Here is a 72,089-nt window from a genome sequence, read left to right on the forward strand (position 1 = left end):
CAAGTGACCCCATTGGAAAGGGAACTGCAGGAACCCAGTTAGAAAAGCTAGACGAAGGTGTGTGTGTGGGAGGGTGTAGAGTAGATATTGTAGTTTTGTGTCTGGGGAAAGTGTTTCCTCCCCCACCCCAACCAGCACCCAGTTGACCTTTCACACACATTTGCCAGGCAGGCTGAATGAGACGGTTCGAAACCGGTTCTTTGTTCATCTTCTAGTCACAGCTATGACAGCAGGGAAGGCAAAAGGAATACTTGTGTCGGGCTGGGCCCCCGGGCCTAAGTGCACACTTCTCTGGGCTCAGCTTTTTCCTCTCCTCGCCACCTGCAGGTATGCTTTCCTTGGTCGCCTCAGCAAGTATGATTCCTGGCCGAGGTGTATTTCACCTGAATAGAAATCCTGCGGCTTCTTTTAAAGCTTTGTTCTAATTAGAGTTAGCAGTAAAAAGAGCCCAAGTGATTTTATCTGTCGTGGGGAAGAAAACCAAAAACAAAATCCTCAACACTCACCCCATCAAAACCACTAATCACCCATCTCCCTTTCAAAAAAGGAGGGGGTGTGTTCAATGCCAAATGTAAAGGGAAAATGAATAAGGGGTGGGGCATGGGGGAATTAAGAAGGATCTGGGCAGCAAGGGACATGCATACTAAATGGCTATGACACCTTTGTGATTTATCAGTGTTGTATCTCTGCAAGAAGACTGGGTCCAGAAAGACTCAAATGAAACATCATGGCTATATCTAATAACTCTTACTATGTAGCACTTTAAAATTTGCAAGGCAGTCAGTAATTCTCTCCTCCCAACCACTCTGGGAAGGTAATGGAGGTTACTTGTATTCTCGTTTTCTGAGGTTCTGAAAGGTCTTTTGTCCTTGGTCGCACAGTTAATGACCGATGTTAAAATCGAACACCGTCTCTTGTCCACTATTCCCTTCTCCAAGTTGAGTACCTATTAAGACATTTTTTCTGGGCCTCACTTTCCTCCTACGAAAAATGAGCGAATGGATTAGATCGCCAACCAGCGTCTTTTCCATCTCTTAAAAATTTTGTTTTAACCATCTGTGATCTCTAATCTGAGGCTGAAGCCGAGGGATCAGCCTGAGGCAAACACCCTAGAGTTCTCACACAGTCACCTGGGAGGGGTGAGAGTTTAATAAACCTCACAACCAATCTTCTGGTATCCTGGGCTTATGCAGGCAGGCTGATAACCAACTTTGTAGATTCTCTTTTCCTAGGGCTGAGGTCCAGGTAAGAGTCTTAAGTTTATAGGTTTATCCTGGTCCCTTTGCAATAGCACCCATTTTACCAGTTTCTCATTCCTACGAAGTGCAGAAAGTCTCTTCAGTCCCAAAGCTGAGAGGAAGAGGGTGCGGGAATGAATGAGAAGCAACATACACTCAACGCACGCACTTAGGAGCACACATACACAGACACACACGCACGCACTCCTGCCTCGGCTCCCCAACTATGTCTGACCGGGAAATCGAGTTGAGGCTGCTGGGAAAAGCTGGAACTGATGGTAAGATTGCCGCGGCTATAAATCCATCACTTTCCAGGACAGGTTTGCAAGGCTCTGGAACTGGAGCTGGTGGAGCGAATTCCTGGGCAAGCGCGCATGCGTCGGCAGGTAGCAACTCAGCTCTTTATGACCAGGTGAGATGTTCGTGTGCAGGTAAAAAAGGAGGATTTGCCTAAGCGATCCCAGGGAGCGGCCCGGCGGATCCCTCCAGTCCATGACCGGCAGGGACCCTGTCGCCAGGAGCGAGGAGCCAAGATGTCCTTACTTGCCAAAATGGGGGACTGGCAGGTAGGGGGGGGTTTCCCCTTTTATTGGGCTGAGGTGGGCGGATGTGGAGAGAGGGAGGGAGAAGGGGGGGGTGAGAGTCAGTGGAGGAAACGATCTGGCCCTGGACAGGGGAGTCGGAGGCGAGCCGCGCCCCGCAGCACTAAGGAGCGCTCCTTGCGGGAGAGGAAAACAGACCGCTGGCTGTAGGGTTAATGGGAATGGGAGCTGGCGGAGGTCAGTCCCAGAGTCTTACTAGGTTCACCGGGCAAACTCAACAGGTGAGCAAAGTGGGAAATCTCGGTAAGGCATTGGTTTTCTCTCCCCCTGCCCCTCCCCGCCTCCAGTCTCATTCCCCACCCCACCCCCCAAATAAATAGAAACCCAGGTGAATGACTAATTCGACTCAGGGCGGGGGAGAGGCAGGTCAGGCAAGGGGGCGAATGTGCAATAAGTAGCAGGGCCGAGATGGCTTCGGGGTTGTATGTGGGGGTTTTTTTTGGGGGGGCTAGTTCCACTTTCTTTACGTCCCACTTCTAGTAAGGATTTGGTGCACCTGCACCGCTTCCCTACCTGCATTAGCCCAGTTTCCAAGGCCAGAAAGAGATTGGGAAGGGAGGAAAGAAGAGGTTTTGGCGGTGGGGACGCTCTGGGAGGCGTTTTAATTTGGATGCACTTTGAGGAGTTTGCGGAGACGTTGATTACTGATTGCCAACTTGGAGAAGCCAGCTTTCTCCAGAGGCCCGCCGACTTGGACTGACTTGAGGAAGCTGTGTGGCCTTGCTGAGGGAATTTAAGTCATAGGAAACTACATTTTCCCTTTCAGAAGGTACCCAAAAGTGTCAGTCGAGACCTCAGTTACTTCGGTGTTAGTTAGCTAAGCTAGGTAAGCTAGTTAAACCAGCGAATTTTCGCTGAAAACTCTGACTGGCAGCCCCGGGTACCTTTCTTTCATGGTGTTGCCCGTGCTTTCCCACCTTCTGGCCTGTTCACCTCGGTAGGGACTGGATAGGTTGGGGGGAGAGGGACTAGCGGCTCATCGGTCCCTGAACCATAATCTTGAGCGGCTGGGGCCCTCATTTAGCCCTGGCTGAGTAAGGCCTGTTTGTAAGGAAGACTCTGCATGCCCATACGACTGTGCGGTTCCAATAGAATGTTCTGATCTTCGGAAATAAAAGTGAAGCCGATCTCCAGGAAATATTTCTTCACCGTAGTTAGAAGTTAGAGCGTTTAGTTCTTTTCCAGGAGAAAAGTTTATGGAGGTTTTCTCTTCCTTCTTTGCCTTCAGTCTTAGAGTCAGGGTTTCATTTTCCCCTTCCCTTCTCAGCTTTGTTTTAAAATGTTAATTTCAAGATAACTTCCTTTTCTCTTTCTTTTGTTGCTATTGCACTTTCCCAGCTTTTGTGCTTTAAGGCTTTACTCCATTTAATTTCAGTCCATTCATGCATCTCCTGAGAGGTGAGGTAAGAGTAACTTAGGGGTTCTGGAATGAAACACAGACACCTAACACCAAAGTAATCAAAGTCCACATAAAAGTATCCACTCCCTAAAGATGAGCGCAGGTCAGAGTCAATTACTTCAAGACCACATGGTTGTATCCTCGGAAACTTTTGGAGACCTTGCAAGCCAAACCAGGTATTCCCTCGACAGGTAGATTATTATTTTTCCCATTTCTCTGTATGTGGCAAAGGGAGTTTTAGAATTAGTGTGTGGTGAGCAGGAGTTGGAAAGGTCGTAATTGTCTGAGGGAGCACTAGCCCCCCACTCCCCTTCACTAACTACTTAAGGATGGTTTGTTTTGAAGTTGCGGGCCAGATTGTACTTTTAAACGGAAGATGAAGTCGTAGAGGAAGAGAGACTATAATTCACCCGAGACTAAGTAGCGAGCTGTATGTGAATCTAGCTTTCGATAAAAAGCATGTGGCCTACATATTAAGATAGCAGTATGGACTTCACTCCCAGAGGCTCAGTCGATTCAACAGGATCAGGTTGGCCCTCCCCCTTCCTATCTCTCCCCCCACCCCGCCCCGTAAAGATGAGTCTATCTCTGGGCCTCTCTAGAGAGATATAACCCGACTGGCCGGTGGCAGTCCCGTCAGATATGGTAATGGAGATCGCTTTCCCTCCCTGGATCTGCTCTTTTGCTCCCCACAGAAGGCTCCGTCCACGCCCGTTAGAACCCCTCAGAGCCTGGCGGCGCAATCCTGGTAGCTAGCTTTAGCCGTGCATTCACATGCAATGAAGCAAGCTGTCATGGTAATGATGTTCATACTAATCTGGTCCCGACTGGCTCCACTGGATGGGTCTGGCTCGAGATAGTGCTTTAATAAAAGGGGGTGCACCCCCACGTCCCTTTTTGCATAAACTACAGGCCCTGATCTGCACCTCAATTGCAACCTCAATAGGAATAGAACAACAGTTTACACGCTTTGGGATTATTCACAGCCGAGTGGTGCCAGGGGACCTGGAAGGGTGGAGAAGGCAGAGAAGTTGAAAGGACAAGTAGGGGTGAAGGAAGAATTAATGGAAATTTCTCTCTTTCCTCCATTTGAGGAAAAGGAGCCTCCTAACATATACAGGGGCTCTAGGCAATACATAGATCTATCATGACTATAATGCTGCATGTATTTATCTGTTATATGCATACAAAATATATGTTAATTGGCTGAGCACAGCATTACATCTGACTTTTTGATTGACCACAGTACAGGATTCCCAAATGTCTTTCCTGGAAAATGGAATTTAATATAATCAAAAGAGAGCCTGGGGTCTATTCTTGTTGTTGAACCAAAGGAGGTGGACTTGAAAGTTGCTGTTTTATGCCAAATTCAGATGGAGAGAAATAGGGACACAGAAAGAAGGGTAGTTAAGGAATACTGAGTCACATTCAAAGTAGTCCTCTCCTCCCTCAGCTTCTTTAAGCATTTAAGACCAGCATTTCTAGTATGGTCTTGCTCCAATTTTAGGTACTACCTGGTCCAGGGAATATATTCTCCTGATCAACCTGATTACTTCTCCCTTTGCCCTCTTCCACCTGTTTGGTAACAATCATGTAATGGCCCCCAACTGTCTCATACACACACACATCCACAGGAATATGAACAAGAGAACTCATACACAATGAGAACTGCCAACAGCCAGTGTGACTTGTGGAAGGAACGTGACCCCAAGTAAAGTCAAACACTGCTGACTTGTAGTGGCAAAAGACAGATGACCTTGCAGATGAGTTTCCTGCAGTGAGGTTAAGGGAAAAATGAGAGCAAAGAGAACTGCAAGGAAATAGGGAGAGAAGAAGAGGGAGAGGATTGGAAGGAAAGCAGAGGAGAAAGGAGAAACAAAATTAATAGACAAAAAAAGGAGAAATTTTGTTTAAAGACAAACGTGAAAGCACAGTCCAGGAAATTCATATGTCTAAAGATCATGTCAGTATTTTTGATATAGCCAAAGCATATTAAAGTACTGAACAGAGCATGTAGTTAACTTCCTAGACCTGGAGAGCCTTGGATAACCAACTACCAAGCCTTTTTCAGGTTCCCACCGTCAGCCAGGACACTGTTGTGAGTCAGCCTTGGTAACATCACCAAATCATAGAGGAGCCTTCCTTGCTTTAATTAAAAATGGGAATCTTGGGAAAACTGGAGCATATTAGCTCAGTGAAGGGTTGGTTTCCAGTCATTTATTTTGATGTATACATAATAATGTATACATACATCTGTACATAGATGCCTTTATGTATTGCAATGGTGCTATAGCACTACTAAGATGATTATGTGCATATCATCATGAGTTATGTTTTAAAGAAATCTCTCACACCACAACCCCATGGCCTGAAGGAGTTCAATTGTCAGTCGATCATAACTTCGTACTAACTCTGGGAGGAATAAATGGGAATTGGGGAGGGAAAAGAATTTCTGCAGGAAAATCAATTTGCCTTTGAAACTTGCGTAAGGTTTTAAACATTTATTTTACACACAGTGGAATTAGGCAGTAGTAAAACAAATCTGAACTGTTTTCAGAAAAAAAAAAACCTCTGCATCAACCTAGAAGAAAATCACACACATACACACAAGCAAACAAGCGCTCTTACACACACACACACACACACACACACACCCCACCACCACCACCACCACCACCACCATCACCAAAAAAGCAACAATAAAATGGGAGTGAGAAAGCCCCGGTAGTAAGTAGTTCCTTCCTGGAATGAATGAGATTGTGTATAAGACAAAAAACATAGCTGGGTTATTTTCCTTGAATTGCTACGGGAGCAGTTTTTAGTAATTAAAAAAAATATATGGAAAAAGACGAGGAGGGCAACCTCTCTTGGTTATGAAGGGTAGAAACGTTGGCCACTAGCTCCGTACCAGGGAACAATAGTAGTGACTTTCGGTTCACTCATCTCTTTTAAGCTTTTCCCTGGAAATCACCGTGTAAGTGTGTGCATGCGTACGTGTGTGTGCGTGCGTGCGTGTGCGTCTGTGTGTGTGTGTGTGTCTGTGTGTGTGTGTGTGTGTGTGTGTGTGTGTAATCTTGGGTCTGGGGGATTCGGGGAGTTAGGGGGAGGGTGGAGGCAATTCAAAGTCAATTGGCAAAAGCAACAGCAGCGAAGATTTTCCGTTCCCTCCCAAGCAACCCAGAGCTTTGGAAGGAAGCTTCCCGCTTTGTGAGTCCTATATACCTGTGTCCATTGCTGCAGGTTCTTGTGCTGGAGAGCAATTGGACTATTGTTGATATGCTAATGAGGCGATTAGGCTGTTGGTAAAGAGCTGGAAAAGGGAAAAGTTTCTACCATTAGAGGGAGATCTCCGAGCGCACACAGGAGCTCTCTCCCCACACGCCACCTCCTCCTCCTCCTCCCTTCCACCACCAGCCTGCACTCTGCGCTTTCCCAGAGAGTGGCTCCACTTTGGTGCAAGGCAGAGAGAAACAAATTTGCTCACGCCAATCCATGAAAATGCTTTGGAAACTGACGGATAATATCAAATACGAAGACTGTGAGGTAAGCTCTTTGCTGGTCTGGGCAAGTCCAGGGGCAACATGGGCTGTCACTGGGACCTTGTCTCATGCATCGATCTGCGAATTTCGTGTAGGACAAACTTCTACCTCTCCGCCAACCCAAGCAACCCGAGGGAGTGACATTAGGTTAGGGAGAGCCCACCCGGAACTTGGGAAAATGGGATAGTTTTTTCCCTTATTTCTTTTCCCTTCTTTATCTTTTTACTCTCTTTTTAATTTAAAAATTTGGAGATACAGTAAGAGAGTGAGCAAAGAGATCTGGGGGGGATTTTTGAAGCATGTGCTGTCAGTGGTGTGCCTTATCCAAACTCATGGAGGTCCTGAAAGTCAGTAGAAAAAGAAAGGGAAGATAGGGTTCTCTCTGTGCCAGTGCTTTCTTTAGCCTTAGCCCAAATATTTACTGATCTGCAGGGTAGTTTAAATGAGTCTTTTGGTGAAGAAGCTGATTAGGGGAGTATGGAGGTGTGGGGGGCGGAATGGAACACAAAACATTAGTCGAGTAATTAGCTGGCATCTAATGAGCAGCTGAAATCAGGTATAATATGCGATGTTTTCATCCCGGCGCCTTATTCCTGCAGTAGCTGGGTTTCGCTTCAGGGTCAGTCGATCAAGAATTTAGGAAATCCACTCCGCCTCAGAGAGAAAAGAACTTAAGTTTCGGCAAGTGTGAGAGAGGAGAAGCTTGCTGGTGCGTCCGCCTGGTGCTTCTAGCTCGCCTAGATCTCCACCTTCAGCCCCTCGTCCTGGGATGGAGCGGGGCGATGGGACACTATGATAGATCGTGGGACCAGACTTGCGACAGGGATAACATGGAGACAATGGAAACACCGGGCGTCTGTGGAGCCGGGTGCCCGACTGCCACCGCCAGGGAGTGAGCGGTGCATTAGGGTCTCCCCCTCCCCCCAACCCCTTTCTCTTGGGCACAATCTCAGCTTTTATTGTGGTATACGTTGTGGGTCCGGGCGTCTTTAAGTCATTCATTTGAGATTCTTATTTGAGGTTTCTATCACCATTCGCTTTCGTGCCTTCCTTTACCCCAAAGAAAGAGAACCGATGAATCACCCAGAACGGCGGATTACCTAAATAAATAAGTTGGAGTCCTAGCTTTTTATGTTTTTGTCATTTGATTCTGGAAGTGTCAGAAAAAGAGCTGTTTGCGTGCGGAGCAACAATATCTTGTCTTCACTTGAAATCAGAAACCAGGTTTATCCGAACGACAGTCGCCCCCCCCCCGCCCCAACACACACCACCCCTCCCCCTCGCCTTTTTCTTTTCTGAAGACTATTTTAGTTTTTGTTTCTAGAAATCTTTCTCCCTTCTCAAGCATAACCACCCCCCTCAGCTGATGGAAAAGTGCGTTTGGGATCCAGATGAGGACATATGTGTACGTGTGAGCACCAAAAAGGGGAGAAGAGGGTCAAGCTGGCTTTGTTATGGTGGCCGGAATGAACGGACTGTTTGCTCTAGTTAGTGTGAAACAGACCAGGAAAATGGAAAATAATAATTGACTACAATTCCAAATCCCTAGGCCGGGGGCATTGGGACTCCTGACAGGGGATGAACTCCAATGGAAGTCTCAGTACCTCTAAGCTTTATGGGGGAATCGGACACCGAGTCGCTTCCATGAGGCGTTTGGGAATTGAGTGGGGATATGAAAGAACATTGGGGCATTGTGAATGAGAATGTTGGGACGTTCATTGGGAATGTGAGTATGCTCTGTTGTGTTGTGTGTGTGTGTGTGTGTGTGTGTGTGTGTGTGTGTGAGAGAGAGAGAGAGAGACAGAGACAGAGACAGAGAGAGAGAGAGAGATCCAGGAGGCGGGCAGCAAAGTCTCTGGCTGCTGAGAGATTAAGAAGAGGAGGGCGGGGGAGAATAAAATGAAGCAAACTGCAACTTTCCCAGTGGCTGTGTGTGCAGTGGAGACTGTAACTCGGGCTTCAGTGCAGGATTAGAGCTGTTTGATTAGGTGCGCTGGAGTTCTGTAGGACAAGCAGGAGGCAAAGTGCCCGTTGTTATGATAACCCGGCAGACTGGCAGCAGCAGTGGTGGCGGCGAAGCTTGCACAGCTCAAGCATGTGCTTGTCATCTTTGAGGGGAGTTGGTGTTCAAGAGTGGCCCAGCCAGTCCGACGGGTTTGCACCCGGAGCTGGGGAGCTAGGTTGTGGTAGTGTGTGGAGGGACTGGGACTGGCTCCTTTTCCTTCTCTCTCTCCTGGGTCCCAGGGACTCCCTATCTTTCAGTCCCCAGAGCTCCCAGCCGACTACTCGGCGGATGCTCTGGGAGCGGAGGGGGGCAATTCTGACGATCTCTGCTTTCCTTCTTCCCGGCCCCAGTCACCAGCTGAGCTGCCGGCAAAGAGTGGCTGCTCATGGGTGGAGTAGTGTGGGGAGCTGGGTGAAGTGGAGACGGCACCTAGACCTGGCTGATCAGGAGAAAGGAAGAGAGCCTGAGGGCAGTAACTCCTCAGTCCCTGGCCTCAAAACCCGGGTAGGGCAGAGAAGGGCGTCCCCTTAAGGAGGGGGAAAAAAGAAGGAAGGGATCAAGGCCGAGGGAAGAGAGGGATAGGAGCACGCAGAACTCTGGATGCCTCGTTGTTCCCAGTCTCGGGCGGGTCTCTGTTTGGTCAGGGTCCTGGGCAGAGCCATGGAAGGATCTGCCGGGGAGGCATTGGTAGCGGCGGCCAGAGACAGCGGCGGGGGACCGAGGGGCCCCGAGGCTCCTGCCCCGCAGAAAAGCGGAACAGACAGCTGTATCAAAGGGCAGGGGAGAGACTCTGGCACAGAAAGCAAACCGGCCGCCCAGATGCAGCCCTTGGCGTATAATACAGGATATTCGCAGCAACAGCAGCAGCAGCAGCAGCAGCAGCATCCTGAGGTCTGCCCTCACTCTTTTTGGTTTGATTGCCCTCCCTTTCTCTTTCCCCTCCCCCATCCGTTCTCTCTCCCCCCTTTTCCTCCCTCCCTCCCTCTCTCTGTGGTTCCCACTCCCTCCCTTCCCTCTCCCCACTCTGTGTTCCTCTCCCTTGCCCACACTCTCTCTCTCTCTCTCATGCAGGCACACACATTCTCTCTCTCTCTCTTTCTCTCTCTCTGTCTCTCTCTCTGTCTCTCTCTCTCTCTCTCCTCTCTCTCTCTCTCTCTCTCTCTCTCTCTCTCTCTCTCTCCTCTCTTTTTCCTCTCCCTCTGTCTTCCTCTCTAGAGCTCTTTCTCTTTCACTTTTGCATGTCCTGCAACCTTTTAAAATGTTGCCCCTTCCCTGTGATTCGTCAGACGCCACGGCATGTCCCCCTCTCGCTCGCTCTCTCTTTTTGTCTCTAGCTCTCCCTCTCCCCATCTCTGATTAGATACACTGATTCTTCATTCAATGGACGTCATTTAGAACAGACTCTGCCTTGAGTTGCCTCTTCGCTTCACGCTCGATTTCCAGCCATTCTTCCCTTATTAAGTATTCGTGTAATATTAATAGTCATGAATATCTGCTATTAGGAGTCTCAAGGAAAGCAGTCGATCTCTGTTATTAGAAGCTCAAGTGAAGCAAGCAGCCGCTAAGTCAAAGAAGGAGAAAAGAGGGAAAGAAAAGGATTAAGAAACAAGCACATACACACTTTTTTTTAAAAGAACTTTGAATTATGCTATCACTACAGGATAGAGATCGAGTTTTCAACGTCCAATGAAGGGCACCAGCACGAATTGGTTCAAGTTCTGATGGATTATAGTCGTGCTTTTCTTGTTCTCCAGAGTCTCCGGCGTTGTGACTTTGTAGTCATAGTATAGAACTGGGGCTCCTTCGCTTCTCTTTTGTGTTGGGTGTGTGTGTGTATGTGCAGTCGGTCACTTTTCTCTTGATTTTTTTTTCTGCCCTGACTCGTAAACCCAGACTTCGCAGATGTTAGTACACAGTTTTTCAGCGATGGTGAGTTTTGTTTTGCTTTGGTTGTTGTTTTTTAACCCCTCTCTCCTCGGGAATTCTCTCTAGAATATTAGTGTCGTTGATGTTGTTGGACTTTGGGTTTCACGATCAGGGTTCCTCAAAGGCCACTTTTCACACACACACACACACACACACACACACACACACACACACACCCCTACTTCTTTCATTTTTCATTTTTCACTCTTTTCCATCCTTAAATCTTATGTATTGTCCCTCCCTACTTTCCTTCCCCCTCCCCCATTTACCTACCTACTGCTTCAAGCCAATGATCAAAAGGCTTGTTCTTGCTATATTCGTCTTCATTTCCCTACGTTTTCACTTGTTACCTTGGTGTTTCCAAGAGTCTAGCCTTTATTCTTAGCCACTTAAAAACCTATCCTGATATACTACCGACCATCTGTATACCTTGCTCCTGTGTTTCCAAGCACCTGAACTTCATAGGATACTGAATTCCATAGAATCTACCATGTACTGCTATTTTGAAAGATACTCAATTTCGATGGTAAAGCGGAAAATCAGTCATTTAATTTGTCCTTAAGGGGAGAGGGAGTGAGAAGAGGAAGCTGTACACTAAAGTGCACATCTCTCTTTAAAGTTAGAAATGAATTAATCCTTTCCTTTTACATCTTTATTTATTTTTAAGGGCTGTTATGTACTTACCAACTCAGCCAAAGAACCAGAGAAGACACAGGTCTCTATCCATAGTCAAAAGCTCTTTAAACTGATAATTTAAACTTGTGGTTTTCATTACAGCTTGTTTGAGAAATGTTTCTATTTAAATAATCATGAAATGATAATAATATTTGAACGTCTATTATTATTCCTCTAAATAAATCGAATAGGTAAACAACAATAATATGACTAGTTAGATTCCAGGGCAGGAGGAGGAAGTGGTTCTGCTGTTTAATATCGAGGTCTTTTTATTTTGCTTAAGGGAGGTTTGGTGCGGCATTTGAACACTCTCAAATTTAGAAGACCTCTTTCTAGCCTTTTCTATTTGAAGAAATACCTAGGCATGTATTTATCCCCCAGTCTATACTAAAATTCAATTGAAATTTTGAAAATGTCTCTTTCACTTTTGTGGGCTTTCCCGAAATCAGAAAGTTATAGAGAATCTCAAAACGCTGCTTCAGCGGCTTAAAAGAAGCAAGAATCGAGAGCCTGGAAGTTTCATGAGTAAGCTATTCAAAACCGATTTAATATAAGCAACTCATATTTTACATCTGCCCTGTTTTCCCTCTCTTCTTCTTTCTCCCTCTCCCTAGGATCGTCACGATGGCACCAGCAATGGGACTGCCCGGTTACCCCAGTTGGGGACAGTCGGTCAGTCACCTTACACGAGTGCCCCTCCACTCTCCCACACGCCCAACGCAGACTTCCAGCCTCCTTACTTTCCCCCTCCCTACCAGCCCATCTACCCCCAGTCTCAAGATCCTTATTCCCACGTTAATGATCCTTATAGCCTGAACCCCCTTCACGCCCAACCTCAGCCACAGCACCCAGGCTGGCCAGGACAGAGACAAAGCCAGGAAGCTGGGCTGTTACACACACACCGGGGGTTACCCCATCAGTTATCGGGCTTGGACCCTCGGAGGGATTATCGGCGACATGAGGATCTACTGCATGGACCCCATGGGCTGAGCTCAGGACTAGGAGACATTCCGATCCATTCAATACCTCACGCTATAGAAGATGTACCGGTAAGAAAAAATAAAGATACCCCCCCTTTTTTTTCCTGTCTAAATTAAACAGTTAGTTTCAGTGCAAAGTAGGGCCGTACTAGGAGCTTGGGGAAAGGGAAAGATATGTCCTCCTTCCCTGACTCTCATTTTCTCCAAAGTAGAAAAGTTATCTAAGGCTAAATAGAATCGTTGAAGCCGCGACAAAATCTTGGTGTAGGTGTTTTCTCTTCTTTTCGGTCGAAACGAAGATCCAAAACAAAACAAATAAAAAAGTGGCTGAGGGTTCTCCACCTAGAACAATAGGTTCCTGCTGCTCCCCACAAACAAAGCATGCATTAACATTCCCACTAATATATAAATAAATCAAATTAAAGCCATCATTAACAATATCTTCCCTTCTCAATGACAATAAGCTGTTCGAATTGGAGGAGTGTATAATACCACCAAAAGGCCTTGCATTGGGATTTCTCACTGTCTTGGGAAAAAAACGTTAGACTACTAAGAGCTCATTTAAATGCCCTTAAAGCTAAACAAAAAAGTGGGTGAAAGTGGACTTCCAAGAAAAACTGTTCTTCCAGGTTACATACAGAGTGGTGAAATGCAAAGTTGTAAAATAAAGTACCAAATCTACAACATATCGTGGTCAAAACAAAATGTAGCAAATCAGACCAGAGGTATATTAAAATGCTGCCTTATCTTTTACTGGAAGTGCTAGTGACCTCATAAATCATTAGCTGGGTTATCAAAGTCTATCAAGACCTGCTATATTCTATATTAAATTAAATGTTTTGAGATTATTAAGTAATACATTATTTGAGTTCTAATTCAGTTATCAATACAGTTTTAAATGATTTCTAATTAAGAATGGTATTAGTACATTTGTTATTTATAATGCAAACTAAGGTACTGTTAATTTGAAAATACCTTCTGAATTTTAATTTAAACCACCATTGTTGCTCTAAATGGTTCCCTCCCAACTTCTAGGAAAATAAAATTAGAACATGCCAATAACTTCATTAAAACTGCAAGCAGCTCCTGAAAAAGTCATCCTTTTCAGAGGAGATGTATCTGGATGTGATTTTTACTAAAATGCTACCCCAAATTACTATATCAAATATTGTACCAATATGTCCACTGACAGTTTAATGATTATAACCCCATATTACAAGGCTGATGGTCAGATGAACTTACCTGTTTTCTTGGTCATTTTGAAATCCTGTGTAAGTTACATACTGGACAAAGCAGAAAATTTATTATAGTTCTTCTTAGGCCAAGCTAACCACTAAAATAATTGTATTTAGTAGCCTTGAATGGTAAACAGGTACTTTTTCAAAGGGGGGGAGGTTTCATATCAGATATAGATGTACCTATACACATATTGCATATACAGGTCTCAAAAGGTTTTGGGATACATTATCTACACACACACACACACACACACACACACACACACACACACACACACACACACACACACACACGGAAACAGGTTGATACTTAGCACAATTTCTTCCTGAAACAAAGTAGTCCTCAGAGGAAATTGTTTAATTAAATGAGTTTTAATTTTTTTAAATTGGGGGGTCATAACTACCATGCCCCAAAATATTTTCTTGAATCCTTTATCTAGACCTCTCCTTAGGAATATTCAAATTGTAAAACCATGGTCCATGCTTATTGGAAATCCTATGAATTATAATTGCTATACTTTTTGCAAACCCAGTGGTAGTTGGAACACATCTATAACATTAAAGAACTCTGGTGAAAATGGTGGGTAAGGAGAAATTAACAGTGATCAAATAAAAATAAAGAAACCTATCATCCCTCTCTACCCCTTTTAAAAAAAGTTTCTTTCAAAGGAATCTGGGTCAGGAAAGGGGTCTGTTTCAATTTTCCAGTTCTGCAACTACTTAATATTTTAAAAAATCAAGTAGATGGTTAAAATTAATCATAAATATCTCAGTGGGATTTTAAACTTAACAGTTCTCCCTGTATGGAATATGTCTAGAAATAACACAAATAAAAGTATTATGCCACACTACATTTACTTTATGGGTTTAGGGTGCATGCATAAAGGGATCATATTTCCCCATATAGTTAAAACACAAGAACTGCAGCAGTAGTCATTTCTGAACATTTCTCAATTTAATTATACTTAAATCCAGAAGCACTTTAGGCAAGTTACAAATGAGAGCATTGAGTATAATAAAACCTGTAATAAAGCAACTTAGTACCATCCACCCGGAATCATTGAGATCAGGCACAATTAAGAGGAGCATAAATCCAAGACAGAATGGAAAATGTTTGAATCAGTATTATTGTTGGACAAAGACTAGAGAAGGAAGTAATAGTTTTTTAAATGGTAATGCCTGTGTTTGGTAACGATTGCGAAATCTTCTATCTCAGCAGCACTGGTGCTAATTTGTAAACACAGCCAGACATTATATTGCCTGTCAGTTTCTGAATTAGAAAACATGATTTCATTCTACTTTCTAATCACGTTTTGACTCCAGCACACAAAAGTCCATTTGTAAAAAACCAACACCCAAACCTGAGCATGGACAACAGCTACATAAGGGTCTTTATTATATCCATATTTTTGTTATTCAGTTCAGGCAGAGGGGACTATTTTTTTTTTTTTGCAAAGGAAAGGTGTGAATATGTGTTAGCTATTTATCGCACTATCTAAAATGTTTCAAAATGATTTTCACTGCTCCCCACAGTTACTTCCTCGGCTACTTTCCATTGTTTTTCTAGCTTTAGAAGCCTGAAGCCGAGCAGTAGTTAGCCTGCATACTTGAATCTTGAAATGGGGGAAGAGGGACGTAGAGAGGGGGAAAGAAGAGGGGGAAGGGGGAAGGTGATGAGGCACCAAACTTAAGTGAGATTCATTTAAAGGTTAAATTGCACTTTGTCATAGATAATGTATCCAGCCTCTAGGTTTTATTCCCAAAGAAAGACATTGAGACGAGGGTTGTTTGCTAGGGACGGCAGGGTTTGGCCATCAGTCTGCACTGAAGCCTCTTGATTTGCAAAGCTGAAAATTCCAATAAGCCAACACGAGATGTTTATATATAAATGTCATTATACAGGAGGGGAAATTTCATTTCTACAACCTCCCCTCCCCCCACCATCCCTATACATTCGTTTCCTTTTGTTATGATTATACATTTAAATCCCTTCGTATCCTTTTGTTGCAGCATGTAGAAGACCCCGGTATTAACATCCCAGATCAAACTGTAATTAAGAAAGGTAAGCCATTTCCTTCTGCATTCCAAGCATGTCCTTACAGGCTGTGTACTATTTAAAAGAACTTGCAGAGCTTTATTCTCTTTCTCTCTCTCTCTCTCTCTCTCTCTCTCTCTCTCTCTCTCTCTCTCTCTCTCTCTCTCTCTCTCTCTCTCTCTCTCTCTCAAGGATTTCCTAAAGGCTTGGAGGTAGTAAATAGGCATGGACCAGCAATATTGAAAGGATCAGCTTTCTGTTAGTAGTTAGCAGGATTTGTTTTGTTTTCTGTTGGTTAGTGTTTTCAACTTTCTTTTTATGTGGCAAATTATTTGTTGATTGTGTAGTGGCATCTCACTTTTTCAGAGGTTTCATGATTAAATTAATTTCATTACATGAATGGAACTAAAAGCTTACAGAGATTAACAAACATGATGAAATGACAATTTTCATACTGAAATAAGAATAGGTAAAAATGTCATGTCTTTCCTCAGAAACAAAACAGCTTTCTTGTTTTTGTTTTTTTTATTTTTGTATCCTGTTGGCTAAGGATTTTTAAACCTTTTGTTATTCTGTAGGTTAGGTGCCAAGAAGTTTGGATTTTGGTTTAAATTTATACCTTCTTCCTAAGATTTAAGTATAGTTTTCAAACTCTGTGCTAGATAGAAAGGGGTATAGTGATTTCCTTGGATTTGTAATTTGTATTGTGTTCAGTTAGTAGAAATAAAGTTGATTGGATTGAGTGTATTTATGTTATTGCTCTAGGTAGCAACATTTCTGGGTTCTGCTGGCAATGTTATTTCAGAATTCTTTCAATCACCAGAGGATGATGCTATATAAAACTGTTCTCATTCCTAAACCTAATCAGTACACAGATAAGCTAGTTTAAAGTTTCATTTTTGTGTCTGTGAAGCCTTTGTCACGTCAAATTAGATGTGCAAGGGATAAATCTTAAGAGATGCTCTTTCCAAGTCGACATGATAATTGGCTCTTTTATTAGTAATCTCCAGAGTTCGTTTAACTCCCATTGTCTCTATTAGCCTCCCCAGAGCTATTAATGTCACAAGTGATCTATCCAAAACCTAAAGCCCCCCCCCACATTTAGATATCCGTACTAAAGAACACACAACAGAAAAAACAGTATTATACAGTATGACACTGCTTACATATGTATATAACATTTGATCTTCTTGTGGAATTTTTAATACAAAACATTGTATTTAAATGGTTCTGAGTATATTTGTGTAGAGAAATGAAACTGATCAATACACTTTCCAGTGGCTTTGAATTTACTCTCACCATTGCTTTCAAATTAAGGGTTTGTGTGTGTCAGAGGGATTTTTTAAGTCGAGGAACACAATTCTCTCCCCCACCCCCCCATCCCCAGTAAATCTGCTTAGTCGGCCAAGTTGTTAAAAATTTCCAAAAGAAAAGCACATTTTGAATGTATTCTAATGAAGGCTGATTCACTAATGTTTCTCTACAAGTCCTCAGATGTTCAGGGCCTTAAAACTTGCCCATTTTTAATGTTGAATATTTAAAAACTCTGAAACCTAGGAAAAGACTAATTTTATCAGTCAAGTATGTTGGGCATAGAACTAAATCCACCTTTTATAAGTGGTAGTGTTACTTTAACCCAAAAGTTCAGCTATAGTCCTTGTTTCTGCTCACTCAGTATCAGTTCTCCCAAATCCTCTTTGAACCTTCCCTCTTCACCTCTGAAAGATACTACAGGACTCCCTCCACACCACCAGCCCCAGGGTGCATCAAAACCAAACCAAGCATAACTACCGATCAGCTGATACATACTCTCCACACACACCTCTTTTTCCTCCAATCCTAAATTAGCGCTTCTGCTTAAATGTTTTTCCATGCAAAGCCCTCAACTTTCTCTCCCCACCCAAATGCAAACCCACCAAATGGAACTGATTGGAGGGAGACTGGACCAAGCTCAGTACAAGAGTTTATATACCACCTATCCCTGCTTGTATGAAGAACTTGTATGCCACCTAGCCTCGTCTGTATGAAATTTATATTGCCCCTAGCCCTGCTTATATGATTGCATATTTTTGGGAAGAGCCCCTGATGGGTCCATTGATAGCGACAGTTTCAAAACCTTTTTAAAAAAAAGAGAAGGGAAACAGTGAATGAACACGTGGGGGGCCCCACAAAACCCCTAAATACTAGAAGAGAAGCAATAATAATCATTACTTTAAAATCGGAGAGAAAATAGAGAAAGAGTAGAGAAGAGTGGATTAAGGAAGAGGAAAATGGGGATTAAAGAGGAGAGTGGAAAGGAGAAAGAGAAGAGAAATGAGGTGGAAAAAAGAGCGAGGAAAGAAAAGGGAACGGGAAAAGGAAGAAGGGGAGGAAGAGAAAGGAAAAAGGGAAAAGAAGTGGAAAAGAGGGAGAAAAGAAATGGGAAGAGGAAAGGAGGTGAGGAAGAAAATGAGACAAGAGAGGTGGAAAAAAGAGGGACGAGAGAAGGGTGAAAAGGGGAAGAGGAGATGAAAAAAGGGAGGAGAGAAAAGAAAGGGAAGGGAAACGGGAGAGATGGGAGGAAGAGAAAAGAGAGGGCAGAAAAGGGAAGGGTAGCATTTGAAAGGAGTCAGAAGGGGGAAGTGGAGGTGGGGCTCCAGGGCGAGGGAGGTTGCGGGCCCAGAGGGAGCTTGTGGGGACTGGGGGATGTGTTCACTAGCTTGGTTTGGGGGTCCTCGGTGGCCCCGGCGCCCACCCACAGCCTTCCCGCATGTCTCCGCAGGCCCCGTGTCCCTGTCCAAGTCCAACAGCAACGCCGTCTCCGCCATCCCCATTAACAAGGACAACCTCTTCGGTGGCGTCGTGAACCCCAACGAGGTCTTCTGTTCAGTTCCGGGTCGCCTCTCGCTCCTCAGCTCCACCTCGAAGTACAAGGTCACGGTGGCGGAAGTGCAACGGCGCCTCTCGCCTCCTGAGTGTCTCAACGCTTCGTTGTTGGGCGGAGTGCTTCGGAGGTGAGGCCCGGTGTGGCCCGTCCCGGCGCAGCTCGGCTCAGGCTACGAGAGCCACGCTGCGCCTGCGCCAGAGCTGAGGCGTTTAGCTCCCGCTCCCCCACCCCCACGTCCCTACCAACTCCTCCCCTTCTGTCTCCCCGCCCTGGGAAGAAAGAGGCGGGGAGAGGAGGACGGAATGAGGAGGAGGGGGCGGGGAGAGCAGACCGCGCCTGCGCTTCCGAGTTCCTTCGCGGTTGGCTCCTCTACGTCCCCCAGCTCCCCGCCTGCCCCCCACCCCTCATGCCAGCCCCGGCCTCGCGCCCGGGAGCTGGTGCTGACGCGGGCACGCTCTCCCACTAGGGGTGAGAGCTTTGGTCTTCCTCGGCCTTGGTTCCAGCCACTGGTGCAAATCCAGCCCTTAAAAATATCTTTCCTTTGGGTCACCGTTTTCCTTTGGCCCCACGCACACATGCCTTTCTAACTCCTCTTATGGTCCGACCCCTCTGGGGTCCACCCGCTTGGTCGCCCTTCTTCTTGTCACTCCTAGTTCTACCCGAGCTTTCACCCCGACTCTGAAGTGACTTCTTACAGACCGTTCTCTGGATTCTGTTCCAGCCGCCCACCCCAGCTCAACTTGAACCTTGAGAAAATTGCTCTCCTGCTGAAGAGCACGAGGGAGATGCTTTCATATTTTCACTACCTTTCTTTCCCCTTCCACTCTTTATAAGAAATAAGCCCAATGACTGTCCAAATCCATTTTAAAACCAGATATGCATGGGCCTACAAAGCTGTGCCTAAAGAGCTTTATCCCCCGCATAAAATATAGCCTGCGTTGTATTTTCAAACCTTTTAAAATAAGCAGCTATATAATTATTCCACTTCGTTTTTCTCTATACTCTATACCTCTATACTCACTTGGTTTTCTCAGTTTCATCTGCCGTTAGTAATATAACATCCTTTTCCTTTGGTTTTTTTCTTCTCCTACTCTTCTCTTTGCCCACCCCTAAATTGGGGACTGTTTACCTAGGGGAGCATAATCTAATCCACACAATTAAAGAGCACTTGGGTAGGGAATAAAATCTGAAATTAATTAATATGGTGATTCATTTAAACAATTTATCTCAACTCAGTTCTGTGCATAATAGTTTATTTAGACATCTATTTAGAATTGCCTTCTTTTCCTCCTGAATGTAGTGGAATTCTTTAAAGTTGATTTTCTTTTTTCTTTTCTTGACATTTGTAGCTAGGCTGGTGACATGCCATGTAAACAGCTGGTGAAATGAACTTCCCACTGGGGCTAGTGCTATGGCAAGAAAAAAGAGTGATGATAACTTTGGCCACTGTGTGAATAACCCTACAGTGGAACTTGCAAAGACAGTTTAAAGACTCCACTGGGATTTGGTTAGATCAAATGAGATAATGTATGTAAAGTGTTTCACAAACCTCAAAGCGCTATATAAATGTCAGCTATTATGTGTTACTGTTATTAGTAACATAGCAATAAGTCAAATGTTCAGAAATAATTCCAACCATAAAATTACTTAAAATGCTGGCAGTTGGTTGTGTGGTAGGCATTTGTTTTGCTACTTTCCTCCTATTCTTTATGGATTTGGAGAATGAACCTTTCAATTTATCATCAAATCTGTTCTTTTGATATAATTTCTCATATGATTCACTCCTTTAGGTGTCCCAGACACCCTTCTCATTAGGCAAGTTTCAAAATAATTTAGGGAGAAGTGATATTTAGCAATACAGTCACATCATCCTGAATTCTTTTTCTTGTGTCTCTTAAACAGGGCAAAGTCTAAAAATGGGGGAAGATCTTTAAGAGAAAAATTGGACAAAATAGGATTAAACCTTCCTGCAGGAAGACGTAAGGCAGCGAATGTCACCTTGCTCACATCACTAGTAGAAGGTAAGTACCTGTACTCCTGGATTAGGAGGAGGCTGCTTTATTTGGAAATATGTCATTTATAGGGGAAGATATTATTTTAATGATACTTTGCATTAGTTGTATAATTTCACTTTCTGAGCCAATTTGGTCGGTCCAAAATATTAGGAAGTCTATGCAACAATAAAATGTTTGGCTAATCCCCTTTACTCTGACCCTCTTCATCTTCACCACACAATTTCACCTCCTAATCCCCATCTGACTTTAAACAATTTGAAATTTCAAGAACTGCAGATTCTCGGAGTGAAAGTTTCTGTCTGCTTTAAAGAACTCAAAAGTAAATCATTTAAGTTATTCTGACATCTGTGTTTAAGAAATGCGTGACCATTGCTTCCTGACTTAATTTGGGTATCCTTGACCTGAGTCATGATTTAAGAGTGTCCTGAAAGCTCAGAGGTGCACTCCCTTTTGGGTTCTGGTTCTCGAAACGTACGCCCCTTTATCATTCCATTGTGCTCTCCTGGAGGGAAAAAAATTATTGAGCTATTTTAGATTTTTATTGGCTTAAATGTGAAAAGCCGAAAGAAAGAGAAGCATTGTTGGACTGGTTATCTTATTGCTGGTTCTTAAAAAAATTAAAACAAAAACTGGCTGACAACTTTATCATGAGTTAGGAGGCGAGTGCTCTAATAGTTGACTGTCTCTTTCTAGGTTATCAATTTTGCTTAAATTTGCTTATGATGGAATGAATTTATAGCTTGCTTTTATTTTCTTTGTGTCCTGTTGGAAATGTTTCAAGTTCAAAGTGGGGAAATTAAAAGCACTTAAAATGCCATGCAGATTAAAAATTAACATGTACAGTGAGTGAATCTTATTTGCATTTTTGTAAATTGGAGTGGTAGTAGTCAAACCTGGAAATCCTTGTATTTATTTGCTAAGAGATTATAATTCCAGTTGTAGGATGTATTTCAATGTATTTATTTGGGGGGTGGATAGCTTTTTAAAAAGTTTAATAGTACAGACTTAGGAAGGTGGCATTACTAAACCCACAGATTTTGTTAAAGGTGGAATACACAGTATTGTTAAGCTATTGTTCTATGCCATAGACCTATATACTGTAATGTTGAAGTTTAGCACACAGTGCCCACCACACTTACCAATAAGGAGCTGATCTGCAGATAGGTTGATAGTGATGCCTAATTTTAGCATGAAAGTAAATGTTGGGGGTTGAGTCTTGTGGCAGTGAGACAGTTTCTAGAATACTGTTATTGTTTATGATCTGCTCCATTTTATGGAAACAAGCTCCGCTGAGCGGGGCTTTGAAGCTCTAATTGGCGCATGCGTTCTTCCGGAGCTGGAGCTAATGGCAGGAAGCCCTGCAGTAAAAACCAACTGGTTCAGGAAATTAAAACCAAAGATTTGAAAATCAACAAAACAGACGGACTCAGTAGAGTGACCCTAAAATTCTCATGGTTAATCGTTTGGGGGTGAACAGATAATTAAATACTATCAAGTTAAATTTTAAGCACTTAATTCTTTTCAGAAAAGCTCCAAGAGTAATTACAAATATTATTCATTAATGTGTTTATGGATGTGAGTTTGTTATAAAAGAAACATTTTAACATTGTCTAGGAAACCATGATTATTGGAAAGGGGGAAGGGAAGTCAGGGAAATTTATAATATTTATGTATCTTGGCCTTTGGTGGGCAATGGGCATTTACTTTGGTCCTAGGGAAGGAAAATAAAATACTTAAAACAACAATTTTTCCCCCAAGTTTTGGGTTTGCCTGGCTGTTATTTTTTTTTTAAGGGGAAATGGGAAAAAGGAGAATTCAGTTATTCCCGTAGTTGTATATCTGTGTATTGATCCTATATTTCTCTACCTCCTCCCACTTCTGTCTTTCCTACCTTCTGCCAGGAGAAGCAGTACACCTAGCCAGGGATTTTGGGTACGTGTGTGAAACTGAATTCCCTGCCAAAGCAGTAGCTGAATTTCTCAACCGACAACATTCCGATCCCAATGAGCAAGTGACAAGAAAAAACATGCTTCTAGCTACAAAGTAAGACATTTCCCTCTGTAGTGTTGGTATGACTACATTTTGAGAGAAAAACCTTTTTTTTCCTTCCCTAATTTGTCCTCCATTTCTTTTCTTGTTAGGTAGCTAAACTATTTTGTAGGTTGTCAAAAGTACCGTCTGTTATAAAGAAAAAAGTAAAGTTCAGTTTGTATCCTTTTCCTCTCTTTCCTCCCTTCAGCCCTTTAGCAGTTTTCCTGAATGTGTGATTTGATAGTAGATGACTTTATATTTCAGTGGCTATTTGTTTTAAAAGATCAGGACCAAATCCTTAAAGGGGAAATAAGTTTGCCTTTGGACTGATATGTATCAGTTTCTGTCTTTCAAGGAGGCATTTTCCAAGGACATGGAGCTCATACTACTGGCCCATGAAATATACAAACCAGATGCTGGCCCATTTCAGACCTGCTCCTTTTCCTAGCCCCGGCCTTCAACCTTCTCTCTAGGCTTGCCTGATTCCTTCCTGCCTGTTGCCCTCTTTCCTCTAACATTTTCTCCACCCTTTTCCCATGATCTCAGATGTTTTAGGCTACAGGGGATTTATGGAAGAGGTTTCAAAATGGCCCAAATTACACCTACAACCCAATTCAGTCAGGATTTGTTTCTGCCAGGGCTAAATAGGCTTCTCCAGGTGGTATGTTAAAAAGAAAGTGGTTGATATGATGTTTTTCTGGAAATTAAAAGGCTTATTTAATTGACCTTAATTACCAATGGATATGTCACCAAAGGGCAGAGAGCCAGAGGGTAGAAGCTGGAGGAGGTTTGCAAAGGAGGCTGCAGTTGATGGTTTATGGAGATAGAATCAGTTTGTGGTGGGGAAAATATTTGAAATAGCCTAAGTCTGTAGATAGCCAGTCCTTTCTATTTATTCTTTGCTTATCCTGAGCCATCTTCTCCCAGTGTTAGCTCCCTCTACCCCCTTGCTTTCCCTACCCCCATCTCCCCATCTGCACATTGAGAAACCTTTGAGGCAGAATGGGCAAGGTCCCTGGTTTAGTTTTCCTGTCAATTAGGCAGGGAGGGTTTCTTCACTGCAAATAGTACCAATCTGACTTTTCTGCTTTGAATGGCTCAGTTTGAAACTTTAGTCTTTTTCCTCTCCTTTCACCTTTCAGCACATGCACACACATGTACGCTTGTGTACACGCCCTCAACCTCACCCACTCTGCCTTTGAAAATTTCTCAGCTTTCTTTTTGTAGTTTTTAGGGGGAAAGCAGCATAAGGATGAAATGGACATTGTATCTGTCCTAGATAGATCACTCTCATTTGTCCCTTTCGCATCCTGTTCTTTTGGTCAGAAAAAAAACCAAAACCAAACCTAAAGTGTAATCTTTCTTTCAAAGTTCAACTCATTATAGGGGACTATAGAAAGAGTAAAAGGTTTATCCCAGATCCAAGTGGTGGGCAAAGTGTCTATTGGGGGAACTGTACACAGTGGGGATGTATCGTATTGTTTTTTTACTCTGAAGACTAATAGGTGGATCATATTGAAGGTGTTTTTCTGTTGCTGAGCATTGCTCCTCTCCTTTGGCCTCCTTCTATGAGCATATATGTACATATGTGCCTGTGAGTGTCTGAGATGTATGTTTGAGGCATGAATGTCTGAGGGGGAAAATATTTAATGCTGGTTTTTGTGAGAAGAAGGTGAAGAGTGGGGTGAATAACTAGATGGAGTGGGATATATTTGCCTGTATAGGGCCCTTGAGAAATGTATGGAAGTACTGCTTGAGTCTTTAAATGGCCAATAGAAAAAGTAAAATATAAAAAACTACGTTATCTACATGTATTCGTGTTTGGCCTTGTGGCAAGGAAACCCAGTTCTGTGTTCCAGGTGGTTATATAATCTAGCAGGGAGAAGTGCCCCCCTCTTGCTGCTGCTGACAGCAATGGTTCATTTCTCTTTCTTTCCCTCTCTCTTTCTCTCTCTCTCCCCCCTCTCTCTGCTCCACTTGTGCTTCAGACAGATCTGTAAAGAGTTCACTGACCTGCTGGCTCAGGACCGATCTCCCCTGGGGAACTCAAGGCCCAATCCTATCTTAGAGCCAGGCATTCAGAGCTGCCTGACCCACTTCAACCTCATCTCTCATGGCTTCGGCAGCCCGGCAGTGTGTGCAGCAGTCACTGCCCTGCAGAACTATCTCACCGAGGCACTCAAGGCCATGGACAAAATGTACCTCAGCAACAATCCCAACAGCCACACAGACAACAGCGCCAAAAGTGGTGACAAAGAGGAGAAACACCGAAAGTGAGGATTTCCTTCCTTCCTTCTCCTCAGCTCCACCCTGCTTCATCTTTTCACCTCTTCCCATCTCCTTTCTCTTCTGCACCCATCTTCTCCTTCATCACTCACCACCACCACCACCACCACCACCTGGCAGGCTACAGCTCTGGAATCAGCGATCAACTGCTGCCCATTCTGTTCTCTGAGTCTGCAGGAATGCTCTCTTCTCCTGTCTACCAACCCTGACTCATAATCCCTCTCTGCTTCCTCCCCCTTCATCATCAACACTCCCTCGCCCCGTTTGGAGCCTAAGAGAACAGAACAGGTGGTGGAGCCAGCAAAGAAAAGTTCTGTCTGAGTTTGTGAACTTTTTTTTTAAGTAAACCAACAGAAAAATAAATAAAAAGAAAGAACTTTTTTCTAAAAAAAAACAGTTAAAAAATTAAAAAAAAATTCTATGAGCTTCATGGGACTGAATCACCACCTCCCCTTACATTACTTCAGTTAAGATTGTAGCCATATTAAAAAAAAGGCAAAAAGGATAATGACATTTTTATCAGTATTGTGAATAAACTTGAACACAAAATCCATGCAGTTCCATGTCATGTCTTCAGTTATAGAACTTCTTCCTCTACAAGGTAAAGCAACCAACTTGAACGTTTTATGACAACACAATTTGCAGTTACTCTATAAGGGAATCAGTGTTCATGTCTGTATATATTTATTTATGTGTAATTTAATGGGAATTGTAAATATGGTGAGTCTGTTTTAAGCCTTTTTTTTATTTATCTGGTGATTTCGTTTACCTTTTGTTTAGTCGGGTTTAAATCTTCCCTCTTAGTTTTTCATGTGGCTCATGGTACTTATTTAGAAATCCAAGGTTTGGGGGATTATTTTTTTCTCTGGGATTCATGATTTTTGACCTGTTGTAGCATGTTAAGGTGACAATGAAGCAGCTGAACAATTTTTTTAAAAAAGAGAAATAAAATGGATTTTAAAAATATAATTAGTATTACATTTACATTCATTGAACTCTAAGAAAAAGTGATATTGGATCCTAGAATGATTTTTAAACATAAGCAGTCTTACAAACCTTATGTCATGAAGATGGGGTTGGGGGTATGGGATTTAGGAAAAAAGTTTTATTTTTCTCCACTGTCTTCCCTTAAAAGCATCATCAGAGCAATGAATGGATATTGTCTTTAGTCCAAGGTTAGGGATTCCTCTCACCCCCTCTCTTTTTTGTTCAAAGAACTTCAAACATTTGGGACCACCTGGTATCCTGTATTTCCACTGGCCATATTGGAAGCAGTTCTAGTTGTATTGTATTGAGTTGTGCTGGCAGTAGTTTCCATGCCTGTCAATGTATCATAGTCCTTTGTTGCCCAGATAAATAAATATTTGATACGCTTTATGTCGATTTTTTTTATTCAGTGGCTGTCTTTACCCAGGCGTATTTTTGTTCTTGGCAGTATTTTTTATTCAGTATGGTTACAGTAATTGAGTTTAACTCTCCCTTGACAATTGCTCCTTGCAATAAGCAGCTGAACCCATTGTTTCCCTCAAGTATAATAAAAACTTACTTTCAACTTGGAGTTCAGAGCAGGGTATCATTTAGATATTCCACTGAGTCTGTATTCAGACAAATGACACAATAAAACACAATGTATTCTTTTGGATAAAAAATTGTCTCTACTGCTAAAGGAATGACATACCATCTTTTCCTTAAAACAGAATTTTATTTTAAAAAAGAAAATAAAGTTTTATTTATGTTGATTCTCTAGGTTTTGATTTGTGTTTTAAAACAAAAATATGAACCTTTCATAGGGAAATAATTATCTGGTTCATTAGTGCCAGAATTATATGCTTCTGTTGATAAGATGTTCAAATGATCTAAAATGAATCTTGGAAAAGAAAAAGAATTGTGATACAAATGTATGAGTAGCAGTGGAATGGAAGAAATTTAATTCAGATTCATTTTCACATTTATAGATGAACTGATATTATATGTTTAGATAGCTTTCACAGGAATACAGGAAACTGATAGATATTGGTATCTTTTCTATAACTACTCCTTTACATTCCCCATCCTACCTGAAGGAACCTAATTTAAAACAAAAAACAAATGTGCTGAAATGAAAATGAAAACAAAACCCAAGCACATATATCTGCATATTGCTTAAGACAGTCTATTGAAAACTAGGGGTATTTTGTTTGGGCCCTATATGTCAGTATTTGTTTGTAAATAAGGCTTGCTAATTCAGAGTTCATGCTAGTTAATTTTAAAAGAAAAAGCCTCTTTGCTTTGTGAGGTGGATGTTTGTGTGTTTTCCAAGCAGAAAATGGAAGAGGTTAACTGTAAGGTATATAGGAAAACTACAGGGAGAATTAACATTTGTTCAAATATTTTGATGTTTGGTAGGGCTGGTGATGCAAAGTATTAGATAAAGTCCAATATGTTTCATTTTGCTTTGGTAATCTACTTAGGGAAGGCAGTGTAAAATCAATCTCCTCAAGCAGAAGAGAGTTGGTGGAGTCTAAATTCTATTTTCAAAAGCAAGCTAGTTCATAACAATGGTGGATTTTTCCTAATACAAATTGAAAGTGGATCCTCTGAATGCAAAGCTGCAATTGTTTTTAAAACGGTTATTTATTATTTCCTAGAGAGACTGGTTAACTGTAAAGTAGATGTAACAAAATAATGAGGTGAATGAACCCTAACTGTACATATTCTTGACATAAATGAAATGCACAGTGCTGTAGCAGGTGAAATGAAGCATTGTCTATCAGGGCTGTTTTTCTTGGCTGCATCTCAGATTGTGTGGGGGATCCTAACCTCAGGCACAATAGCATTCATAAACAGCAATACATTGCTGCTCTTTCTACAACAACACATAAATACTCATTTTTAAATGGAAACAATCTTATTAAATACCATTCATTCATATCTGGATTTACAGATGCTTGTTACTTTTGAAATCCTGTACCCAATATAATCCTTGCATCCTGAGCAAGAGAAAAAGGAAGTGTTGTGTTAGTACATTACAAGGTCATAATAAACAATGCTTTCAAAATGTATAGAATTAATTCATTTTATTCTACAGTTGTGCATTTTAAGGATCATGGTTCTTTGCATAGTTTTTTTTCCAAGTAAAACCCAAAAGGAAACTCCATAGCATTTTGTAGGGGAGATGGCTGGGTGAGGGAGGTCATTATTGAAGGAAAAAAAGGATTTTATAGGTCTAATGGAAACTATTTGAATATGGAATTCTCTGCTGTGACCAACCTACACCTACTAAAACCTGTGATAACTGCTTTTTCAGGTTCCAGATTTATCTTTAAATGCATCAGTCATCACCATTGTTATTCTACGTTAGGTTTTTATTTAGTAAGAACATTTGCTCTTTTAGATTAGCTCAAATTAGGAAAAATGGTTGACTGTTAAAGTGCAGACCCTTCTTGCTGGTGGGGGAAGAGTGTGCTAATTTCAACACCTGATTTAAATCAAACCACAATGCTCTTTCAAGGTTTATTGTCATCCCCCCTCCAAAAAAACTTTTCAAATCACAATCTAACCCCTCTCCCCAAAATCGAATATTAATATAATTTGAGATTTAACTGGTGAAACAGCCATCAGGACAGCAATGCCCCGCAGCTGAAATAATATTTAAAATAGAAAGGATCTGACATTTGAGAAGTCAGTGGCTTGAAATACCCAGTTGTACTTAGCTAATTCAGTCCTTAACCTCTGGTTTCAAATAAATCAATTACAGTCGATTCCATTTCAGTTCAGAAGTGCATGGGGTTTTAGTTAATTGAATACATTTTATTCACTTGCTAGGAATATTCATTTATCAAAATTCTAAATTTATTATACATTTCTTTATAATTCAAGATGTATTAGGCTCTATAATCACATCAAATTCTTCCTGGTTTACACAAATCCTGCTTAAAATTTGAATTTCATAATGATGTATAAAAAAATTTTCCCCTATTCCCCCACTTCAACCAAAACTAAATTCATCACAGTAGTATGTCAGATTTCATGCCCAGAAAGTATAACAAAGATAAGATACTCTCCTTCTCCTGCAAAGAAAAAATTACATGTAGTCCATCCTCATTGTGTCAAGTTTAAATAGGTTAAGAACAAAGCTGGAATAACCAAGTTTAAAAAAGTGTAGACCTGAAATAAAAATTGTGCATGGTTTCCATTATGGCCTAACTTTCCTCCATCTGACAGGTATGATAGCATTTTGTGTTCTTAAAGTAACAGGACCCTTTTCTTAGGTGGTAGTGGTGGTGGGTTTTTCTTTCTTTCCTTTTTCTTTTTTTTTAAAGGGCAAATGTTTGAATACATATCTAATCGTTAACTGAAACCATTGTAGTTGAACATGCCAAAATGAAGTTGTGCTTTAAACAGATATTGATGTATGCAGTGTTTTATATTTATTGTTTGCAGCATCCCGCTGGCAGCAGCTTACTGTTTGGAAAGGAAAGGGGTTAATTAGCGTCATTATCAATCACTAATGCTTGCCTAACGTGTCCAAAGAATAATCAAGTTAGAGGACGGCATGAAGCCAACATCTGCTTCATCCCAGTTAAAGATCTCATCCTATGCCACTCTGTTATTGGGGTGGGGGAACAGAATGGGGTGGGGTCCTATTCACATTTTGTGCAAAGTGAAGAAAATACAAATAGGGTCATATTTAAGAAGGAGGGAGTGTGTAATATAAATAATAAATGTTTTTATTTTCTGAGTTACAGGTATAGACATGGAATAGGCACTGAGTAAGGATTACTGAAATTTGTTCTTTATGTACTTGGGTATCAAAATCAGATGTTAGAAGTAAACACACAGTCCTTTATTTTTTGGTTCTGTAGGTTAGTTAAATTAATTCTGAAATTGGGGTGGGAGAGAGATGATATTGCTCCCAACATCTATTACCATAGGAAAAGCCAATTCAATCCAACCCTAAACATCACCCAACAGCCCTCACCAAACAAAAACGGAGAGAATAGATGTGGTTGTAATATCTTATTTCAGTCCTCTCTGAATGACTTTCATTAGACTTTTTTGTTTGTTTTTCATCTTTGCTTTTGTATTACCTGAACCTAGCATGGTGCCATTCCCATAGTAGGTAATAAATACTTCTTGGGTTTAATTGAATTAGGCTTTGGAATATTTTCTTTTTCTCATTAAGTAAATCATGTTAAGAAGTCATACTTTCCTATGACTTCAATTACTGGCTATTGTCAGCATTAAACCTGGGGGCCCTTGTTTGATAGTTGTGCTCTCTTCATTTGTTTCTGTTAGTCCCATTACTGATAATTTTGTCATCATGATGGCTAAAAACGTGGCAGTGACTGTGGGAAAGTTTGACATTATTGATAGAAGTAGTTTATTTTTTTAAAATAGAAAAATTAACTGACAGCTGGAACTGAAGTCCATATTTAGGTTCAGGTTTTCTAGCCATTTTTTAAAAACTTGGTATGAAATAGATCTCTCTCTGACATGTTCACAAATAGAAGTAGTACTTTCTGATTTATTGTTGTCTTTTCTTCTTTTTCTTCTTCCTCCTCTTCCTCCTCCTTCTTTCAGGATCCTACTCAAAATCTCATTTACTTCATAAATTTGTCACCAGGGATAGTGAAAATTCAGTCAACTTGCTTAAGTAAATTGCACTTAGTACCCAAGTATTTTTAACTTGTAGTTATTACTGAGAGCTTGTTGGGTTGTGGGGTGGGGTGAGGATACACAATAGTTGAAAAGGAAAGCAAAACAACCATTTATTTTGGAAAAGTGGGTAGCACATTTGCATATGACCTTCCTTAGTTTAAAAAAAAAGTCTGTTGCACAGCATCATTTTTTGAAAGAATGAGGTAAGAGAGAATGATTAGATTAAATTTGTAGGCTACCAAAAAAAAGTCAAATTCACAGAGTACCTTTTCTCTCAACCCCCTTTTAAATGGAAATAAAGAAGTCTTAGAAGGTATGGGGTGGGGGTATGTATTAGTTCCAGGGTAAAGAGGAATGCAAGAGTGGAATTCCTAACCTAAAAGAAGTATGACCTTTCCTCAGAGGACACACAGGACAGATTTTTACTTAAGAATACTACAAAACCTGACATTCTTTAGGTAACTTCATCATAATTAACTTCACCTTGCTCCTCACGTCAGATTTCAAAGCAGGTGCAGGGCCAAAAAAGTTAGCATGATCTTTCAGGGTGAGTGGTTTCTCTCAAGGAATCAGCATCACAACAGGCTATTTCTAGCAACAATCCTAACCACAAGCCTTCCTGGTTACTGTATTAGTTCTCTGTGTTAGTCGTTAGTATGTTGCAGTTCTTACCCTTGCTAATCATGCTCTACGAAGCTGTCGTGGTCATTACAATTGTTAAGTTTTATAAGGAAACCTGTTTATGATCCTCTGTACTTGGAGCAGGAATCCGCAGTTACCTCCAGGGTGTCCCCCGCTCCTCCTCCTCCCCCACCTACGTTCCCCTGGTCATTTTGTCCGCTGCTCCAGAGATGTGCGAAGTTATTTATACAAACTAAATTAAGTCCCTGCATCTCAAAAGAAAAAAAAATATTGTGCATTAGGTTTAAAGCGAGCATCATGTTTTATTTGGGGCTGTCAATTTTAAAACTCTATTTGAGAATTTCCCCTGTCTTTACAGTCTTCCTCCTCCCTCCCAATCTGAGACGTGCTTTTGTCTGAAGAAAGAAGCATTTGCCGAGGGTGGGGGGGAGGGAGTGTGCGGGGGTGACGGAGTGGAGATAAATTCCCTTATCCAGTAAAACGCAGCAGAACAAAGCCGAAAGGTTCGCCTCCCCCACCCCACCCTGGGCTGCCCCAGAAACCTACCCGCCCTCCTCACTAAATTCCTTGAAATGAAACCTGCTGCGTGACGCCTCCTGCTTGAGGAGGAATTCGCAACTTGATTTTGATGGTCAACCTCAGGGCAGGCAGTTTGAGGGGCAAAGACCCTGGTTCCGCCCCCTCAGCAGGGTTCGCCAAGGGCTAAGAGAGGCTGGCAGGTGAAGAGCTTGGCTCCCGGGAGGAAAAACATTAACAGGAGAGGTGGGAGAGGAGGGAGGAGATCTGGAGCAGTGACCACAGCGCTGTCTCCAATGTTAGGCCCAATTAAGCTGCAGTAAAACATTCGCGAACAGGTTCTAAACTTTCCTTCTCCTCTCTCCCCGGCTCAGTCTCACTAGCCTCAGGGAGGGTGTTGATAGCAGGAAAGCTCAAAGCTAGGGTTTTCAGAGTATTTCCTGGGTAAAGGCATTTTAATTCTCCAGGGGAGTGGAGGGGAGTATAGGACTCGATTAAACAATGTTTTATTTTATCGAAATTCATCTTGAAGTTTCAATATTTCTCCCTGTCTCTGCCCCACATCTCTACATAAATCCTTTTGGATCACCTTCCCTCTCTCTCCTTACTTCTTGCCCTAAGGATTCCTACCCCATCCCACCCCCAGCCGCCTTCGCACCCCAGCCTCTGGGGTAATGTCTTCTCTCGAGGACTAGTACCAACCAGTAGGCTTTTGGTCTTCTTTATCTAGCAGAGAATTTCTGGGGCTTTATTGATCATTATCCAATTGTATCTTTTAAAAGTGATTACACACTTGTTTTATTGCATCAATTGGGTTGACCCACCATTGCTCATTCTTCCGACTATCGGGAGTTCAAACTATAGTACAAGGCCTTCAAAGTTTCATGGGATGGGAGAGGAGTTATTTATTTTACACTTTCTCTGTCCCAATACTAAAATATCGATCTCCCATTAGAATCGTCTGGGATGTTTATTTGCACACAGTGGCAATTCCAGTCTGATTTGCACTTCTGGTCGTCCCCCCCACCCCCACCCCTTTCTCTTACTCTTCCCTGCCCCCTCCTCTCCCTCTCCCTCTTTCTCTTTGTAAAATTTCGTTTAGACTTTTCTGGGGAAAAGGAGGGGCGGGGAGGAGAGGGAGAGAGGGAGGGAGCTGATTCTCCTATAGTTGATATTCCAGGTTCAGCCTCTTTCCCCGCTCTCATTCTCTAAGCTCAGCCGGGGGGAAGTGTCGCCCCGGGCCAAACATATGCTTCTTTCCATAGCGCTAATCCACCTTCAGCGTGGAGGAATAATTGCTCGAGTGTCCATGGATTCTCGGTGCTTTGTCCTTCGCTGGCTCCCATCAGCCCTGGCACACGCCATTTCAATCAAATCTTTTCAGAATACTGTCTTCTTTTATCAAATCCCAGCCCCTGCAAACGACGGGAACATTTAACAAAACCCCCTTGGTGTTCCACCAGTCTCCCTCGGTCCAGGGCAGACAGGCGTAGTGGCTGAAACTGGGAGACCCGAATATTGCAACAACTTTTCATTGAGTTCGGCTCTGGAGAAGACGTGTCTTAGTAAACATCGGCGAACCAAAACAACAGATACAGAAACGTCTTTTTCCAAGCTCCAAGTGTCAGGTGTATTGGGAATAAAGGGTCAAAGATCACACTCTAAGAGAAAACATGTTCCAATCCAGTTTTTTTTTCATATCCCAGAAATTATCTACATCCACAGAACGTTCGGGTAGCCAAATGTTGATTAGGGTGGGAAGGCAGGAGAGCTTACCGAGAAGAAGACTCACAGCAGTACATTTTGTTAAGAATATTGGTGGTATCACTTAACTCTTCTTTTTTGGGGGGAAGGGGAGTGGGGAAGAAAGGAGAGAATTAAAGGAATCTGGAGAGTTAATTTACTTCCTAAATTTATGTCTGCAGATTTAGCAGATCTCAGATACCAACTGACTTTAAAGTGACAAGTATAAATAGAAGTTGAGTCTTAAGACCCTTACTACCTCACAATATCCCATTGCTACATATGAAAGTCCTGAATTTTATTGATTTAATATTTTCGGTGGATTCCACAGATTTAGCTGTAGTTGTGAAAAACACTGCTATCAAGGCAAGAAGAAAGTATTGAAGAAGAAAGGAAGGAAGGGAGCCAGGTTACAGCAAAGACTTTTAGGAGAAGATACAGGAAAATAGTTGATGTTGTAAGAAAATAATGAAGCCAAATGAAAAAGAGGAAGCATGAGGTTTGGTTTTGTGTAGCAATTATTATGCAAATACTTAGGAACATAAAAGATTGTAGTTCCATTATAAGAACGAGGCTTACAGCTTGTTTATAAAATGAAAACGTCAGTAGCATGAACAGGTTTCCTAAAATACCCGAATACCCCTATCTTGAGACCTATTTCAGTGACTTAGGCAGTTTTAGTTCTGCAACAACGTTATTTCATGGTGATCAACGGGAGAATGGATATGTAAATGAAAATTGTTCCATGCTTTGAATGGTGTAATAACGCACCACTCCTTTTATGGTATTACACTACATGGCCCGCTTCAGTAATTCATCTTAACTCTCCAAATATACAGCTTGGGGGAGGGGGTAGGGATTGTGGTCAGCATTAGAATGGCAAGTGTCATATTCAGCCTCTGCTTCCCTGATGCACATATCCTTTAGCAGTCAGAGGCCTTGATAAAATTCTGGGGTCAGATTAAATTGTTGAGGTCTCCAGGATTAACAGAAATAGATGTGTCAAATGAACTGTTAATGTGGAGGTCCAGGTGTTTATTTTAAGTCAAACTGCCATGACCACAGTTTTAATACTCGATTAAAAAGAGTTCCCCTTAATGCTCTTTCAAATGTTTAGTTCTCAAGGTGAAAAAGTGTATAAGGCTTATTGGAGAGAATTCGATCTGTTACTTTTTCACCCTTGGAATGGTGATGGAACATATATTTCTTGGCTCTCTGCTGGAGCTTGGTTTCTTGGAAGGTAAAACAAAACAAAACAAAAAATAAAGTTCTTTTCAGCTTGAAAATTGAAAAGTTCAGGTAACAAAAAATTCCTTACCTCTTAGTTTTGGTAGGCAAGAGGGACAGAGAGGCTTTGATTTTCTGAAATCAAAGGAACAAAAGAAAGACATAGAGGTACAGCTACATCTCCCCATCACTGCCTCCAATAAAATCTGGAGAGGGATGAGGAAGAACCTCAAGGAAGTCACCAGTGTTTGGCAGCAGGAAGTCTTTTAGGAAGTGCTAACCCTTCTAAAACACATTTGAAGAGGCAGAATGGACCCATGAAAAACTGGATTAAAAAAAAAAGCTTTGCAGGAGGAGGATGTGCACATGGAGGGCAGATTCAATAAATATGATTACCACCCCAGCCAGGGTAAGAAACCAAGGAAATGAGTTAAAATTAAAGGAGCTGTTATCACAGTTTCTTGGGACTTCATAAAAACTCCTATAAGAAACTGGCAGTAATTACTCTAAACCTAGAGTAGAGAGACTTGCCGTCTCAGGAAACTCAAAATGAATAGCCCAAGCAAAAGAGGATGGTGCAGGCTCCTGCAGGTTTTCCCTCAAGCCCTGAAAAGTGGCATTAGTTTTTCAGACCATCTTACCACAGGGAGGTGTATTGTTTGTTTGTTTGTTGTTGTTTTTGTTTTTGATGGTGTCAGAGTAGTGTAGCAGTGTAAGAAAGTATTGGATTTGGCATAGAATACTATTTCTGTGACCTTTGGCAAATCATAACACCTCTCTCAGCCTCAGTTGCCTCATCTGTAAAATTAGAGGGATAGGCTAGATGATCTCTGAGGTTTTTTTTCAACTATTAACCTTACGATCCTATCCTGTGACCTACAGTCACTATCATACCCAAGAAAGAAAGAGAAGGAGGTACTATGAACAGAAGAATATCTGGTTCAGTTCATACTGAGGATCATAGTTTCTTTGAAAGCACCAGGAATAATGGGGTAAAAAGAAAACACTATTCTGGAAAAGAAGAAAGTTGAGTCATGTGGTAGAAATTGGAAGCAGTATCACAGAAAGTTTTGGGTTTCTTTTTGTTTGCTTGTTTTTATCAGAAAGAAATGCAACTCCAACTTCCTCAAAACAGAGTCACCATACCACACATAGATGTTGCTCTAGTCAAGGAAGGCTCAAGTTGATTAAACTTACTAAGAACAGATCTCTTTACAAAGAAATTGGAAACAGAGGAAGTGAAGGGCTCTTGATTGGCAGTGACACCTCAGTTCTCTAAGGTGATGGAAGAAGCTCCTGCTTTCCTCAGGGTGATATAGTTTAGAGATAGCAGCATATATTCCCCATGTGTGCTTCTGAGAGAATCATGAAATGAAGTCTATTGGCAAGCCCAAGGTGACAGCAGCATTTGACTGCTGGATTGCCTATGGTGAGATGCCTCACAGAATTTTAGGCCTGGAAGGCATATCCATATAAATTTACAGCTCTTTTCTCCTGGACCTCCCACCTTCATTTGCCTCTAGGGAGAACTCTTTCTTTGCCCCAACTACTAAAAGTAGTTACTTCCTCATCAGCATATTAAATGCCACACTGGCTATATGACTCTACTTAGCTACTAAGAACTCTCCAGCTAAAGGGCAGTAAATTTAGAAAAAGATACTTCCTGGAAGCAAATATGGGAAAAATGGAGTTGAGAAGAAGGAAACAAACTTTAGAGAACTATCTTAAATTTCCACCCTCTCCCCACATTCCCCATTGAATGTTTTGGCTGAAGTTTGTCTTTCTTTGCATTGTTCTTTGCTGAAAAGGCTGCCTAAGAACCTTCCGCTAGGTTTAGATTTGACCACAATGCTCAACGAAACTGGCTTATGAGAACCAGATTCTGAAAGGCCTGTCTTCTGGCAACAATTAGTCTGCCTTTTCTTTGACAAAATTCTTTGTAATGCCATTCAGAAAAGGGGGGTGGTGGTGAGTTTTTTGGAGAGAGGAGGAGGATGCAGGATTGAAGGTGGTAGTGTAAGAGCTAAGACCAATTTTTATGACTACTCGAAGAAAAAACTTACAATGTTAGCACATTAATTTTGGGAGCTGTGAAATACTTAATTAGCGCACTAGTTGGGATCCTATTAAAATCAGCTCTATTTCTGAAGATGTCACCCTGAAAATCGGTTTGTTAATTTCCTATGTGCAATGTATAAAAGGCATCAGTATCTCTCTGTGTCACAGAGTTATTTAATGTGGTTTACCAAAAACAATTTATCTTTAGAATTCTGGCTGCATGGAATGAATGAAGGAAAGAAATAATTATTGATCTTCTCAATGTAGAGGATTCTAAAGGCAGGAGATGCAGTTAGTACTGAAGGAACCAGAGCCACCCAGGGTACCAGGGAACAATTCCAGGTAGCTAGCCAGTCAGATACTTCTCTGTATTTGTAACTAGTGAAGCAGAGAGCAAGGCTCATCATGATGCCATCACCAGTGCCTTCCTCCTCAAATGTATATCAAAACACAAACTCAGACCCTAACAACAAACAAGAGACCTATTCACTGCAGGCTATACTGTTACCTTCTTCTCATGGGTCTGTAGATACTAAATTAAATTAACCAGGCTGTGGAACTCTGAATATCCCCTAAATAAGAAGAGAAAAAAGTTAAGCTATTTCATGGAAGTTGATTATAGCCGTTCATTCACTTTTTTTTGAAGGAAGGAGAAATAAGAAAAAGCAAGAGAACCTTTTAAAATGAAAGTTGCCATCACTAATAATATCCGTTAGCTTAACACCCACACCCTTCTCTCTCTGTGGAACAATTTAATTACCCTGCTTTAGTTTATCTTTATTTTTTGTTTTCCTCAATACTATTGATTTAAAATTTTAGATGCTTTTTAAAATTGGTATCCTTGGAAACATTATGCATATGAGCAATTTTTTTTTAGCCCAGTTCGATGAAGAGTAGAAGCCTCACCTTACCTCACCTCTCAGCCTAATCTTTCTCCCTCACTGGCCCCTGCAAGCTGAGTTTCTTCCACCCTTAGTATTTTACACGCTGCTGAAACTCGTGGAAGTTTAAAGAGCTGATTGAATCTGAAAGCCGACCCCAGCGGGAAACAAGCTTGCAACTGGGAAATGAGGGGAGCTCTCCCTGTTCTAGTTCTACCCACAGTTCTGTCAAAGAGGAGGTAGGCATTGAGGATAAAGGGCCATTAGTTAACTCTGGAAGAAAATAATCTCCTGCTTGTCCTTTCAGATATTGGTGCTTATTGATTTTGACTAGGTTATACCTAGCATTGAATCTTGTTTTTCAGAAAGCCAGACTGTAACTGCAATGGAAAGAGACATAACATCCTTTTACACTGTTTTCTAGAACAGTGTAACTAAAGGCTATGCAGATCCTTTAGTATGCTCCTGTGTGTGCTTTCATGTGCCCGAATTACCTGAAGCACAGTTGCCCCTGACAGTGATTAAACCTGGGAGGACAATTTCACCCTAAGACCTCCAGCCATTCGGGAGGGCACTCAGAAGCAAGAGCGCTGACACACATCACTTTGAGACCCTAAGTACCATCTCCCACAAAACAGCGGATGGCCTCCAAATGGTCGGGACCTGGGCAAACCTCCCAGAAAAGAACTATCGCCAAGAACAATGGAGATCGAACATTGTCCTCGTCCTCAATGCAGTCAATTTTAAGCATCCAAAAAGAAAGAAAAAATCCAATCTCCTTGCAACCCAATATATCATTTCAATTAGAATGACTTCACTTTAATAAAGATTTAATACGTTAAATCTGTCTTTGTCTCTGATGTTTCTTTGTCTTGAAAACGATTTTTGTTGTACTGATGAAGAATTCTGTAAAAGATGCCCTAGTTCAAAGTCCTAGGCTAGCTGTTATTATTTGATAACACTTGACTAAGTGGAACACAAACACTGCACTGGCATTCTTTTCTCCTTGGGTTCCACAGTATTTAAACCTCGAAAGCGTTACCACTGCACGGTATACCATGTGGGGGAAGGGAAAGGAGGACTGGGAAGGGGGTGGGAGGGAACAGGCAAGAGGTGGGAGGGATGAGTCTGTCCGGGAATCATTTGCCCTGAATCACAAATTTTCATGGCTTAAAAAGAAAAGGTAACCCTAATGTCTAGCTCAATTAATAAACATGGTAATTTCACACCAAAAGAAGGACATTATTTCATCTGAGTGCTATCAGCTCCATCACAAAGGGTCATAGCGCAGCTGTGGCAAACCCAGTGTTATTATGAAGTCTGATGATAGGATCCCGCTCGCCGTCCCAGCTCTTACCTTGAGGCAAGCAATAGCTGGAGGCACAGCTAGTGCCACCCCATGATAAAGGACTTACCCAATGTGTAAGGAAATAGAGCAGCTTTCAGATGAGAGGTAATCAGCTTGCAGACACAGCTTCAACCACTCGGTCCCTCCTCCCCACTCTTTACCCCAGTCTTTTCAATTTAACTTTAAAATGTCCCTCAAATTTTATTCTTTTCTATCTTGTTTTGTCCAGAATACATATTCTATGTACATATGTATTATGTATATTACATATATATTTTTATAAAAACCAAACAGACCCAAATCCGTAGGTGTTTTTGATTCGCTGTTGATAGAAATGGTATCTATAATTTTAAGGACAGTTGTAGTTGATAGATTTCTGGTGTCAAGATTTGGGTCCAGAAGCTGTGAGACAATATATTAGCTGCAATCTCATAATCTCTTAATCACATTACACTTTAAGTGAGCATGTGTAATTTCACCCATCAATGATTTATTTAAGCATTGGAGCACAATTACTTGTCTCATATACAAATAGTGACTGGAGCATTGTTTGCCAGAAATAAAACCCTCGATTTAGGAAATATAACATATTTTCCGTTCCATTACGTGCCTGTATCTCTGAATAAAAATTAACATCTACAAAGAGGCCCACAGAGCACACGCTGCTCCTAAAAGCAACACTTCCTAAGGGCTAATCCATTCAGAACTTGAAATGGGGCGTTTCCCCCTCCCGCTTTGGTTTCCATTATAAAACAAATCTTCAAAGCTGAAATAAATGTCCAGTAACTAGGCACATGTAAATAGGCTGGAGCGGAACAGTTAAACACACAAAGACCATCTCATAGAAAACAAAGCATGATTGATAGCAACCGGGATGCTTGCGTGTTTGGAAAAATTATATATGACCAGTCTCCTAGGTAGCTAAATTATTGAAGAGGTACGTGAATATTTGAACGTCAAGAGGTGGAAGAGGTTGGGGAATGGGAGTAGGTAATGGGAACGAAATATTGTAGCTTATTTTGATCCAGTGAAGACTCCCGTCTTCCAACACATTCTTGTCTTGGCAGCCAAGAATGGGACTGCGAACCTGACAACTCTTGGGCAAATAGTTAGAGAAAATGAATCGTTTTCTGTGGGACAGGAGACGTTCCCTTCTATGACGTGGCAGGCAATCCTTCTGCGAAGCTGACACCAACAAAGACAACTCAGGCGGACACCTGGTCTAAGCAACAATAGAACTAATCCTCCACTCTTCTTTTGTGCTGTTTCGAGTTATTGAAAACTCCACCTAGAACTTCCACATGGTGATTAGGAAACACCGGTCATAAAGCTGAAGTATAATTACAAACCTTGCTCCGTGTTGAGACAGGCGCACAGAAGCATTGCTTAGGAAGATTAGGAGACAAATGTTGGATCATTTCTTTGTTCTTGACCATTTAGGGCCAACCCGGCATAAAATAAAGGGTGCTATTATAGGGCCCTGTTTTACCTGCAAGTGGTTCTGAACAGGACGGGTTATTACAAAAGAGATGGCCAGATTTGGAGGAGTTAAAAGGAATCCAGGAAGAGCGAATCAAGAGGCATTTATTAAAATGGGAAATAATGGGGAGAAAATAAGAAAAATGGAAGTAACTTTTGAAAGTCCCATTAGCAAATAAATATTTGAAAAGAAATAAGGGTGTGGTGTTATCTCTTTATTTTTTCTCTCTCTGTCTCTGTCTCTCTCTCTCTCTCACACACACACACACCCCACACATACACACATACACACGCCACGCAGACATATACTCAGTGTGACTGTAACCTCTTTAGGAAGTGTAAATGGAGGGGGGAGGGGCTGTTATGTGTGTTGGCCATTTCCAAACTCAATCTCAGGGACTACAAATGACGTTTCTTCACCTTTCCGGCTTCCCTGGGTCGTAAGGCAGGTGTGGATTTAATGACCTCTCAAACGGGGTCACATTGTTTCTCAAACAAAACATCCTAAGTCTAAAACTTTAACAATTCTTGCTACTTTAGTCAAGCTCAGTAGGTTCCTGTAGCGACGAAAAAGAGTAATTACATATTAGAAAACAAAACAATAATTACACTACCAAGTCAAATAGTTAGACATAACTGCAGCAAAATGCACTTCCACCAAGATGTAACCTATGTAATTGCTGACTCAGCTATTCAAAACCTCCCCTCCCAATTACTGCCCCCCCCAACTGTTAGGTTAGATGCATTTCCTTCCCCTGTCTTCTTTACCTTAAATAATACCCATAAGTGTTTAAAAAGCGCTTCATAATTCGTACTCAATTATTTGATGATAGAAACAGAAAACACCTCCAAGCACCAATTCCTACTTGTTTAGTAGCTAGGAGGTTAAAAAAAATCCTCCCCCCCCCCCCCGTGGTGATAGGTTAATTTTTAAAACAAAGGAGAATGCACAGATTCTTTTGGTTGGACTGTTATTTAATGCGTTTAGAATGAAGGGAGACTCTCTTTTGCATGTTAATGTCTTCAGCACCTGTCACCTGGGGGAGTTGTAACTTTACAATGCTCTTGGGCTATGTCTTCACATGGATCCCAATATTCCTCCAAGTATCAATGTTGACAAATACTTTCTTCCTTTCCTTTCCTTTCCTTCCTTCACTCTTCTACTTCTCCCTATTCCTCTGTTCGGAAGGTAACAGTGGTAAGTGGATGTTTTGTAAGAGCGTTCAGAAAATGTTATGGGTTGTGGGGGTGGGGGCAGACATTCATCCAGGCGGCCTGGAAAATATACAAGGGTTTTCTTTGCCGGGGAGGTGACGGGATTGTTCTCACTTCCCCACAGTCCTCTCGGATCCTTCCCCTCAGAGCATCTAACCCCCACGCCAGTGCTCATTCAATAAGGTTCAACCTCGGTGCCCTACCGCGTGGAAGCGGTGTTAGGCCGGGGAGCTGTCTAGAAAGACAGCATACAGGGTTCTGCTCTGATTCCTGGCAGCCGAATGCCAGTAGAGGACCGCTCTTCGTTGATCAAACCCTCCCCTCCCACTCCCTTTTGAAAACAAACACAATCTGTTTTGGTCAAGAAGCCACAGATAGAAGATGCAGCTAAGCTTTAACCGCGGGGAAATGCTTCTTAAAAGGAAAGAGCCGGGAGCTTTGAATCTCAGTCTCAGTCTCAATATCTTCGCATCCCCGGGGCAGGAAGAGAAAGTGCTTTTCAAAATCTGGGCAAAACGCAATCCCAGCAATGAACCGTTGGAGCTTTGCAAGGGAGGGCGACCGCGCACCTCGCAAACACCGTCTCCATGCGCGTCACCATGGAGCATCCCTGAGCCCGAGAGCCCCGCGCCCGTCCCACACGCCCCCCCCCCTCCCGGGGCAGCCCTCCCTTTTCATTTAGGGTTATTCCGCGCGCCTTGCCAGGCAAGGCAAGGCAAGGGACGCGCTCTGTCCTGCCAGCCGACTCCGGGCTCAGGAGACGGCGTAAAGGTCAAGGAGAGAAAAGAGTTTAACAACCGGACTGAGAGTGGGGGAGGGGGGAAGCGGACCGGGTTGGGGTGGGGGAGAGAGGAGGCAATAGAGTTTGGGGTGGGGAGAACTGTTTTTTTTTTTTTTTTTGAGACAGGAACTGTTTTCGGTCTAGCGCCATCTACAGATCATTCCCAATTTCTCTTTAAAAGGACTTCTCGCCTTCCATCCCCTCGGGCTTGGGGAAGGACAAAGGACCTATAAATGAATCAAACAAAAAATATCAGCTTGACCCCCAAAAGAACACTGTTTAATGAGGTGGAAAATTCTTCCACACAAATTGCTTTTTCTACTACTTTATGAGAGTTCATAAATGTTAATGAAATCCAGTTACCAAAAAAGTACCGTACATCATTCATTGTAGGATGAAGGAAAGCAAAGGGAGGAAGGTGGTGCTTAGCATGCAATCATAATTAAAATAACGACACCAGCAAGAACAACAAGATATGGTTTAAAATTATTGTAGTTCAAGCTTGCCACATTACCATTATGTACAATTCCGGATTGGCCACTGGTATTTCACTAGGCAGATTCCATAGCATTCAATTAAGCGCACGCGCGCACACACACACACACACACACACACACACACACACACACACACACCCCCCATCATATCTCCTTGGACTTTCTCACAAGGAAACGTGTCTCACAGGCAAACTAACTATAAGGAAAAAAGGCTAGGAGAAGAATGAGGAGATGGAAAAGAATGGTGAAAAGAGGAGAAGGCAACATTTGCATAATGAGAAGCTTTGCTGAAGTTGGAGAAAAACTCAGGTATGAATCCTGAATGTACTACAGAGGGTAACTATATGTTGTTACCTTTCTAGGCCTGAGTTTCCTGATATGTAACATGAAGGAGTTGGAATAGATGACTTGTAAAGTCTCTTTTGACTCTAAGTCCTATGATTTTAGAAAGGGAGATCCTCAGTAAGTTTATCATGCCTGAACCTAAACAAGATAAGATTTAAAAAATCTAACTGACAATGCTAGCTAAAAAGGAAGGTCACCTGAGATTGTCAAGTACTGTGACATCAACCCAACATGGAAGGACAAATGATTTTCTGTCTTTGAGAAAGTCCTTTAACCTTTCATATCCACTCTTTCCAATATGAGGATTAAAATCTTTGTCTTTGACTCTAGAGTAAGAAATGTGACTGTTGAAGTAGCACCTACAGGCAAAGGACACTATGTGATGCACAAATCATGTTAATTTAAATTCTTCAGGTTTGGAAGGTGTATGTGTGGGGGAAGATACCTGGTGTTTCTTTCCTAGAATCATTAATTAATTTTGTTCTATTTTTAGAGGATAGTAAAATGCAAGAAATTTATTTCTACTAAAAATTTTAATTTTATATTAATTTCCTTTTGATATATAGTTCATGTTATCTCTATGCTATTTCTTACGTTTAGGTAATACTATGATCATCATTCGAAGCTTAAAAGTTAAACTTTCCAGTAGCAGCAGCAAGAAGGAGGGCTCAGTAAAGTGTGAGTTCCCTTGCATGTTACGCGAAATGAAAGGTTAACAGCTCACCCAGATGATCCTAATGGAAAATAATTGGAGAAGAACTGATAATGACTGTAAGAGAACCTTTTCTTTTTTGGAGAAAATTTAGGTTTCGCTTTTTATCTTTAATATTCATATCCATCTATCTATCTATCTATCTATCTATCTATCTATCTATCTTTCACTCAGGTGAAAATGGAAGATCTGAAGCTTGCTGGATAGCAGGAAAGTTATTACTGAGGGTATTCTGCCCACCCACATACAACTATTCCTTGAGACTTTTGTAGAAATCCCAAGAGAGTCTCAATCCTAATTGCAGGGTGCTCAGATCTGAAGCAATTGGGCCATTATTGGTGCTGCTAGCCGTCACTCCTACCAGCCTTAGCATATTCTAGCCACAGCAGTGGGAAAGGTTAAATGTTCATCATTGCATGTAAATTCACAATGCTGTTTTGAGACAACATAATTAATGCTTCCCATACCACATTGTGTCTGGTAGAGAAATGGTCACAAAGACGTCAAACAAGTGTTGATTCTTCTTCCCCTTTCTCCCCCTTGCACCTGTCACCTTCAAATAACAGGAAAGATATTGTATATAGTCAGAAGTCATCAGTGCCTGCCCATCCTACTCACAGGTTTAGAACAACACCCCTAGGGTCTTTGATGTTGAAACTTGACTGTGGTAGTGGAAGGGATAAAGAGGCAGTAATACTAAAGAAACATTGGCTTTTTGATTTCTGTAACAGGCATTCTTTTTACTGTTTTGGTGAGCAAATGGAACTGAATAGACTTCACAGATGGGCTGAAAAAATGATGAATTTTAAACATTTTTCCTTAATTTGGTGTGTGTTCAGTAGTTAGAGGTGATTAAATAAATTAGACTGGATCTGAAAAGTACAGCCAAGTTTGGTAGCCAGTGTGATGGAAAGAATACTGGATTTGGGCCCAAAAACCTAGGTTTGAATCTTAGCTCCGCTGTTTGCTACCTGTATAATCTTGGATAAGGTATTTCACCTCTCTCTGAGCCTCATTTTCTTCCCCTGTAAAATAGAGGGTTGGATTAGGTGACCTTTAAGATGCTTTACAGGGATTATAATCTATGATCACAGAATAACAGAATTGGAAGGGATCAAAGAGAATATCTGGTCCAGGAGTTCTTATCCTGGGGTCCATGAACTTGTTTTAAAAAGTATTTTGATAACTGTATTTCAATATGATTGGTTTCTTTTGTAATCCCATGTGCTTTATTTTATACATTTAAAAACATAATTCTGAAAAAGAATCCATAGGTTTCACTAGACTGCCAAAGGGGTCCATGACATAAAAAAAGTTAAGAATTCCTGATGGAGTCCAACCTATATGTGAAAAAGAAGGTATTACCTTATATGTGCCTTATCATTTGTCTTCCAGTCTTTGCTGGAAGACCTCCAGTGAGGTGAAACCCACCACCTCCTATGATCCTTCCAGCTATAAATTCTATGAACAACTAAATTGTCAGGTTAATTCAGTCCAGAAGCTAGGTTTTTTTTCCCACTTAATTGGTCCATTTTGGGGACTGAGTTGACAGGACCAAATGTATTACTTGGCAGATCTATGTAGAAAGAACCCAAGTTAAATTTCTTTTAAAAAGTGTATATCCAGCCATTTTCTTTAACTAATTGAGAAGTTTAGAGAATCAACCCTGTATCTCACTTCTTGCTGTAAAAACAAAGACAGCATTTTTTAAAAAAAGCTTTGAAATCTCTAGATGGGAGGTACTGTATATGCATAAAGTTCAATATTGTCATTAAAAGAGATGATTATTAAATTTGCAAACTTGTTTCCTGTCATTCGTGCTTAGGTTAAGATGCCAAAGTTTAATACACATAGAAAGCAATAACCCCCCCTCGCAAGGTTGTAAGTAATTTATTCTTTTGGTTTGCAGTCTTTATCCTTTGGGCTAACTGTAATTACCACTTCTATATCCTGCCCTAAGCTTAACCTAGAAATCGCTGAGCCTGAGATCTAAGTTTTTGGAGACAGCTTGGGAAGGAATTTTTCACTGCATAAAGACATTTAAGTACCAAGACATAAGGCAAGTGTGGAAAATGTTCTAATAGTTAGACTCTAACAAGCAAGAAAACAAAAAAGATGATAATTACTGGGCTAAGTGAATGAAAGGGGAGCAAGAGAGGCTGCCTGAGGGGAGATAGGAGGGGAGGACGATGATGACAAAAATAGCTTTACCTGAAATGGCCTCATTTAAAGAAAAGAATAGAACTGCTTGTTCCTCCCTACCCTCCTTCAACCAAAAGGGGAAAAAAAAGTCCAACTACCACCCACAGAGGAGTCAGAGCTAGCCGTAAGGAGTACCTGAATGAATGAGGGTGTGCTTGCAAAAAACTTGGCAAAGGTTACCTGCACAACAAAGGATGACACAAAAACCCTAGGGGTCATTGAATTCCCCCAAACATCACCTGGAAAGAGCCAGACTTCCCCAGGGACCCTTTCTGGAGAGGGTTCCTCCAGTCAGTTCTCTTAGCATATTGGAATAACTGCTTTTCTCCTTCTGAAGCAGTCACTCATCTGATTCTGTTCTGAAGTGATATACAGACACAAAAGCCATTTGTTTATGATCCAGACAAACCCTGAGTTTAAGCCTGGGAAGTTTGACCCACATTCCTAGGCTAAGGCAGTGAACAGAACTTTTAATTCACACCATATTAATATTGACTGTTTTATTGTAGCCTTGTTACTATGGCTGCAGAGCCTTTATCGACACCATTTTCAAGGAGTTTGTAGGTTGACTACAAACATTTGTTTTAGTCTAAATCTTTGTGTGCCAGTTTCCATTCCAGCAGAGAGGAATCCCACCTGGGTGCAAGTGTGTACTCACACCCAGAAGGAGGTTGTCCTCCCCCCCCATAGTAAGTGATTTTTAAGCATTCTACCTAACTACCCCTATCTCTTGCCTTTGAATCACTAAATAACTTTGAGCAAATGACTTAACCTCCCTGTGCTTCCCTCAGTAAAATGGGAATAATCTTTTTTTTTTAAGTGGATAATGTATCTAAGGGCTTAGAGCTTCTGGTGTGAAAAGAGCAGAATAATAAGGTAAGAGCATTACTCTACTTTTCTTTAGCATTTGAAGATCTACAAAGCAGAAAGACCATTATTCGAGTCATTTGGATATAGGTGTATTCACTGATCCTTCAAGGGGCAGCTCAAATACCATAGAAAGCCTACCCTGATCTTCATAGTCCCTTGCGATATCTCTTCGATCTCATTTCTTCTCTTAGCATTTTATTTATACTGATACACTTGTTGTATTTCGATTTGTATTATAATTGTGCACATGACTTAACCATCCCTGTTAGACTTTAAGCTCATTGGGATACCCTGATGGCCTTGATCAGTGCGTTGAGTATTGCAGACACAATAAATGTGTGTGGAGCAAATGAATGCACCTTTACATAAAATGTTTGCTTGGTGTGTGTTTTTACTGAACTGTATTTAAATGTACCAGAGGAGCTGTTCTTTTTGTTTTTGGGTCAGATCTGTGATTTTATCACAGATGAAATGTGTGTAGGAAGTTTTCTATGAAGAACTTTTATTGTGTAGATTAGCTCCTTCTCTGCAATTTATAGTCTTAGAAATCAGATCAGATCATGAATGTAAGGTGCTTTGCAAACCTAAAAGAAACATAAATACTTGCCATTATTATTAGAGAAATGACTGGGGTACCAAGAGATTAGGGTCACACAACTGGTAGGTAACACAGTCAGAGTCCTGACTCCTAGGCAGCTCTCTATTATACTATAGATCAACTCTCAGGTGTTTTTTTTTTTAATAAGAAATCCTTTTGCAGAAAAAAAAACCAATTACTTATGCAAATAGTTATTCCTAAATTTACTATTTTGTAAGTTTGCATTTTTTAAATTATCGGGTTTTCATAAAGCAGAGAAACCTGTAGTTAATTCCTCTACCCCTCCATGGCTCTGAAAGGCAGCAAGCAATCAGTCTAGTGTTAGGCTAACTGCTTATTCATTTGGATGAACTGACCTCTCCAGAATTCCAAATCTGGAGGATAAGCTTTTGTGCTGTATAGAGGCCTTTTCCCTAATGAACATTTTCATGGCTTTCCAGGTGAATGGGTGTCATCTGGATTAATGGTAGAGTCATTAGAGTTTATTGGATAATTAATAAGTGCTAAGGGAAAAAATCAACCCAGTGCATATTTACATGTTCTTGTATTTACAGAATGGGAGGGTAAACCAAATATGAAAGGATCCTTTGGGTCCAAAGTAGCAAACTTCAACTAGGCCTGTGGAGGTCCCACTCTGACTACTTGCCTGTATAATGAAATGACAGGGCTACTGAGGTCTTGTGTAAACACTTATATATTCCCTAACACATATTTTTGGCTTGTCTCATAGTGTGATGTCAGAAAATCCCTTAAAAATGCCCCTACACAGGTATAGCTATAACTTAATAAGATTTTTAGAATGTCATATGAATAAAGGATGGGGGTCAGATTCTACCAAGGCCTGGCCATAGAGTAGGAAAACCTGGGTCAAGCCCTGCGTCTTCTCATGGCCATAGGCTATATGGTCCCTAACATCCTCTTTGTTCCTCAGGCAACTTTCTAAGACCATAAATTACAGAAGGGTTGCAGATTGGCATTGGTGGAAAATGAAGGGAGGTTGCTCCCTGATGAAATTATATGATTGGAACCAGCTGTCTTTTCCCTTGTTTCCTGCTTGTACCCCTCTCCCCCACAATGAATGGTGAATAAGTTTTCTTAGTAGCCCCATTACTTTTTTTTTTTGACATTTTTTGTTTGGTCCCCAGTAGCCCTAAGAAGTTGTTTCAAGGTGATGGTAGTGGTAGTGGGATGTATGAAGGAAGTGGTCTATGCCATCACCTGTATCCCTTTTTTCAAGGACATTCCATTCTTTTTTTTTTAATTTAATTTAATTTAATTTTTTTTTAAATTTTTTTCCCCATATGCTTTTGAGTTGAAAATTTTTTCTCCCTTTTTCTCCCCCCCACCCTCCCCAAGACGGCGCACAATCTGACATAGGCTTTACATTTACATACCCATTAAACATATTTTTGCATTAGTGAAGTTGTAAGTAAAAATTAAAACCAATAGGAGGAACCATCAGAAAGATGAAACAAAATTCAACTTAAGGTAAAAATGAGTGGGAGCGATTCGACTTCCATAGTTCTTTCTTTGGATGTGGACAGCATTTTCCATCCCAAGGCCTCTGGAGATGTCTTAGATCCTCGTAATGCTGAGAAGGGTTCAGTTTAACATTCTTAGTCATTGCATAACGTGGCTGCTATTGTATACAAAGTCCTCTGGGTTCTGCTCACTTCACTCAGCATCAGACCATATAAGTCTTCCCAGGTTTTTCTGAAGTCAGCCTGTTCATCATTTCTTATAGAACAATAGTATTCCATTACATTCATATACCACAACTTGCTCAGCCATTCCCCAATTGATGGGCATCCTCTCAATTTCCAATTCTTTGCCACCACAAAAAGAGCTGCTATGAATATTTTTGTACATGTGGGTCCTTTTCCCATTTGTATGATCTCTTTGGGATATAGCCCTAGAAGTGCTATTGCTGGATCAAAGGGTATGCACATTTTTGTAGCCCTTTGGGCATAGTTCCAAATTGTTCTTCAAAATGGTTGGATCATTTCACAACTCTACCAACAATGTATTAGCGTTCCAAAGGGACATTCCATTCTATTGGGGGATACAACATACGCACAAACAATTAAATATACATGTGCACAAAACAAGACAAAGGAATTTCATTATGGAGAGAGTGCTAATAACTGGAGGTGGGGTAGGGAATCAGGAAAGGCCCCCTACAGGAGGTGGCACCAAGCTGAGCTTTGAAGGAAACCCAGTACCCTGCAAGGTAGAAGTGAGGAGGCAGTGTATTATAGACCTGGTGATGACTTGTACCAAGGCACAGAGATGAAAGACAGCTTGAGAGATGGAGAATGTGGGAGTACCTGGGATATGATGAAAAATCTCAAGAGGAATAAAGACTGAAATATTTGAGAAAGACTATCTTAGCAGAAGGGCAGGTAGGTGGCATAGTGGGATAGAGCCCTGGGCCTGGAGTCAGAAAGACTCATCTTCCTGAGTTCAAATCCAGCCCAGACACTTACTAGCTGTGTGACCCTGGGCAAGTCCCTTCACCCTGTTTGCCTCAGTTTCCTCATCTGTAAAGTGAGCTGGAGAAGCAAATGGAAACCACTCCAGTATCTTTGCCAAGAAAACTCCAAATGGAGTCATGAAGAATCAGACATGACTGAAAAGGATGAACAACAACAAATCTTAGCACAGCAAAAGCAGTCTGATTTTCTTGGAATGGTTTATCTTTACCTCGTATGGTGAGGGCTGGAAGGAATTGGGGTTGGGGAAGGTTAAACAAGGACTGGAGGAATTTCTGTACATTTTGACCTTAATTAGCATGGAAAGCATATAGGAAATAATATACAAATCAGCACCTATTATTTTCTGTCAGTAGCTTGTGCAGTCCTTGTAGTTGAAAGTCTGCATTATACCAGGTCACTTGGTCCTTAGTGTTCCTCGTACTTTCACCATTAATGCTTTTTTTTTTACCCACCAGCTACTAGCAGCATTTTCAAATGCAGAATGATTGTCTACATTTTACAAAGGCTCACATCATATTATTGAGGATGGTCTTGTAGGCTTTTAAAGTGCCTGAATGTATAATATAATAAATTAATCAAACCTTGCCATTAAATGTCAGATTTTCAAAATGACTGGGTAGCTGTGGAATTCATGTATACCGTTAGATTCCCAATATATTTCCTAGGGTTTGTATAGCACAATTCCCATTAAGGCTCAACTTAATTGGAGTCACATCATCGCAACTCAGAGCAATTCTGACAGAACTGCTGACCCCCTCGTCTGGCCTTTAGAGTAAGACTCCTTTTATTCTATCCATTCCTAGTGCTTTTCTAGTTGATGTGGAAAGTAAAGTCCTACAAAAAAAAAAAGAAAGACAGAAAGAAAAAAAAAAGCAAAAATAAAACCCTTAACAAGGTAATGCAATTAACATCATATTTGAAGAATGATGAGTATTTGAGAAAATGCCATGAGACTCTATGATAAATACAAAACATTTTAAAACCAATAGCAATTTCATATTGATTACTACATTTCACTTGGTAACTAAATGGTAGCTCTTGTACTTACTAGGCCCATAGTAATTGTTGAATTAATCAATCAAATTGTTAACAAATGAAATAATATGAGAAAAGAGCATTGCACAACTAAAAAGACTTATAAAGACTAATTCTTCTTAAAAATGAATGAAGAAATAAGCCTCAAAGTTTTGAGGATTAAGGAGTCCATATTTAAGACTAGGTAGCTCTCAATTTTCTGTGAGTGAGATGTCCCTGGTGACTTGGGAGCTCTTCTACCATTTCACAGCTGAATCTTGAACTGCTAGCAATTGTGAGTTAGTGGGGTATGTGTGGCACAGGAAAATCAAGAAAGAGTACAGGAGTGAGATTAGCATGAGGTTAATGTGTGTCTTTAGCTGAATTCTAAGGACACAAACAAATGAGTTTGTGACTGTGTTTTGTTCTTGTATGATTCACACATCTGCATTCACATGACCTGCTGATTCCCTCTCCTGCCCTACCCATAGCAGGAAGTGATCCTCATTCTCCTTAGATCTTTTCAAATATCTCATTTGTATCTTTCTTATGCATTAATCTTATTAGTGCTTATTCTATATTGTAGTCTGTATAATGGCTTTTTTTTTACATGACTTATCTCTTCTATTTATATTAAAAGCTCCACTCCTGAGGGTGGGAATCCTATCTTATTTATTTTTGCATCTCTTTTAATGTCTGCTACATAACATCTTTGACCTTTTTTTTTTTTTGGTCCAGATTTGTGTTTTGTGGTTATAGGGAGCTCCCAATGAGTGAACATCCTCTACCAATCTCCTTTAGGAACTGGTCTTCAAATTTATAATCTCAGCTGTCTAAGGCATTCACTGAGACATGTAGTCAGTGTGTGTCAGAAGGAGGCGGCAAACCCAGGTCATTTGGACTTTGAGGCCAGCTTTCTATCCACTGAGAGTCATCATGGTGAGTTTTCAAAAAAACATAGTAGGTCTTGATCTTAGTGAGGTGATGCTGAGAATGACAATTTATGGGAGATGAACTTTTCTCTCATTGTAAAGAGGGAAGGTGATAGTGGTAGTTAATTTAGAGACATGCCAGAGTGGAGATCTTCCAGTGGACTGGAGTGCCCTGCCTTAGGAATTACTGGAAAATGATACAAGGTAATAAAAATGGACCAGATCCTTTTAGTAAGGAGATACGTCTTCCAGCTACTGAGATACCACATTTTCCGGGGTTGTGACTTCTTCGTTACAAATATATAAACAACTCATATTAAGTCCTTCACACACACACACACACACACACACATGCACACGCACACGCACACACACACACACACACACACACACACAAACACACTAACATAAAATGCAAGCGTCTGGACATTAAACCCTGACAATGTCTCTTTCCCTAAGATGAAAAACAAATCAGAGCAATGAATGAAGACATTTATTGGACACATTAATGAGAAATGATGGAATGTTCTGCATTATTCTAGGCTCTCAAAGGGAAAGCTTTTCAGGTATGATGTAGCAGGACTAAATATGACAGGAGAGATGCAAATGGTGAATATCATTCTGGTGTGAATCAAAGGTGACATGAATCAGATACCCCAAGACTTGCAGGTGGAGTGTGGGATTTAGGAAGAAGAATGCACATAGCCCCAAGGAAACATAGATAGACGATGAGTCCAATTCTTATTTCCCTTCACCCCCACTCCACCCCTAAGCCACTGAGTACTTGGGTTAGCTTAAACCTGAGGTGACATAGCTGTGAATCACTCCCTCTTCTCTTTTCCCCTCTCCCCACCTCCTACTCTGCTCACCTTTCTGTTTATAAACTACTCTATTGTTTAAGGTGTATGGCTAGGCCAGGGCAAAGGGCGGCTGATGCCTTTCCCCTTTCCCCTCCTGTTGGCCTGTCAATTCAATCCAACTCAACTAAATACAATTCAACAAACATTTTAAAAGCATATACTGTGTGTAGAAGATTGTTCTTGGTACTTTAGTATGGTAAGTACTTCAGTGCTTAGTACTGTCATATGGTTATAGTATAAATTAAAGAAAAAAAATACTTGTCTATATTTGTAGGAATGATGAAGCTAACTATGCTTAACAAGTCTATTGGCTCTGCAACTGCACTCCAAGAAGCTTCTCCAAACTGGTCATTAATGCTTTTATCCATTAGAGGCAGGGCTTTATGGTGGGAAGAGCACATGTATAGAGTCAAGACAGCTGGCTCACTGGTTTCTTATCTGTAAAATGGCTTAGGTGATCTTTTTTTCTAAGATCCCTATGGTAATAATAACTAGCATGGAAAGAATTTTACATTACCGATGTTTGCATAGCGCTTTAAGGTTTTCGTGTCATCCTATTGGATCCTCACAAAAACTCCTTATTATGTCTCCATTGTTCATATTTGGAAACTGAGGCTCAGAGAGGTTAAAGTCTTCATCATAGAATTGATTGCATCAGAGTTCTTATTCAAATCCAAATCTCTTCTGACTTTGAGACTTATATATCTAAAGTGGAAAGGGACCTAAGAGGCCATATAGTCCAATTGCCTCATTGTACAGATGAGGTAACTGAGGCCCAGGAATGTTAAATGATTTGCCCTAAGTCTCACAGGTAAGTGTTAGATGCAGAATTTGAATCCAGCTTCTTTGATTGCAAATTTAGTATGCTTTCCACTATGGACTATGCTCTATCTAGTATTCTCCCTACTACTGTCTCCCACATGACCTGAATTCATACTGTGTGTGTGTGTGTATGTGTGTGTGTGTGTGTGTGTGAGTGTGTGTGTGTGTCTGTGTGTGAGATTTCATTGACATAGGAAACTTCCTCTACCAATGCAAGTTGGCAACTATTTCCCAACTTAGTTTAAGAGAATTTCCTGGGAGAACTGAAAATTTAAGTGACATCATCAGAGCCAAATAGCCAGTATATCAGAGGCAGATCTTGAGCTAAGGTATTCCTGAATCTAAGGCTTGTTTTTTCTATATACTGTGCCATGGTGCTAGCATCTCAATAAAGGTTTTCCCATCCCCATTTTACAGATAATAAAACCGAGGGTCTGATAGATTTGCCCATAACCACACAAGTATTGGAAGTGAGATTTGAAGCCAGGTCTTTCCTGATTTTAGTTCCAAAGATCTGTGCTATGATACCCCTCCTGACCTGCATTTGGAGTCAGAAGACCTTGATTTGACCCTCATTTCTTCTGCTTACTACTTATTTGACCTTGGGTAAGGCAATTAACCTCTCCGAGCTTTGATGTCTTCATCCGTAAAATGAGGGAATTGGACAAAGTGATCTCTCAGGCATTTTCCATTTATTAGAATCTATGGTATCTATGAGCTTGAAATCTTACTGTACTGATTTCTAAGTGATTTGTAGCTGTCAAAAATTTGAGATCGTAACCCTTATTTTGGGGAAACTGAACATAGGAACTCCTTGGGATCTCTGCCTCAAATAAATAGGCTTCCCTATGTAGAAATGATGCCTCTGCCATATTGTCAGTCAGTGGAATGGGAAGTTTAAATTACTCTCTGAAGGGCAGTGAAGGGTTTGTGCTGAGTCAGCAGTCTTTCCTTTATCATTCAGTCTTCCTTAAGACAGAAGGAGAGACATTTGCTTGGGGTGAGGTTAGTGGCTATGGAACAGGGTTTTTCTCTGTGAGATGTTGGCTGAGATAAAACAGATGATTTTGGCCTAATTTGCACTAGAATTGGGTGGAAGGACTAAGAACTTCAATATTGTGTTGTATACTCTAGAAAATATCTTGCCTCTTGCCTAGTGTTTAGGGACAGGGAGTGGACCTGTGATTTCATTGGCATACAGGACTCCCTCAACCAATGAAAGTCAGTGCCTTGTGTTCTCCTTCTAGTCTTAGAAGTTTACCTAGGTTAGGTAACTTGCTCAGAGTATGCAGTCATTATGGGTAAGGGGGGAAGGAGGACTTGAACTCAGGTCTTTCTGACTTCAAGGTAGGCTCTCTATGCACAGACTTAAATTTTTTTTTTTCTGAAGAGATTCTTTTGCAGAACTTGTTGCAGTTACTTGTGGAAATTGTCACTTTCAAATGAACTATTTTGTAAATTTTTATTTTTTAAAATGCTGATAGATTAAAATTAATCCTATCAGATAGCCAACCTTCCTCCTACACCTCCCCCCCAAAAAAAACCCCAAACAAAAGTTAATCCTATGTACATTTTCTAGATGCAGAAAATGGCAGCTTGAAAACTGTAATGGTCTTTTTTTTTGGGGGGGGTTAATAAAAGCAAAAATTAAAAATAAATTTTTTAGCCCCCAGAACTTTATAGTCAGCTGTAATTATAGCCTGAGTCTTTGTTTATAGAATCATGGAAACTAAGAGTTGGAAATGACCTCAGGGATCATCCAGTTCAATCTTTCCATGAACTAAAATCCCTTGTCACCTACCTGTCACCCATTCTTTGGCTGAAGATCTCCTATAAAGGAGTTCAATACACGTGGAAGTAACCCCCGCCATTTTTGCCAAAGCATACCAAATTGCTTTTGCAAAGCCTCACGTTGTTGTTGTTGTTGTTGTTGTTATTCTCATTAGCTGGAATGGAGGGGCTACTCACTGACCAATCTTGCCACTAATTGTTTTGGGAACTTTCTACCCTGATCTGGTTCACCCTTGCTTAAGAAACCTGATGCTTCTTACTTGGGTCTCACCATATTGCTGAGAACTTAGTATGGACATCCAATCAGTGGAGACCACTGCTGCTCAGATCTCCAGAACTAAAGATATCTGACAATGTCAATTTTCAATTACGGATATGTGCTACCATGTTTCGATTCATATTATTTTTCGGTAGTGCTCTCTAATCTATTATTCTCTCTGCCCTCTGAATGACAATGGCATTGCTAAGTAGCTTCCACCTAGTGAGGCAAACAAGGGCAAACCTATTGGATTGAGGGAGTGATAGTGAGAGGCAGCCAAGACTGGGAATAGGCATCTGTTGCTGAGCAGTGGTAGCCACAATTAGACCAGTGATAGATCCAAGGATGGACAGAGAGGAGTATGTTTGGGGGGAATCAGGTGGGGAGATTTGGGAAGGGTTGTGAGGAGATACTATCTGAGCATAAACACCATGAAACATAAGAAGTAAAGAGTTAGACTTGCAACCATTACCAGGCTATCTAAGCCAAAGTTACTTATAGCTGATAACAACTTCAACTAGTCAGTAGGTCAGTCATCAAATATTTATTAAGCTCTTTCTATGTGCCAAGTGTGGGAGATATGAAGAAAGGCAAAAAACAATCCATGCCTTCAAGGAGCTTACATTCTAGTAGGAGAAACAAAATGCAAACAGCTATTTACATATAAGATATATACAGTGTAAATCTCAGAAGGTAGGCACTAGGAGCAGTGGTGGTGGGGAGACAAGAGTACTCAAGAAGGTGAGTTGCAAAGGTTGGAATTTTGAGGTAATGCAGCAGTTCCTAAAGATGCCAGATATCCATTGTATGTTATATGTTACATTAAGATAGGTATACTCAGAGTTTTTAGCTAGTAATATCATAGCATTTTCTTGAGCTTCTGTTTATGTGTTTGCCTAGGTTCTCCAAACAGACTGCACAGCATAAATTAGCTGGATGAAAAAGCTTAGTGTTTGCCCTTGAATGTAGTCACAGTTTTTAGTTTCCTAGATGAATTCTTTGGGCCTCAGGGCCAGCCAAAGACCTCTGTAGGGCATTTTGTTCCAAGGAGAGTGACTTGGTTGGAACTGAGCCTTTTCAGTTCATGAGGGCCACTGAGAAAATGTCATGATACTGTCCCAGATGTACTGGACAACATGGAATGTTAGTATAATAGTGAAAAGAAAAGATATTTAGCTTTCTTTCCCTGCCCCCCCATTTCTTTCTGTTTGGGGCTAAGTTGTAGTTATTTGAATCCCAGTGCAGCTGGGTCACTGATATGAGGGGAGATTGGGAAGCCTCAATAGGTAACTCATGTAAACTACAGTTTTCAGTTTTTTGAGGTTTTTTTTTTTAACCATAATTTGGAAATTGAAGCCAATTTAGGGAAAAAACAGGAAGCACGCACATACGTAAAATACACATCCACACATATATGTTTTGCCAATGTCACATTCATTCCTTTAAAAAGTTACTAGTGTGGTCTCATAAACTGAACTTAATTTGAAAATTCTTTCTACATCTAATGAATCAAGTCCAATAAGTGCTGACATGGGGAAAATTCCTATAGGGGAGCTTTAAGGTTTGTAAAGTACATTATATACATTATGTTTTTGATCCTCACAATAATACTGTGAGGAATTATTAGGAATAATTGATATTATCAATATTATCACCATTTTACAAATGAGGAAACTGAGGCTAAGAGAGACTAAATGACTTGCCCAAGTTCATATATCAATTAAGTTTCTGAGGCAGAATTCACAGCCAGGCTTTCTCGACTTCAGCTTTAGCATTTGAGGTTCATTGCCCTATGCTACCCCTTAGAATGAGTGATGTGAATAGGCACTTGCTAGCTAGGTCTTGTCCAAGTACTCATTGCATAAGCCTGGTGGCAAGAATCCTGCTTCAGTGAGCGGTGACTCTTGAGAGCCCAGTGTCACACTGCACCAGCCTGAGAGAGGTGGTAAAATATTTGTAGGGCCTGTTTTAGAGGTTTTGTCCCATTCATGGGGAAGTTTAAGTATTCCTGCTGCCATACTCTGTCTCATGCATAGATCTAGTCATGTCATGCCTTTGGTCAAAAATCTTCAAGGTCTCATTATTGCCTACCCAGAAAGGTCTAAAGCTCTCCCCTGAAATGCAAGATAAGCTACAATATGTCACAACCCTATCATTCTTTTTTTAAAAATTAAAAAAATTTTTTTTTTTTGCTAAGGCATTCAGGGTTAAGTGGCTTGCCCAGGGTCACACAGCTAGTAAGTGTCAAGTGTCTGAGGTTGGATTTGAACTCAGGTCCTCCTGACTCCAAGGCTGGAGCTTTATCCATTGTACCACCTAGCTGCCCCTCCAACCCTATCATTCTGCCCCATTACATATGCTTAACCTCTGTGTTTTCTCAGTTAGTCAAATTGGACTACTTTCTATCCACCAAACACATATCAAACACTCTCACTTCTGTTCCTTATACCTGGAATGTTCTTATTTCCCTCCTTGTCTGTTTAATTCCTGATTTATCTATAAAGCCCAACTCAAATGATACCTCATTCATGCAGCCTTCACTGGTACCTCCTCCCACCAAATCACTAATAACCTTTCCACCTTGAATCTTACCCAACAATTTGTTTTGCACCTCCCTAATGTAATATAATTACTTTATGTTATTCTTTTTTACAGTTATCTGATGTATTCATCCCATCCCTTTTGCAGATTGTAAGCTCCATGAGCGCAGGGACTGAGCTTTATTAAATCTGTGTAATTCTTCCAGTGCTTAACAACAGTAAGTACTTACTGAGTGTTGGACTAAATTTGTTGAAATGTGAACTACAGATGTTACTAAAGCTCAGCAAGCACTCAGCCAGACTGTAAATGTTGAGTGTATGCCTGTTATATACCTAGCATTGTGCTAGGTGTTATTAAACTCAATTTCCTTTTCTGAAAAGTGAGGGGATTGGATTAGACCAGGGGTGAAGAACCTGTGGCCTTGAGGCCACATGTGACCCTCTAGGTCCTCAAATGTGGCCCTTTGATTGAATCCAAACTTCATAGAACAATTGAATAATAACAAAATAACATATTAATATATAATAATAACAATCCTTAATAAAAGGATTCATTCTATAAAACTTGGACTCAAACAAAAGGCTGCACCCAAGGACCTAGAAAGCCACATGTAGCCTCGAGGCTGCAGGTTCGCCACCCCTGGATTAGACAGAAAAAGAACATTTGTATAGTGCTTTAAGGCTTACAAAGCTCTTTCCTCCCCACAATCCATTGAGAAAAGATGATGTAAACATTATGTCCATTTTTATATATAGCATATGGTTTCCCTCCTCTATACACATCTGGGGCCCCCAGAAAAAGTGCAAGATAATCTATGGGTCTGTATACACTCCAAAACTGTAGTTTAGCAGCCCCTACTGATATTACTTTTACTAGTACATCAGAGGACACAATTATTTCAAAGCAAAAGTATTTAATAAATAGCATAGTAAGAAAAGTAGCAATAAAATATTTTCTCCATAACCTGAGGGAACACTTTCCCACATATACACAAATCATTGGCAGGAAGAGAGAGTACACATGGAAAACACCTGTAGAAGGGCACACAGGTAGGGGGAAAAGTAGACCAGGTCACATGAATGGAGGGTTGACTTGCTCCTCTGACATTGAAAGTTTGCCTGTGTCTTCTGAAAAAGTCATCAAGATGTTCTCACTGGGCTCCAGGATGATTTCAAGTAGCATGTAGTCTTTGCCCAGTGGTGCTCATCTGGTCTCATGGTAAGCATTACTCCATTGATCTTACAATTTCAGAGTTTTTTGTTAACAGTTTTTGGATTGTACCTGGAATCCTTAGCTAAACTGCTTTCTCTTCCTCATAAGGGGAGTAAGGTCTTCCATCTCTCTTTTAGCTTAGACTCTTGAGGTTTAATCTTTAGTTCCTTTGGGAAGGGAGACAAGCCTTTTCACTTCCAGAGATCAGATTAGGGAAAAACTTTCATTATCATTTTCTTCATAAGCAAAAGAGTCTGTCAGCTTCTAAAGTCTGAAGATGTTTGTAGCTTTTCTATTTAGAAGGAGAATCTTTGTATTTAGAGGTCAAACTTTTTTGAAATGCAGAGAGTTTAACCAAAGTTGAACCCATGAATATTTAATCTGTCATTGAATTTACTTTCTGTTGCTTACCAGAAGCAATGTCTTTGTTCCAAGCCTTTATCTGATTCCAAGTTAGAAAGTCCCCTTTAAATTTCACCAATTCCTGGTTGCCACTCTGCAGCCCTTCAAAATCGTTTTTAGGGGCTTTCTTTTCACAAACCACCAAGCACTCTCTCAATTTGAAAACTTGAATTTTCCCTCAAACCCTCTCCCCTATCCTTGAGTCTCCTGTGCAAATGAGGGTGAGATCAAGAAAGAATAACAGCCACAAACCACAGAGTGAGCTGCCAAGATTGTTCTCTTACCTAAATCCTTTGTTTCAAATTCTCATTTTAATTTTGCATAGGTGTTTGGGAACACTGTTCCCGGTTTTTGGGTTGTCATAGATAGATGCAGAAACTGAGAAGTTGTTACTTAATCATGATTACACAGGCACTCAGTCTTGAGGCAAAATTCAAAACCAGACTCCCAACCCCATTTACAATACTCTAATCTATATCACAGGCCAGCTAGGAGGTGAAGTGGATAGAGTGCCAGGCATGCAGTCAGGAAGACTCATTTTTCTAAGTTCAAATCCAGCCTCAGACACTTACTAGCTATGTGACCTTGGGCAAGTGACTTAATCCTGTTTGCCTCAGTTTCCTCAATGAGCTGGAGAAGGAAATGGCTCCTTTGGAGAAGGAAATGGTATCTTTGCCAAGAAAACCCCAAATGGGATTACAAGGAGTCTGACATGACTGAAAAACAACAATTTATATCTCTAAGATTCCTTCTAACTCTAAAAAGCCTATCTAAATCCTAACTCTAAGAAATCCTAAGTCTAGAAATCCTAACTAAGAAAGAATCCCAACTCTAAGAAAGATATAGTCTGGAAGAACTTACATTCTGGTTAGTAAACTCATGAACTGAAACAAAATGAAATAAAACTCTAAAACAAAAACAACAAAAAAGAGAATAATGAAATCATCTACAAAGGCCTGCTCCAAAGTGTTATTGTGGTATGAAAGTGTCCCTAGGTTTTTGAGGCTATGCCAGCAGAGTATAAACTCTGGCAGATTTTGTCATTCTGGAAAGACTGAATATAGCTCCAGAAACAGACCCAATCTATTTTCTATGGACTAGTCTAGCTAAGAATGTGAGGCACACCACTAGCAAGATGGTCAACTGGGGCTGAAATATTTTTGGCCATAGAGACTCATGAAACAAAGGAAAATAAAAAATGGCCCTCAGTCCTATGTGCTCCAGTTCCACTTCTCTAGTAATGATGACAAGAGTGGCAGAAAAAAGGGGCAGAGAATAACGAAAATCACAATTTCTGGGTTGACAAAAATCTTTAATTTGACTAAATTTGACAAAATGGAGGGGACTTGTCCAATGACCAATGAATGGATAAATTGATGGAGAAGCCAAATCATATCAGTGTTGACATTCTTGCTAAAAGCAAAACAATAAAGAAAGATGGGAGTTGTAGCTAAATATAAGAGTGGCTCACAGGTACTCTTTGGAGAAACAAAGAAAGGAATTAATGAAGTCAGTTTTCTCATATTCATCAAAGCTACAAAAATATTATTTCATGGGACATACGTTCATCACTTATTGTAGTACTAAGATAAGTGTCTGCAACAACACTTTTGCCTTAGTGTTTACAAAAATACATAAAAATAAGTGCAGCTTATGCATCAACATTGATTGCTAAGGATAAACTGGGAGCAAAATTCTCTGAATAACTTGATAAGATCCTCCAAGTCAAATACATATATGCTCTGGTGACTTCAATGCAAAGGTGGGAAAAGGAGAGGATGGGGAGAAGTATTTTGGCAAGTATGGTTCAGGAGAGAGCAATGAGAAAATATAAAAATTTGTAGATTGCCAGAAGCCCATGCCTCTATGTCATGAGCCCTTTCTTAAACAAAACAAAACAATATAAAACAAAACAAAAAAAACGGTAGATGCCAGACATGGTGAGCACCAAATGTCATCACACAAAAAAAATAGAATTGACTACATTTTAACATAGCAGAAAAAAAAAACCTTATTGATGTGGAAGTTATTGCCTAGTTAGCTGTCTGTTCACAGTTGGACTTGTCAGTGCTAAGATCAGAATTTAAAATAAACAAGAAGGAAGCAAGGAAAACATAAGGTGTACAGTTAAGAAGATTTAATTTCAAATAATTTCAAAAAATTATTGAAATAAAAAATAGGAAATGGGCAACAGAAATAACATCAACATAGATTATAATAATTTCAAGCAGAAGTTAAAGCAATGCAAATTAATTGTTAGAAGAAAGAGATCAAAAGATTCTCAAAAAAGGAGACTGTAAGGTACAAAAGGAGAGATGGGAAAACAGCCTGGCAATGGATTGGCTGAGGAGTCGAGATACCTGGTCCAGACAGACAATGGAATGATTCTGTGCAATGGCAATGCCATGTTCAGAAATGAACTTGGTGGGTTGAATGCTCCATTGCAACTACATTAAATTGGAGCCAATTATCCCTAGGGACTGAGGTTGTATAGGGAAGAGTGTGAGACCTGGGGTATTGAGGAGGAAATGTTTGAACTTTAGTTCTGGCTATATAGTCTCAGCACATATCCTTTTGTAAATGCCAGTTGCTGTTCATTAGTTAAATGAGGTGACAATAAATAATGATTGATACCGGGGAGAACAGGAATGGGAGTTTAAGATCAAAATGTTAAGAGTAACAGGCTCCCAATCTCATAGAAGTAAGCCTGAGAGCCTTGAGAGGAATGGGTAGTCTTGTTCTGAAGATCTCATTTATAAGTGAGAGTGTGAGTTGAGATGAGGACCCCAGAATATACATATACATATATATATATATATACATATATATATATACATATACATATATATATATATACATATATATATATATATATGTATATATATATATGACTGCATCTTTGAGATGCTAAATTTCAGATCAGGTGCTAGTCTGCATTGGTAGAGTGACTTCTCTCACCATGAGTTTCTTCCATCTATGAAATCACAGGTTGGGGCTCTATCTTATGGAGATATGAATATGATTAGTGAGAGGTTGTCTGAGCTCAGGAAAAGGTGATGTCTATGTAAATCCAAGGTGTCAGATTTGTAACTCTTACAAGGGGTTATTCATTTGTATGCTCTGTGGGGAAATTCCCTGAACACTTCTGAGAACTATGCTCACCATTGTGGTGGTAAAAACACAGATCTCTCAACAGGTGAGGATTAAAACCAGGTACTGACAGTGGTTCACCCTTCCAGTGTAGGTGGGGACTTTCTGCAGAGAACTAGGTTATAAAGTCATGTTGTAGTATTGTGTAGGTGAGTCCATCACTCTGTCAGCAGCATCTGGAGGTGGGGGAAGTAGGATTAGAAATGGAGAATGAACTAAAATCAGTTGGCAGTTCATTGTTTTCTTGGTTGCTTCAACCATCCCTTCTCTAGCCACCTATTCCCTCTTGTGGTAGTGCTTTGAATAGAGGAGATGCAGGACTTTCAACTTGTCATTAGTGCTGTCTTCCTCCAAGTACCTTATATTTACTCTTCCTTTTCTATGTCGTGTCTGCCTAGAAGGGTGTAAGCCTGTTGGAGACGTTTTTCACTTTGTCTTTTTATCTCCAGTGCCTAGCCCTGGACCTGGCATACAGTAGGTATTTAATAAATACTTGTTGGATTGGAGTGAGCTACTACAATATTCAGGACTGGAATAATGACTAGTTCATGTTTGTGCTTGGGACTAGAGTCAGATACATTTCCATTGATGCCTGGTCTTTGGGCAGAGTTTAGTCTACAGCTGATTCCTCTCTCTCTCTTCCAGTATCTCTCTCTCTTCAAAGTTTAAAAATTATAACAACCCCACAGGACATTTGGGCAACTGCTAGGCTGTCATCTCTGGTTTAATCTCTGCTCCTGTCCCAACAGATACAAATGTTTTATTATATTGCTGCTCTCACATGGATTTACATCATTTGTCTTTCAAGTCAGAACATTCTGTTTTGTGCACTTACTTCTTTCATTTTGGGGCCACATATACTCCTGCTTCTAAACTCATGGCTTTAGATCAGGTCACCAAAAAAAAAAAAGATTTTGGGAAGCAGAAAGTGATCTCTTTAAATTCAATGAGAAAAGACAAGTCCCATTGAAGTCATACAAGCTGACATGAGACTCCACTTCTGATCTTAACTTTCTGTGTCTTCCCCTCCCTGTATCCCCTCTGAAAGAGATGAATCTAACCAGACAGGGTATGGAAATTCATTTTGCTGCCACAGTCTTGTAATTTTTCAGATGCCCTAATGCTTAAATGTTCCAGGATGCCAGAAACACCTCTGATACCAGGAGAGAATTATGCTCTTACGATCTTTTAGGAAGCAGGGAAAAAAGTTGATTTATCCTTTTCAGAATCTTTTCCCTCCATCCTCATTCTCCTTGTCTCCTGCCCTTGTCCTTTTCTTTCTTTCTTTTTTTCCTTCCTTCCTTCCTTCCTTCCTTCCTTCCTTCCTTCCTTCCTTCCTTCCTTCCTTCCTTCCTTCCTTTCTTAACTTTAGCGGATATCTGCCGAATTCATTCATAACTTTGGCTTTAGCAGCCTACTCCAGTAACTTATCTCATCTGCTTATTTTTTTTCTATTTCTCTCTCTCTCTCTCTCTCTCTCTCTCTCTCTCTCTCTTTCCCCTCCCTCCTCAAAAGTCTGTTTTACTTCTGGACATTGCTTCCCTAAATCTGACTTCTCCATGTACATGTATATGTGTACATATATGTGTGTGTACATGCATATATATGTATATGTATATATAGATATATATCTTCTTTCTTCTTTGAACTAATTCTTTTTTCTTAATAGTATTTTTTCAATTACATGTAAAGATAGTTTTGAACATTCATTTTTGTAAAATTTTGAGTTCCAAATTTTTCTTTCTCCTCCCTTCCCTCCTCAAGGCAACAGGCAATCTGATATAGATTTTACATGTACGATCATGTTAAACATATTTCCATGTTACTTATTTGGTGAAAACAGTCAATACAACAAAATGGAGGTCTTTAATAGGGGCAAGTGAGTTGCAACTTGGAGTGCCACACAGCAAGTGTTGGGGTTCCCTAAATATACCTTCTTAATATAGCATGCTAGTCAGCCTCCTCCTGTTTCTTTGAACAGGGAGCCATATTCCAGCCATGGGTCTCATCCTACTTAGTCTCAGTGATTCCAAGAATGGGCATGTAGATAGCTGCTGGAGCTAAAACTCTGGAAAAAAAAAAGCAGAACTAATAATTGTTTTTTAAAAACTTAAAGCAGTGATCACTGCCAGTCAGAATGGTTTCCTGAAGGTCATGCCAGACTAATTTTCTTTCTTTCTTTTTTGAATGGGCTTATTGGCCTGGTAGATTAAGGAAATGCTTCTGATATAGTTTAACTTGATTTCAATAAAGACTCTGACAAAGTCCCTCATGATATTCTTGTGGACAATAGTATAGTTCAGCAGATTGAGAAGCGGTCAAATGGTCACATCTAATAACATCTTAGAAAGAAGTCTGCAAAAGAGCTCCTCAGGATCTGAACTTGGCTTTATGCTCTTATCAATGACTTGGGTGAAGGCATATATCAAATTTGCAGATGACACAAACCAGGGAGGGAATAGCTAACCAACTCTGCAACTGAAAAAGGAATCCCTAGTAGTAAACAGCAGAAGCAGGTTTTGAACATAAGACTTCTTACTCATGGGTCAATGTTCTTCTAACTTTGCCACAGTACCTCCATACGTGACAGCAGTTCCTCTGAAAAGAGATCTGAGTGTTTTTGTCTATTTCAAATTCAATACAATTCTGGGGTTGTATTTTATCTTCTTCACAAGACTGTTTTCTCCAAGGGCACTCAGTCCTAATTTGTGTGTATAGGGAACAATGAGAGAAACATTCTTTTTGCAGAAGGTATAGTTAGAGTGAAAGATGGGAGGCTAGAGAGGGCTAAATGTTAAATTTTCAGTGTGAGCATTGTACCTTGGGAATTGGCAAATGCTACAAATCAGGGCTCAATTTATTATTTTGTTCATGATTTATATAGAAAATATTATTAACGCATAGTTAATCAAAAAGTGTTTCTTGTGTACATTTTTCCCCATAGAGAGCCAGTTGTTAAACATTTTCCAGCACACTACTCAATAAATTAAGTTGGATAAGGATAAGGTAAGATTCTAGAGGCTGAGGTATTTGTGCTTTCTCCTATAGTCAGTAGGGAGCTGTTGGAAGTTTCTGAGCAATGGCATAACATGATGGAATTTCCAATAGAATATAAGCTCCCTGAAGGTGAGGATAGTCTTTTGTATTTCTTTGTATCCCCAGTACCTAGTACCTTGACCACAATAGACACTTAATAAATGCCTGTTGAATCAACCTGTTTGTTGAAATCTGTGCTTCCTCAAATGTAAAGACATCGCATTCTTAGTAATCCTATGCCCTTAAATGTCTAATGCTGCTTGAGATACTCCAAGGCTACTTTACATATAGAGGCTGTCCAAGAAACCCTGCATTATAAAAGGTCAAGGACCTATTTCCTCTCAACAACTGCTTATTTTGCAATAACAGGAGGTTGGATGCTTTTCCTGTAATTTTTGCTTGGGGGCCTCAAATGTAAACTTTTGCCGTTGACAATAGGTCACACAAGAATGGCTTCTGCCTTCTAGGGAATCACACTCTCAGATGTTTGGGACTTTTTTCATATCTCTTTCAAGGAAAAGTATGATTGGAAGATGATGTAATGTTAGTAGACAGTAGCCTGGGTCCACTTGAAGGATGAAGAGGTTAGAGATGAATCTAGATAGAGTAAACACATTACCCAATTGCACTGTAACCTAAGTTGGCATCTTGGAGTTGGGTGCTGAGATATAGGACATGACATCTGAGCTGATTTCGGCGTAACTGTTTTGCCTCATGGATGCATTCTTTCCTCAGGTGAACTGTGATGATATAAGTGATGGGACTCTTTTGGAGCCCAGACACATGAATACCATCTTGGGCCATCTGCCAAAGGGAAAAAAAAATTTACATGACAACTTTATTATATATTTAAAAAGAATAGCAAGTTGTATATAATAGATTTGCAGTTTCATGGGCAATCATCTTTTAAAAAATTATGATTCTGTTGGATTATGAAAATTTTTGTTTTATTTCATAAATTAAAAATAAAATAACATTTTAAAAAATTAAAAGAAACTAATCTGACAAAGTAGAGGTATTGTCTGCCTACTCATCTGAAACTTTTAGTTGGTTGGTTTATTGAAGGTGGTATGGTGAGAGCAGTAACATGCTAAATGTACTGGAAGATGAGGCTACTCATATGCCATTCCTACCTCTGCAACTTTGCTTGCCTTCTCATGACCATCCTTTTAATTTCAGCTCAAATCCTATTTTCCCCATGAAGAGTTCCCTAAATTTTGGATCAACCATCTCCTGTTGCATTTACAGTTAGCACCATATAGTTCAATATTTAATTGATTTCATGTTGTTTTATGTATGTTGTTTTATTTTCCCATTGGATTCTAAATTTGGGGGCAGGAATGATGCACCAATCTTTTTTATTACTAAAAATACTTATGTAACAAAGACCACTCCATGGTGCATGCTCAGAGTTGCCCTTCCTAGTTCTGACTGATCATGTGGTAGTTTGGGGGTGTGTGGTGACCTAGCATTGAAAAGACTTCAAATTTTGGTATAATGTGGCAAACCCTGAGTGGTCCCATTGTCCTTCCCTGTTGGCAGTAACAGGGAGTTGGCTGGATATATCAGTTAAATGAAGGGACAGCTTCTGGTATCTTCCTTCAATCATGCAGGTGGAACGGTATAACTCCTAAACTTTCAGTGGGAGTGGTAAGGGGTGGCCTTTCTCTATCTTCTTTCATGGCGTCTTCTCTACTGCTATGTGGCAGCTAGTGAAGAGGAGGGACTCCATTAGGTGAGCTTGTGTCTAACCTCCTGGCTGCCTTTTCTGCTTTTATATTTTTTCTTTCCTGATCTTAGGTGAAAGAGTGTGAAATGGGCATATTTAGGCCAGGCAGCGATCTTATGAGTTTGAGAGATCAAAAGGTCTTGGGTCCTTTTGGTTAGAGGTGAATGGTAGCAAAGTGAGGAGTCCCCACCTGTCACTCCAGTGCTCTTGAAGAAGACAGCTACCCAATAAAAATATTGACCAAAACTTGGACATTTTACCAGCAGACATGTACTGGGAGTTGTTTGGACAGTGTAGAGCAGAGGTAAAATGTCAAATGACTAATCATCAGTTTCACAAACTGTTTTAAGATCAAATGAGGCCTAAGTATCAGTCTCCCAGGAGACTCTAACATAAGTAATAAGTTAAATGACTGAATTTTGTTTTGAGTTTGTTTTTGTCAACTTCACAATTGTGACTGTTCTGTGTTTAGCATTGCTTTTGGGTTTAAGAGTAAAATATCTGTTCCATACTTCATTTATATCGTACATTTGGACTTCTTTTTTACTCATCTCTTTGGGGAAACTCTAGATGTAGGTCATAACTTAAGTTGTAAGTGAATTTTTCTCCAGGGTACTTATTTGAGGGGAGGATGTTTTAAGAAATCAAAGAGTATGACAAAAGAGGGCCACACTCATATAATTTGAGGTCAGGCTCCCCCAGGACTGAAATCCAATCCTAACTGTGTGTCTTTTTCCATAGCATAGGGACTACTCCGTCATGGAAAAAGAAATGCCACAGCACTCCAGTCCTCTGGGACTAGTATCTGTTCCTCAAGGTTAGCATCAGAATAGAAATGGGCACAAAAAACAAATATGTGCTGATCATTTGAAGACAGAGAGAAATCTGAAGGGAAGGTAATGTTGAGGAAAATACCATTAGATTGCTTTTTCACTGAATTGAGAGTCTATTGATATCTATTGAGTAAAGGATAATCTCAAGTGCCCCTGTGGCACAATAATTTATTCAATTTATCATAGGGCTTAGAGAGAGGCAACCTGGTATAGTGGAAAGAGCTCAGAATTAGTACTTATAAGAGACTTGGGTTTGGATTCCACTTTAGCACTTACTAGTATGTGATCATAGGTACCTCATCTTAATCTCTTTCAGCTTTAATTTTCTCAGGTATAAAATGTACATAATAATACCTATAGTATCTGCCTTACAGGGGGTGGTTTGAGGTTAAATTGAAAAAATGTAAAACATTTAAAATATATATTAAAATGCTTGTTGTTTTTTGGTCATTTCACTTGTGTTCTACTTTTCATGACCCTATTTGGGTTTTCTTGGCAGAGTTATTGGAATGGTTTGTCATTTCTTTCTCCAGCCCATTTTACAGATGAGGAAACTGAGGCAACAGGGTGAAGGGATTTGCCCAGGGTCACATAGCTAGAAAATATCTGAGGCCAGATTTCAACTCAGGAAGATAAATCTTCCTGACTCCAGGCCTGGCACTCTATCCATTGTGCCACTTGACTACCCCTATTAAGGTGCTATCTAAATGTTATTATTTTTTGAGGGTCCCTGATAACTTCCTATCTGTATCAAACATGATTCACTCCCTCTACTTTTAAATATACATTTGTTTCTTTAAAAGTATGAATCACACATGTCTCAAGCAGCTAGTAAATAGAAGTGGCACAAGTTTTTCCTTCTACTCTCTCTCTACCCCCCTTCCCCCCAAAAAAAGACTGTTGAAATTCCTGGTATGAGAAAAGATAGAAAATATGTGGTGTAAATACCTTTAAATTAGATCAGGTATGACCAACATAGCATAATCTTCATGAGTATATGCTACATGGTTATTTGGGACTGTGATGACAATAGACTTATTCTTTAGTTTCTTAGAAAAGTATAGGTGAGCCTTCTTAAAAGAAAAGATTCCCATATTTATAATACTTCTATTGTAAATCCATATTTATATGTATTTACATTAGTGTACAGAAAAATTATTCTCAGTAGAAAAGGATTATTTGCTATATTGAAGGATGCTTAGCAAGATTCTATAGGATGTGTAGAGGGCAGCAACTAACTTTAAAATTAGATGAATTCTTTAGAATTTTGAGGGAAAGGTGAAAATATATGACCCTAATAATGATAAAACAGAGTAGATTAAGTTATCAGGCTGTATAAGTAACTCATCTTAAGAGATGGTTTGTAAATATGTTTGTGATAAGAATAACACCTATCTTTCCTTCTTTCATTTGTATCCTTCTGAAATTTACCTGACCCACATCTCACTCCAATCCTGCTCATCCTTTTTCAGTGCGCCCTCTGGAACTTTTGTAGTGAATGTGCTCCCCTTGACCTCTTTCTCTCACACTCCTTCCATCTACCTTTCCTCACTGAGGCCTGGCTTCTATTAGATGACACTGCATCCCTGGCCAACCTCTCTGCCACTGATTGTACCTTCATTCCTTGCTCTCTTTCCTGTCTCAGAGGTCCTGAAGAGATAGGGGAGATACTCTTTGCTCCTTATTGCCAGTTCCAGGTGCTCTCTCTCTCTCTCTCTCTCTCTCTCTCTCTCTCTCTCTCTCTCTCTCTCTCTCTCTCTCTCTCTCTCTCCCCCCCCCGCCACCATCAATGAGTAATTTCTCCAACCTATTCAGATCTTGACAGTTGTTATGTACTGACCACAAGATCATTTTCTCTCCTTTCTCAGGGAATTTAGTACCTGGCTCATTGTAACCCTCTCTTCTCTACACTAATAGACTTAAACATACATTTTGAAGCTCACTCAGATTCTGTAACCTCTCAATACCTTAATAGCTTTCAATCCAATAATACACTCACTCCTTAACTCTACCTCAGACACACATGGGGATTATTACACCCTGAATCTCACCTTGGTCAAGAATTCTGACATTCCTCTTTCTACCACAACCTTCTATTATTCCTTCTCTTTCAGTGATCCCCACTCTCTCCCAACTTATCCCTTCATTCTCACTATAACCTTCAGTCCCTCCATCCCTCAGTACTTTTTCAGGCTATTACCCTTTCTGTCACTTCACTTTCCTCTTTGCCCAGGCTTGAAGCTATAGCTAACTCCATGTTGTCATTAACTCTAAATTCCTTGATCTGTTGTCTTATAGCATCCACATTCCTTGTTCATTTTGATCATCTTCCTCTATTTCAATTTACCATTCTGCTGCATGAAGCTTGAGGATATTATACGACCATGCTAACTAGGTACACTATACGCTCATGGTGTTCAATTCCAATTGGCTCTCACTGCAAAGAGACAGCCCTTTCATTCCTTGTAGGGAATCAATAATTCCCTGTATCACTCCTTTTGCAAGGTATTCCAAATCATCCCTTCTCTCTTCACACTTGGAACATCCTTTTCTTTCTTTGTTGAGTATGTCTGAGTATGTCTTACTTTACTAAGAAAATTGAAGCTACTTGTGATTCCTCATCATCCTTTGACTTAATCTACTTTCTCCAATTTCTAATAATGAGGTGGCCTTTCTCCTTGCCAAAGCCACTCCTTCTAGGTATACCCTGGAGCTCGTCTCTCCCATCTTCTTTAGTAAAATGCCCTCTTGATCATCCCCCTGAACTTTAATCTTTTCATATTTATCGATTCTGTCTCTACAGTCTTCAAACATGGCCAAGTCCACCCAAGCTTTCACTAGACCCTATTATCCATGTTAAGCTATCATCTTATATCTCTTCTCCCTTTCTCAACCAGACTCCTAAACTGTCCACACTCTTTACCTTTCCTTCCTTCCCTCTTCACTCTTCAAACCTTTGCACTTTAGCTTTTAACTTCAACTTAAATCACTTTAAAATTGTCAGTGACTTCTTAATTGCTAAATCTGATAGCCTTTTCTCAATCCTCCTTCACCCTTCTTGTTCTCTTTGTTGCATTCCACAGTGTTGATCATTCTCTGCCTTGAAACTCTTTCCCATCTGGGTTTTCATGACACTATTTCCTTCTGATTCTCTTCCTATTTGACTCTTACCACTCCTCAGTCTCCTTGTCTCATCATGCATATCATTTTCCCTAACTGTGGGGGATCCTCAAAGTTCTGTCCTAGACTCTTTTTATCTCTCTCTATAATCTCTTTCCATGACCACATCAGCTCCTTTGGGTTTGATTGCCATCAGTATGAACGTGACTCACAGATTTATATCTTCAGTCTCAGTCACTCCACTGAGATTTGGTTCTATATCACCAATTGCCTCTTAGACATTGCAAACTGATTGTCCCAGAGA

General features: G+C 40.6%; 1 protein-coding gene across 6 annotated transcripts; it reads left to right on the forward strand.

The window, feature by feature from the left end:
- Nucleotides 1–239: 239 nt before the first annotated feature.
- Nucleotides 240–26,212, forward strand: TFAP2A (transcription factor AP-2 alpha). Of its 6 annotated transcripts, XM_021009909.2 has the most exons (9): nucleotides 240–327; nucleotides 1,554–1,804; nucleotides 6,480–6,782; nucleotides 11,999–12,433; nucleotides 15,613–15,664; nucleotides 18,399–18,630; nucleotides 20,406–20,524; nucleotides 22,420–22,561; nucleotides 24,538–26,212. In XM_021009909.2, exons 3-9 carry the CDS (start codon nucleotides 6,732–6,734, stop codon nucleotides 24,824–24,826), a joined length of 1,320 nt encoding a protein of 439 aa, XP_020865568.1. In that variant the 5' UTR covers nucleotides 240–327; nucleotides 1,554–1,804; nucleotides 6,480–6,731; the 3' UTR covers nucleotides 24,827–26,212. The 6 variants fall into 6 exon arrangements, with proteins under 6 accessions (XP_020865568.1, XP_020865573.1, XP_020865567.1 ...); XM_021009914.2 differs by lacking the exon at nucleotides 6,480–6,782; XM_021009908.2 differs by lacking the exons at nucleotides 240–327; nucleotides 1,554–1,804; nucleotides 6,480–6,782 and adding an exon at nucleotides 1,912–2,061.
- Nucleotides 26,213–72,089: the final 45,877 nt, after the last annotated feature.

Source organism: Phascolarctos cinereus, unplaced genomic scaffold (assembly GCF_003287225.1).
Source record: "Phascolarctos cinereus isolate Bilbo 61053 unplaced genomic scaffold, phaCin_HiC Scaffold_4;HRSCAF=312, whole genome shotgun sequence".
In the NCBI taxonomy this organism is placed as follows: Eukaryota; Metazoa; Chordata; class Mammalia; order Diprotodontia; family Phascolarctidae; genus Phascolarctos; species Phascolarctos cinereus.

What these genes read in the sequence shown, in the direction of transcription:
- TFAP2A (XM_021009905.2), top strand. Translation starts at nt 9,384, where the DNA reads ATGCCTCGTTGTTCCCAGTCTCGGGCGGGTCTCTGTTTGGTCAGGGTC. An exon ending in ACGCTATAGAAGATGTACCG is followed by an intron (nt 12,434 to 15,612) that starts GTAAGAAAAAAT and finishes CTTTTGTTGCAG; the next exon opens with CATGTAGAAGACCCCGGTAT. An exon ending in TTGGGCGGAGTGCTTCGGAG is followed by an intron (nt 18,631 to 20,405) that starts GTGAGGCCCGGT and finishes TCTCTTAAACAG; the next exon opens with GGCAAAGTCTAAAAATGGGG.